Here is a 72089-nt window from a genome sequence, read left to right as displayed (position 1 = left end):
AATAGGCTCGGCTATTCTAAAGATGGCATGTGAAATGCTACAACTAACAAGTATTCAACTCGAGATTGAAATACAATGCAGTTAGTATGATGCACCAAGCCCGGTGCATGCAAAACAAATGAATGAATGCAATCATGCGAGCATAAATATGCTAATTGAAATATGTCCTAATCTAACCATCATAAGCTCGTAAATAAAAAGGAGAAAGACGTGGGGTTGGAAGACATACATCACACGCACGCACACTTATTACAATTGTGTCCTCGCTCGGAGGGTCCGAATAAATAATACAATCCGAATAAATAATACAGTCCAAATAAATAATTAACTACTCTAGCTAATTAAATATTACAAAATCCTAATTAATTAACAAATTAACTTGGAAAGCAAAATAAACTAGTATGCAAATCCATGGATCGCCTCAGCTCTTTTCTGAATGATGAAAGATGCATGCATGCTCGCGTCGCCTCGTCAGAAAATTCCTGGCGATGCCCCGATTTGCCTCTGTTTGCAATTAATCCCGGAATGCTGTGCAAAGCTCTAGAAGGCTGCTGATTTCTGGTTTGCTGCAATAGAGAGCAAGAAAGGGGCATGGCAAAGTATTTTCACATATGTATGCACACCTCGATCCTCGTGCCACTAATCACGCATCTCGATGCATGATGACCGAGGAGTCGAATTGCACGACTCGATGTGAAATGAATGCACATGAAAACATAACAAGACCTAAACTCCATCATGGGTAATCCAGAGTGTCGGCGACCGAGAATTGAGACACGTTTCGTCACTTTGAGTATGAAACGTCTCTCGTTTCTCATGTTTAGGCTAACTCCTATCCCAAACACAATGCAATGAGATGGCATACACAATGCGACTAACATGCAACCTAGCATACGCAATGCAATGGACAAAAATGGCATACACAATGCACGATGGACTTACACCAATATGAGTGGACCTCAGCCACACTCAAATCAGTGGCCATACGATGAAAATGAGACAACCGAAATACATGCAGACGTGTACGAATGCAAAGGACTGATCCTAAGGCATCAAATGCCACTCTACCAAAGCATGGCAAGGGATGAAGTATGGCATACAAACACACGTGACACAGCTCTGAAATGGCATAAAAGATGATCCCGAAACATGCGAATATGTCACACAATGCATGCTAGATGGACCGAGTACCGAAACTAGTGAAGCGGGTTACACTAGAGGTACACAAAGCAATGCACCAATGGAAAAACCAACCCCAAACAGACCCTAGGCAGGTCTGAAACAGTGGGGAAATGGCCTAAAATAATGGCTCAGAATGCAAAGAAATGGAGCTCATTCAATGGTCAGTAAATGAGGCATACAAGCCCGACTCTCAAACGCATTTAAAGAGTACAAAACGTAGGAATATGGCATTCGCATAAGCTCTGAAATATGATGTATAATGGCCCCAAAACAAGAAAACATCTCAGTATATACATGTAGTGGACCTCAAAACTCAAAGCTAAGCATGGACATTGAACTACAAGCATGCAAAACAAGGATCATTCGACCATGAGACCCAAAAACAGAGCTAAGGCAGTCCAAAATATGCACAAAATCAGTTTAAGGCATGGCCAAAAAGTGCTAAAATCAAGGGCCTACAAAACATGCAAAGAAAGCTAGTGAACCATGAGTTGTAGTACAACTATATGAAGCATATGAGAGCTCACCAAACCAGCCAAAGACAGAAGTATGCCATGCCAAAATATGCCCAAAAACCCACTGAAACTCAGTCAATGCATACAAGAATGATAGGCTCCTTTGGAAGGCCATGCAAGGGGTTATTCTACACATGTATGATGGACACACAAAATGGAAAATCCACCTCTGGAAAGAGGTTATGAGGGTCCTAAAACCCACCAAAAAGGTCTTGAAATTAGTTTAGGAAGCATGCAAGTGAAAGCCCCTTTGAAAGGCCTTGAATAGGATTGTTCTACACATGCATAATAGGCACTTTATATGGAAAAATAGGCTCTGGAAAGAGCCTATGTAGACCTTAAAACTCACCAAATAGGGCCTAAAATATGGCTTTGAAACATGCAAGTAAGAGCCCCTTTGGAAAGCCAACAAAGCTAGTAAACAAATCAAGGGGTGAGAGGGTCACCCCTCTCTGATTTTAGGGCTCAAAAACACATGTTAGCCACTAAAAATCCGCTGGATTTCAGTGGCTAAAAGGCCAAACCAAGGCCAACACAAATGCTCTAATGCATAGCCCTAAACATGAGGAAATGAAGCATGCAAAGGGGAAGATGACTCCAAACAGAAAAAATGTCTTAAACAAACATGTTTATAAGTTCAAAAAAAAAACTTTTTTCAATTTATGAAAAAACCCAGAAATTCTTGCAAATAAGGCTAAAGAATGAAGCAAAATAAAGCTACAAAGAGGGAAATGGTGACTTACCCTTGTAGCACAGCAATGCAACAAGCTCTGGACCAAGAAAGTGAGCCCTCAACCTCTGAAAAATAGCTCCAAGGTACTTAGGATGGTAGTGGAGGTGTTGTGCTTGGAGGTGTAGTGCAAATGGCCAAGAACCATGGAGCTATGGAGCTTGGATGTAGAGATATAGAGGGAGAGTATATGTATGCCTCAGCCAAAAATGTTCAACCCTTGCAAATAGAGAGGAGAGCCTCTCTTATAGAAGAAGAGGTCCAAAGCTGCTTAGAGAAGCCTCAAGCAAAGGGACCAAGCTTCTAAAAGAAGCTAAACCAAAAGGGTCAAGTTTCTTGAGGAAGCTAGACCAAAGGGGTCAAGTTTCTCTTAGAAGCTAAGCAAAAAGGGCCAAAGCTTCCTTAAGAAGACAAACAAAAAGGATAAATCTCGGAGGATAGGGCAAATGCCTCCCAATTGGCACAACTGTATGTAACTCAGGAATGCCAAAAATGAGATGGCTGGCCGACCATTTCAAGTGGTCGGCCGACCACTTCCCCTGGTCGGCCGACTAGGGGTCAAAAGGGTCAACAAGAAAATGTGGTCGGCCATGCCAAAAAGGTGGCCTCCTAGGTGAATACAACACAGTGGTGGTATGGGAGACCAGAAAATGTGGCTCAAAAGTGAGGGAGACCAAGGGGTCAAAAATGTCAAACACCAAAGGTGGTTGGCCATACCAAATAGGTGGCCTCCCAGATGAATACAACACAATGGTGGTATGAGAGACCAGAAATTATGGCCCAAAAGTGAGGGAGACCACCTCTTTAACAAGAAAATCGGGCGACGAAAAGAAAAGTGGTCTCCAAGAAGAAAAGGTGGTCTCTCACCATACTACTACCTTTCTAACAATGAAACTAGGGCCCATGCCAAAAATGAACCCTAACCAATGCAAAACGAGGGTTCGGGGGCCAAAACGTGCAGCCGGGGGCCCCGAAAACTGACTGTTAAGCGCTGGAGGTGGCATGCGACCACAAAGGTGGTCTCCCGGGCCGTAGTGTCCCTCTAGGGAGAGGGAACAAGGTGTGTGGAAAAAAAAACCCGGAGCAAACGGAGAAAGGCGCATGGCCGACGGCTCCGAAAATCGAAAATTGGTCTGCAAACGGGAATAGTGGCCTACGGCCACGAAACGTAGCTTACGGCCACTGAGAGATGGTCTTCAAGACCTCTCCCTCCCTTCGGGAAGAGAAAACAGAGAAAACAGGATCTGATTCGCAAACCGAGACAAAGCACAAAAGAGTCCCGAAGTCCTGAGGCAAGGCTCTCAGCCGAGACTCCGCAACCTCAGAACGAGCACAATATGCATCATCACCGAGCGCTCAATCGGTGACGTCTGAGTCTTAAGGTCGGTCAAAATTAGGGTGTCTACAGCAATCTTTAAGGATAGTTGGCTAATAGTAGGAATGCCTTCGAAGCAACCATTTCATCTTCATACCAGGCTGATGAGCACCACAGATGCCTTCATGAACTTCAGCCATAGCTGTCAATGCTTCCTTTGGACCTAAACATTCCAAAAATAACCCATCTCCCCCTTTTTTGTAGAGAGCATTCCCATACACTATGTATTGCATAGACTGCAATTTAGTTTTTCTACTGGCTTTCGAAGTTGGGCCAGTCAGATACTGCATTATTGGATGCCTCCAATCTTGCTCTTGTAAGTCATTATGATTGACTTCTAGGACCATATTCCTTTTAATCAAGGGTAGTATTACTTTTTGATATGTTGTCTGGCTTATATCTCTTCTAGTATTATCCCTTCTCTTGAAATTCGAAACTTTCTGAGCTACATCATTAGCTTTATTATTCAAGAATCTTGGAACATGAGTTACATTTGCTATCTGAAATTAGGAAAGCAGATGTAATGCAACAACATAGTATGGCAACATGCTTATACTTTGACATTTGAAAATCCCTTTCACCTGGTTAACTACCAATTGAGAATCTCCAAATATGTCAACTGCATGAGCTTGTAATCCAATAAGTATTTCCAATCCCATTATTAAGGCTTCATATTCAGCTTGATTATTGGAACAAGTAATTTCATCCACTCTGAAACCATGCGTGGTTTCTACTCCTTGTGGTGACTTGATTACTATACCAATTCCAGTTAAACCATTGGCTTTTGATCCATCGAACCACATTTGCCATGGTTCAACACTAGCCATACCAAGTTCCATTATCTCTTGGCTTTCTGTTTGACATGGATGGTCTGCCAAAAAATTAGCTAAAACTTGTCCTTTTACTGCCTTTTGGGAAACATATTCTAGATGAAATTCTGACAAAGCTAGTATCCATTTGTCAATTCTTCCCCTCAACATGGGTCTAGATAACATATACTTAACCAAATCTGTGGTTGCAATTACCAAGACAGTTGTAGGCAAAAGATAATATCTTAATTTCATTGCAGCAAAATACAATGCAAGGCATAACTTTTCTACAGTTGAATATTTACATTCACAAGAATTTAGAAACCTACTAAGGTAATAAATAGCTTGTTCCTTGCCTTCTTCATTGTCTTGGGCTAAGAAAGCTCCCAATGAATCTTCTGCTGCAAATATGTACAACTTCAAGGGCTTATCACCCTTTGGTGGCATCAGCACTGAAGGGTTGACCAAGTAGGCTTTGATTCCTTCAAAAGTAGATTGATGCCCTGCTGTCCACACAAACTCCTCTTCATCTTTTAGCCTTAACAAGGAAGAAAATACTTTAGTTTTCCCTGCAGTATTAGAAATGAATCTTCGAAGAAAATTAACCTGTTTAAGGAACTTTTGTAATTCTTTCTTACTTGATGGAGGTCTGGCTTCAATGATGGCTTTGGCTTTATTCTGATCAATCTGTATTCCTTTCTTGTGTACTACATAACCCAAGAAGTTTTCAGATGATACGCCAAAAGCACACTTAAGAGGATTGAGTTTCAATTTAAACTTTTTCATTCTTTCAAAAGCTGCTTCTAAGTGAAACAGATGCTCCTCCATGGATTGGGATTTTACTACAATGTCATCAATATAACACTATAAATACCCTCCAATGAGGTCATGAAAGATAATGTTCATAGCCCTCTGATATGTAGCCCCAACATTCTTCAGGCCAAATGCATTTTAACCCATTCGATGGTGCCAATATTCCCAGGACATCTGAATGCTGTCTTGTGGGCAACCTCCTCTGCAATGCAGATTTGGTTATAACCAGAGTGCCCATCCATCATTGATAAAATTTGATGCCCTGCTGAACTATCTACCAACAAATCTACTATAGGCATACGATACTCATCTTTTGGAGTTGCTAGATTCAAGTTTCTGAAATCGATGCATACCCTCATTCTACTATTTTTCTTAACTACAGGTACAATATTAGATAGCCATTCAACATATCTGGCTGTCCTAATAGAGTCTGCCTTCAGGAGTCTAAGAATTTCTTCCTTAACTTTCTAAATCACTTCTGGACTCATTCTCCTTGGTTTTTTCTTGTATGGCTTGAAATTAGGTCTCACAAGGAGCCTATGTTCCACTAATGACCTATCCAATCCTGGTAGTTCATTATAAGACCATGCAAAACAATCTTTATACTTCTTCAAAACAACCAACAACTGGTCCCTGTCAAGAGTATTTAACCAAGCACTTGTATAGGTGGGCTGTTGTATAGAACCTTCCCTTAAATTTACCTCTTCCAAGGGGTCTTGTATCTGAGAACTTACTGATGCTCTTTCTTTGATTCCTTCTGACTTCGAACAATCTCCTTACTTTGTTATGTTCCCAGCTTCTTTGATTCAACATCTCCACCCTCCTCCTCATAGACAAAGTCTGTCCATAAGGCTTCTTCCTCTTGTATCTTTTGGATTTTTGTTTCAATGTCCAAAGCACAATATTTATCTAAAGCCAAAAATCTGACCTGTTGTAGTTCCTTCTTACAGCCAACCATCATGGCTTCTTTCTCTTGCTTTTGCACTTTATGGACTATTGATTGTATATCCAATGCTGAAAACTTAATTAAAGCCAGAGATTTGGCTACCTGAGTTCCATCTCTTTGCCTACAATCAAGCATCATTGTTATCTTTAACGACAAACTCTTCATCAGCACTTTCCCGGACTAAGTGCTTCAAGTGTGCTAATTCCTCTTCAACCGTCACTTCGGCTGATCCATTAGGTTTTCTCAGTATACTGAGCGGTGTTACTCCTTCAGTACACAATTTGGCCTCAGCAAAATCTGCATAGGCTATGAAGGGTTGAGGATCTGAATTGATTTCCTCTATCTCTCCATTGCACAAAGCCATCATGATTTTCTAATGTAAAGAGGAAGACACACATTTGTTAGTGTGAATCCAATCTCTTCCAAGTAAAGCATTATACTTAGCATTGCTATCGATAACGAAGAATGCTGTCATGCAGTCCCTGGTTCCCACACTCAGGTTGATGGGCAAAATACCTTGGGCCATCTGTTTATCTCTAGCGAAGCCAGCAATGGTTGTGCTAGTTGGGATTAGTCTGGAGTTCTTCTTTCCTAGTTTCTTCAACGAAGATTTTGGAAGCAAGTTTACTGTTGCCCCATTATCCACCAATACCCGATTCATCTATACTCCATCAAAGAAAGCCTTGATATACAAAGGCTTGACATGCTGAGTCATGGACATTGTAGGGTATTCAAAAGGGTATGAGAGGTTAATACTGACCTCTTATTCACTTTCTCCTTCAGTTTCCATTGGTGTAGCCGATTCAGATTCGTCTTGTACCATACTCACTAGCGAGACTTCACTGGAAATCGGGATTGGGTCAATCTCCTGATCTTGGTTGTCATTTTCAGCTTGAAACTCCTGTGGTAATATGAGCACCATATTCACCGACACCGGAGGGAATGAGCCAAATTGGATGACTGGCTGTACCTGCTCCATTTCCTGGCTGACTTGTTCCGCTACTTCAGAAACATCTTCCATGTTGTATTTTGGCACTTCAGTAGCAATAGCTGTTTTCGAATGGACTGTCTTTACTGGTTTTTCAACCAAAAAAGTTTGTTCAGCCATGAAGGCTTCGAACATTTCTTCCTCCACCATTTCTTTTCTTTGGCCTAGGCCCACTTTTTCCTCTATTTCACTGTCACTCTCCATCAGGGCCTTTTCCAATCTTGCCAAACTGGTCATTTCTTTGGCTCTTAGTTCAGAGTGAACTTTGGCCAATTGTTCTCTGCTGCAACCCTTTTGTCTTGAAGAGTTGATTTTGGATCATGATTTAGCTTTGAATTTTCTTCTCTTTCTGCTTGGCTCTTTAGTTGGACCAATGAAGAGCACTCTCCACTTTCTTTTAGGTCCTTCTGGTACTGTATGTACCTTCGTTGGATCTTCCTTCTTTGGGACCTAGAAATCACTGGGACCATGTTTGGTTCTTTTGTTTTCGCATCTTCGAAGTTGGCTGTGAAGGCCACTGCTTGGCCCTAACTCTCTGCTTTGGGCCTAATTCAGGCCTTCGATGAAGGTGGCCACTTTCTGTCCTGCGTGAGGCTAGTCTAGGAGGCCAATCTCTGGCTTTGACCCCATAAACTAAACCCTTTTTTTGGTCTCCTTTCATGATAACCGCTCTCCATTCTATAATGATTAGGTGGTCTGGACTCATACAAAGGCCTCTTGCCTTTAGAATGCATTCTAGCGGCCGTTGGCTCAACCATTAATGGTTGCTGCCTACTACTAGTTGGATATGGCCTTTTGTTGTAAGTACCGGTTAGTTTAGAACGCCTCTGCACATCCTTGTAATATTGTTTCCCATCAATCGGAAGCCCTTTCAACCACTTATAGCTCAGCCTGCATCTGGGACATATTCTTTGCATAACAACTACCTCCAAAGAATCATCACCCAGTGCTTTTTCATCAATGTGTTCCCTCTGGTCTGAGAAACTTTGACTAATAACTGGTAGATTTTCAGTGTCTTTCTTGACAGTTGTCTGGCTGGCAACATGCATCTGCACATTGACTTCTTCCAATTCTTTCAAGGACAAGTTCTGGAGGTTTGGCACAATAACATTGGCTGCCACTTCTCCGATTTCTAGGAACAAATTAGTGTCAATCCCCATGGCCTTTTCTGTTTTAGCTGGGAATTTTAGACTCTCCTTTCGAATTTGCTCTTGGATCCTGTCTCGAAAAACAATGCAGTTTTTAGTTGAGTGAGACAAAAAATTATGCCATTTACAGTACATTTTTCCTTTAAGTTCCTGTGGAGACGGAATTTTGACTTCTTTTGGTAACTTTAGGAAATTTGAAGCAAGCAAACAATCAAAAATGTCATCTGTCTTTATTAAATCGAAAGAGTATTTCCTATGAAGGTCTTTCTTTTTAAACTGCTGGCCAATTGTTGTGTCTTTATGAATTAATGCCTCACAGATCACAGGTTCTTTTCCCACAATCTCTGCTGCATCAATCTCATAATTAGGATCTCTATAATATGTCTTGTATGATGCATTATTTCGATCTTGTTCTTCCTCTAGTAATGCTTCATACCTAGACACCTTATAAGTTAGTTCAACCAAGTCCCTAAACTCAGTTGAGTCAAACTTCTTTCGAAGCCTAAACTCTAAGCCATTTTGAGCCAATCTCACGAATTCTGGCTCTGGTAGGATGACCCTACATTTGTTTCATGCTCTTTTAAATCTGGCAATAAATTGAGCAGCCTTTTCATCAAGCCTTTGGCTCAACCTTGCCAAATCTGCCATGGACACTTCTGGCTCCGTTTAGAAGAATTGGGCATGAAATGCCTCTTCCATTTGTTGCCAAGTCCGAATGGAGCCAGGCGTAAGGTTAATATACCATACGAAGGCTGCCCCTGTAAGAGAATTTGGAAACAATCTTAACTTCATGTAATCATTATTGGTAAATTCACCACATTGAGCAGCAAACCTAGCAACATGCTCTACTATTGACTGGTTTCCATTCCCATAAAAAAGGGCAAAGTCTGGTATCCTGAATCCTCTTGGATATTCATGTACCCTATCCACCCATTCTGGATATGGTTTCCTGTACATAGGAGTTTGAACCCCCCGAGTCATTAGTCTACACATCTCTCTAACAATATCAGCAATTTGGTCCCTAGGGACCATATTTTGTGCCTGTTGAACCACTACTAGAGGAACAAACATAGGATTTTGTGGACAACCTTGTGCTTGTGGTCCTCTTGGCCCATAAGGTGGTATATTTGGGGCTGATTGTCCCTGTGGTGCCGGTTGCTGTTGGGGGTATGGGTAACTCCTTTGAGCCTGTCCTGCGAATGAACCTGTGAAAGGTGCTGGAACAGGTGTTGTGTCTCTTCCATTTGTAGGAAAACCTTTCAACCCCTCGGGTATAAATTTGAATAAGGGATTAGTGAACCCCCTTGTGCCAGGTATGGCTTCGAACATGGGATTTGGAACCATTCTTATGCCATTTTCTTGTCTTGGGTCAGATCCATCAATTTGCATGGATTCACTGTTAAATACTGAGGCATTTTGACCTGCTCTAGGCCTCGAAATAGGTTCATACCAAGACTGAGGTGATGGTCTTTCATGGTTTTGACTACTAGTTTGACCATTAGAATGTCCATTAATTTGCATAGGCTGTTTATCTCTAGCCAATCTTTGTGAGGGACATTTGAAACTTCATCCATATGTCTTGTATTTGTTGGTTGATGGGTATTCATTCGATCTAAAAAGGATGTTGCCCATCTCTCGATTGTGTTCATTAACTGTTGTCCCATGGCATCTACTAGGCCTCCCCACAGATTCATTGGCTGAGTAGATGGAACAGTGGATGGTCCAATTCCTTGGCCTCGTCCAATATTATGAACATGTGGTACTTGTTCCGAAGTACTGGTCTGTTCGACCATAGGTTCTGATAAAATAGGTGTTTCCATAGGATGTGTTATCACATTATCCTCTGGATTAGGTATTTCTACCTCTCCTTCCACGCCTTCTTCGAAGCGTTCATTTTCTCATTGTCTCCAACGTCTAGCCATTTCAATTAGTCCTTCCGGACGTGCCAAAAATATATGTTGGCTTTTTGGCTTTCGAAGGTGATTATTGTAATTATGAGCGTGCCAGCAAGGATTAATCAGTCCTTACAGAAAATTAATTGCCAACCAATTATCAGACGATTGTGTTTTAGTTCTTTCAGCCTCAATGAAGAGGACTTTTACTGGTGACTTGATTTAGGAGAATTAAGCAGATGACAATCAAATGAAGAGCAATTGAAGCATTTCATTAAAATGAAAACTTACAATGATCCAATTCAGCCTCGTAGAAGTTTACAGCAACAATCTACTTGAAACTACTCCTATGAACGAAGTGCAGTGCAGGAATTAAAGTACAGAAATGTAAAGAACAGGAAATGTAAAAACTGGAAAGAAAATGAAGTAGAATAAAACTGATTTTTTTTTTTATCTAAGTCTGGGGTTTTCTCTGGGGCCTTCTCTGCTATTTATACTTCTCAAGGATGACCATCGAACTGCACTTTCAACCGTCGAATTGCTCATCCGTGATTACTGATCATGTTGCCTTATAATTAACTCCACTATGCCATCACTTGCAGTTAGGCTTCTCTCCTAATTTTGAATTCAAATGTGAGTAACCGTTGAAAGCACATCACTTTGCATCTCTTTGTTGATTCAGAACTACGCAGATCTTATGCAAACCAATATTAACTGCCACGTGTAAGATCACGATCGAAGGTTTGAGTTTTCTTCCCGTTTTACCCTCAATCTGCCACGCATTAAATTGTAATTGGCTTATACAAAATATGTAGCCAACATATGTCAATGTGAATATTCACACGTCAATGTGAATATTCACATTGTAAAATACGAATGTTCACATTGCTAATCGTTCAAAAAATATTTGTAATGATAGAAATGGTCATAAAATATCTTAAATATAAGAATTAGGATTTGGTAGATCAAATAATCCAAATAATAGGACCTACTAGAATATAAGAATATCTTATGGACTAATTAGAATACAAACACTTGAAAAAGGATTTTTTAATAAATATCTTTAAAATTAAATCTCAATTTTTCAAAAAAATTAGTTTAAAATCACTCTATGAAAAATCACTTTGAAAGATCCTTACTTAAGTAAAAGAGGTAGTTTGGTAATTGTAGTGATGGATTTTAAATTGTTTTTTATAGGATTGAGTTTCTATCAAGTTTAACACTATGAATTTGGGAGAACCAGGGCATTAAAGGAGAAGTTTCTTTTTTTGTATTTGTGGAAATTATTCTACTTACATATTTTATTTCAATGATCTGAATTGTTTATTTTAAAAAATTATTATATTATTTATGAAAAAAATTAGGTTGATTCAATCTTCATAATTTTTTATTTTATCATATTTATTTTTAAAAAAATAGTTGACAAATATATATTTTTAAATGAATCATATATTTTAGATATAAATATGATGAAATAAAAAAAATTATAATTATCGAATTGACTTAAATTTTTAAATAAATAATATACATAGAGTGTTTTATAAAATAAAAGATTTAAATCACTAAAATGTGATCCATGATGGGCTCATGAGCCCCTCAAGCTCTCTAATATTCAAATTTAATTTTTTTTTTTTTAAAACGCAACTCGCAACCCTTAACACTTATGAATATTTTATTTTCCAACTTTTCGAAATTATTTGTCCCAAAAAAATCGAAACCATAAAATTAAAAGGATACCAAACATGTCCGAAGTCTCTGAATGATTTCCATAGGCTAGAGCATACACAATCACACCCCGCTCTTTTATAACGAAACAATACACAGTCCAATTGTAGGGCTAAATACAGATCTGAAGGTGAAGGGTTTCGGAGTCTCTCTCTCTCTCATCTTCTTCTTCTTGTTCTTCTTGTACAAAACACCCACACAGAACCCCACGAAGCTCAATCGCAGAACAGAGATTTCCTAATGGCGCACCTCCTGGTCCTTATTCCGGAACCAGTACTCTTGCTTTGGTATCTCTCTTTATCTCTCTCTCTCTCTCTCTCTCTCTATATATATATATATATATATATATATATTCTGATTTTGATGTATGTGGATGTAGTTGGCTTGTGTTTCTGCCTTCTCTGTAGGACTCGTTTATGGAAGCATGAAACTCAAGTATCTCCAGGTACTCTTCCTATTCCTTACCCTTGTTATTTGGATTTTTAAATTTTTAATAATTTTCTCTCTTGTCTAAGCTTTCATTTTTTTGTGTGTGTGTGTGTGTTTTTTTTTTTTTTGTTATTATTATTTTTGGATTGAAAGATTAATAAGAAGAAAAAAAAATCTATCTCTATAATTGAAAAAACAACAATGACATGTGCATATCAAATCAATCGAATTGATGTTATGATGAAGGAATATCGAGGGTCAATAAAAGAGGTTTGAAAAACTTTGGTGGCCATTCTATGCACATTGTAGATATACTCAGAAAATAGGAGAGGTAATAGAGAAAAGAGTAGTGCTACTCTAGCCCAAAGTTAGACCCACTTTTCAAACCCAGTCATGTGACAGTCTATTAGAATATCTAAAGCAACTCTCTATCTCTTATGTCTTCTCTAATCATCAACTGATCATCTCTTTTAAACATTATTGGGTCTAAAAAGTGGGTTTCTATATCATTTTCCTAGAAATTTTTTTGGAAAACTTAGGGGGAACATGGCCTCCCTTGGCCCCACCGCTTGCTTCATTGATGTCACACTTAATTTAAATTTAGACATCTGTTTTTCTGTGTTGATTCTGATCTGCCTTGTATTATGGGTGTTAATGGAATGCAATAATGGATAAGTTGGTTCAATTTTTGTTCCGAACTAAAATTTGCTTAGTTATTTTATTTATCAAATGTAATTTATGTTTTTGTGTTGGTTGCTACGTAGTATAGCATTGTAGGAGGTCCAAGTTATCATGCCATTTATGGTTAATGGTGGAATTTTATTTTTTTGGTTTTGAAATGTGCACGTTTCAGTAGTGGTGACCACTAGTGATTGTCACAATTCAAACCAGTATTACCTTATATTAATGTTTTCTAGATATTGAACTCTTTTCCATTATTCTGTTGAATTCAATGTTTACCCAATGACATAATATTATGGATAATTTCTATAATCATGGCCAAGAAGTCCTAAGAAAATTAAGGATTCTGAACTCTTAAGCACCAAACCTAAATGTTTGAGTTGCGAAGTGGAAAATGGGGGAAACTTTGATGACCCTAAGCAACTGAAGGTGGTCAATTCATTGGGTGGTGGTAATTCATTTTTCCTAATCTGTTCTGACATGATGGACTTCTGTGGGACGACCAACGCTCTTTAGTCTCCTGCTGAGCATGTAATTTTATTTGATCTTGTTTGCAATTTTGCACTTACCATGTAAGCATGTCTTAGGAAAGGATGGGATCACTTTTCAGTTTTCCCTAGTTGTTTTAGTTATTTCTACAATGCTTTCAAGTTTAGACAATACATATATGTCATGTGTAAAACAGGGGGACAAGGTGGGGAGGGTATTGGCGGATAGGCTTCCTTTGGTGTAGCTTCCTAGAATTGGGAGTTGTTTTATGGGAAGTGACGTATGAAGGATGGATACGGATACAACATGATATGGATACATGACAACACATTTTATAATAAGTGGGATACAAATATGGGCATAAGTTAAAAACAATTTTGTCATAACATATTAATAACAAACTGTATCTTTATTTACCTACCGAATATTCTCAATTTCAAGTTTGTTACTTATTCATATAAAATAAAATAAATAAAGGTTTTATAATACATACATGTTCTTGGACCAAATTTTGTGTGCTTTAATCTCATCATTTTCTATGCAAAGTATTGGGTGTATAGCGAGTATACAAAGTTTCAGGAACTACCCTCCTCCAACAATTATACTTTAATGGTATACCTAAAATGCTACATCTCAATTTGTAGATAGGTTGTTAGATACATGAGCTAGAGTATTCAAAAAGTATTCGATACTTTTTCAAAATTGAAGAATATTAGTTTCAAATAATAGATACATTTAGGAAATATCAGATACTGTTTTGTGAGTATATGAATCTTAGTATCTGACACGATAAGACGTGGGTAATATTCCCTTCTAGAAGTATTCATGCTTCATAGGAAGGCAATGACCAATTGGAACTGCTTAATGCTGCATCTAATAATATTTTAAGTGGAACTTACTATTTCTGTCATGCCAATTCTAGCACGTCGCACAAGAGATCTTAAGCTTTAGAAATGCTTTGTAGAAGGTTATGTTGAACTTCCTCCAAGATCATTGTTGGGTGCTGGAGTAACAAACATAATTTTTTGTGGCAATTTCGTATCTTTTTAATACAAGTGTTTTTAGTGGGCTTTTTAAAAGGGAAAATCTATTTACTTAGAAAATAGGTCTAGAATTTTGCCCATAATGTGGCCTTGTTTGGTTTGTTTTTCAAAAAATGTTTTGAGAATTTTTTTTTGAAAAAATAAAAACTAATTTGATAAAAATAAATATCAAAAAAATATTTTTAACTTTTTTAAAAATCATTTCTTGCCTCCCAAAAGATAAGATAATATAAAAATAAATATCAAATTTTTATTTTTATTTTTAATTTCTTTCACCAAATTAATTTTTAGTTTTTTAGAAAAATTTTCTAAAACAAGTTTATGAAAACCAAACTAAACATGAAAATGTTTGCATGAGATTGAATTGGTGTATCGTGAGGTCATGTATAGAATGAATCTGGACGACAGGTTGATATTTTTGGGTAAAATTTTGGGTATAGTATTATTATCTTTTAAACCACATTAGTTGGTTTGGCACACTTGATAGAGGAAAGAATTCCAACGTGAAGTGTTTGGGTTTTTTATTATAATCCTTCAGCGAACCACCTTTTATTACATTGCACATTAGTAGAGGTGGCAAACGGGTTGGTTTGGGCGTGTTAAAACAGGTTATGCATTAAAATAACTTAACCATTACCCGCATATATATTAAACAGGCTTAAATGTGTTGGGTTAAATTGGGTGCGGGTTATGCGAAGCAACCCAACCAACCGTTTGAAAAATAATCACCACATCATTTCAATATAAGATTAAGAATTTTTCTTCAAATTTTAGTATATAATATAAGAATAACCTAATAAAAACAACTGACAATAATTATTCAACCAAAATTTTTATTTGCTGATGCAGCTAATGTCTGCAAAAACATATACATATATATATATATATATATATCATGACGCACGGACACAAGACAATACACGGATACACAAATTTTCAAAAAACGGGACATACGACACATTGGGGACACGCTCAATATATGTATTAAAAAAAAAAAAATCATTGGAAGGTAATTAAAAATACAAAATAACACTAACATAAATTTTAAAAAGGTACACTTCACTACTTCAACATCAAATATCATTCACAAATGCATAACAATTGCATTCCATCAATACATCACATATACCATTCCAATGTGCCAACCATCATCGGTTACAAGATCCATGAAAACCACAAAATGTAAACCTATCCAATGTATCAACCATCATCTATTACAAAATCCATGAAAATTACAAAATGTAAACCTATCCAATCTTTAACTAGAGGCAACTTTTACGAGATCTTCGATATTGCATACATCTTCTCCATCTTCTGTAAATAGTACTGCCTCCATAGCTGGCCTGGTTCAATAAGTGAGAGGTTAGCTATCCCAAGCATTCCAATATCATCATCAAATGAGTCAAAGTTATCTCCCTTAATATCCCACTCTTCCACATTTTTGTCTCTTCCCCGCAATCATGAAGGGAGCTCTTCCTTTGATAGAAGAAGAAGATTGCTATGAATAAATACCAAATCCTCCTCTCGTTGAGGGAGCATTTTGTGTTTTATTTTCACTAAGTGAATAAAAGAGTAAGTACTCCAATTTCTCTCACAACGTGATGATGAGGTTTGTTGCACAAGTTGTCTCGAAGTTAATTTTTCAAGTATTGTTACACTTTGGTTCACCGATTTTCATCATATAATAAATTTCTATTTTCCCTCTCCATTTTCTTCCTCCAATATATATCTCCACTAATCCTTTAACTTTGTTCTAATTTGATTAAAAAATTTCACCTATATGAAAAAAAAAAAAAAAAAAATCACGTTTGACAAATTGATAACTCAAAATTAGCTTTCTATACATTTTTAGGGTTTGATTATAATTAATTCAGTCTTTACCTAAACAATTACAAATAATTTTAGTTTGCTGAAAACAAGGTGTGTTTGGTATCGTTTTTATTTTTGATTTTTATTTTTAAAAAATAAAAATAAAAAAAAGAAATTGATGCGAAAACTTATTTTACAAATTGACTTCAATTTTTTCTCTCCCTAAGAACACTCATTTTTTAGGAATAACTTTAAATTGCGGGGTTATAAATTTCTATTATGGAACTTTTTGTTGTGTTGTTTATTTTTTTGAGTAATACTAAACATACTATATTTGCCTACTTTACCATCTTATGTCGCATTATTAAATTATTTTAATAAATTTCACTAATTAATATATTAATAAAAATTAAATATGATAAAAAAATATGTACATAACCATTATTCCTCCATGTCAGGGGGCTCTTGTTAGATAGATTGTTGAATTTTTATATTTATTGAATTATTATTGTCTAAATATAATATTTGTAAATAAAAAAAATTTATTTATCATTGAATTTATTTCACTATGTTAAAAAAAAAAAAAAAAATTGAAGTATTAAAATAAATAGAAAAGTTGGGACATGAAATAACAAAAGGCAGTGTGGCAATAGCGTATTTGTAACATATAGAGCACGCACGATTCAGCTCCCTCTCTCTCTCATCAGCACTCTCTCTCTCTTCTTCACCAGTTCTGATCCAAGAGAAGAAAGGTATCGATATCTTAACCCTAGATCTCTTGTTCACACTCAATTTCATGTATATTTGACCACTCACCTCTCATATTTATGATTTCAATGTTGATATCTCTGTATTAACTATGCTTTTTACTGTTTCTGATTTGATAGCATGCTTAATGGTTGCTTCGATGCAATTTGGATCTGTTGTAGCTTTTCACCGCTAAAATTGTAGTTATAGAGAGCTCACGATTTTGTGAGCAATTGAGCTGAAAATAGTCTCTGTTACTTGAGTCTATCTATGTGTATATATGTGTGTGTATAAATGTATTATGTAATTTGTGTGTCTACAATTCTTAAGGTCTATGTGGAAATTCCCTGAACCTTGTAGACAATTTCTCTTTATACCTGAATTTTCATATGCTTTCTTGTCAAAATGGGATGGGGTCTAATTGAGTATATGTGAAAAATCCCTTTTTCTTAAATAGTTGATTTATACATTATTCAATTAGGCAATTCATCAAACAATTGATGATCATTTTAACCAATCTTCACACTAATCAATCGATTGACCAATTCATGATTAGATTTCTATTAATTATCAAGCAGTTAATAGGCTCTAAGCAATCGAATGATATAAAAGGTTTATTGAAATGAAAAACCATAGTCCAAAGGGCTACAATACAAATCAATCCACTATGTAGATGAACGATTACAAGAAAAGTCTTACAATCAAATGGTGAATCTTCACCTAGTGGACTTAAGTCTCTTTAGCCATCTATGCGTTCATCGCTCTCCTTGAGAGTGATCTAAACACTGGCAAATCCATGACGATCAAGCCTCCTCTTGAATCCACCAAATGTCTTGTACCTTGGATGTGATATCTTCTTCAAGGATTGGTTAATTCTCTCACTAGATTAGTTCTAAGGAGTTTCGATCTGAGCCTGATCGATCTGATAATTATAAACATCTAATAATTATCAACATTCATTTTCTCAGATTCTATCTGCATTAGAAACATCTAATAATATGTCCATACGAACTTATAATTTTCTCTGTGATTTTCGTTGGATTATAATAACAAACTTACAATTTTCTCTGGACTATACCAACAAAAGTGTAGAGAATGAAATTTTTTTGATTTAAAGAAATTTCTCTAGTTTGAAAAAATAGAGAACAAAACTAATCATTGATTAGAGTGTTGATAAAAAACAGAGCATGAAAAATGAACTCTAAACATCAAAATCAACTACACTGTCAATGAAAAATCAACTCCAAAAATCATAAACAACTTCACTGTGCTAGCTTCTCTTTTAAATTGATCAAAACTGAAAACAAAAACCTAATGCAAAATTACACTCGAAAAACTAATATGAAATCGGAATCCTTATATAAAATTCAAAACAAAAATGAAAATCTATGTGGAATCTCCATTGAAAACATACCTGATTCAACTTCACCGAAAAACTTACACAATCAATACACTGTAACACCTACTCGATCGTAGCAATCTCTATCGTCAAGTCCACTGCAACACTTGCAAAATCCCTACGAAATCTTCACTGCGAAGTCAGTTTCCAAATCTCCACCGTGAAGTCAGCAATAGAATATTCAGTTTGCCAAAAAAATCTAACAAACTTATGTTATAAAGAAGGGTAAATTAAGTATTTTATAACTTAAAATAAGGATGAAGGACTTTAACTATCAAAACATATTATTGTGGACCTCCCCTCCTATCAAAAGCTAGGGAGGGATCTAAGACCAATTTTTCCTTTTTTTATTTTTTATTTTTTATTTTTTATTGTTGTAATTTCTTCAAACAAAAGTGTTTCCACAATATTCAGATCAAGGACCCAAGGCAGACCAAAGAGAGGAACGCAGCAAAATCCCTGTCTGAGGCCCGCGAAGCACACAGAGATCCTCACCGGTTATTTGTTTGTAAAGATCTTCTTCTTCTTCTTCTTCTTCTTCTTCTTCTTCACTATAATTTTTTGTCTACCCTACCCGGTCAAATTGTATGATCGTTAAATTATTTTTTTTTTATGATTTATGGATTTGTGCATTTTTTGGGTTTGTTCAAGAATGGATTTTGGGGTTGAGGGATTTGTGAATTCTAATTTTGGATCTGTTCAAGAATGGATTTTGTAGTTTTGAGAGATTTGTGAATTCTAATTGTTTGTTAAAAGTCCTCAAAGACCAAGTGAGTTGGTTTTTTTGGCTAAATGATTGTGCATTTTATTGTTCCGTGAATGTACTTAAAATTGTTGTTTGTGTACTACAAAAGGCGATATTCCCTTGTGATTCATTCCCTCTTCTGGAGGGAAAAGAAAAGATGAAGGAAATGTGAATGAAATATAGGCTATTTATTTATTTTATTTTATTCACATTTCTCTTTCCTTTTCTTTCCCTCTACAAATCCTTACCCAAATTCATGATCCAAACACAGACTAAGGGCCTGTTTGCTTCTCAGAAATTTTCGTCATGATCTGGGTGTCTGCTAATTGGTGTTCTGTTTGTGTCCCAGCTTTTTTTTTCTGATTGAATATAGGTTGTTTTCTTTTCTTGTAGTAGCTCTTTTGCACCAAACTATTTGTGAAAATGCAAAAAGTGACGTTATTCTGTGTCCGGTTAATGGCATCATGATCAATTGTTTACATGGTTTCATCCACAGTCCTTTGTTTCTAGGAATATTTTTCTATGCATTATACGATGCACTTTCAGGCTGTCAAATTTGTTTTTGTTTTCTTAAAGATTGTTTTAACATTGTTAAAAGTTTGAATTGTATGTTTGCTTGATTGGATTTTATTTTTTTCCATAATTCAGCTGTAGATGCAATGATAGAAGGGGCACGCATTCGCCTTAATGGGTGGCAGCGGGCTGCAGTTGCTCTTGGTTCAGCAGTGGGAGCGTTAGTGGACCCACGAAGAGCAGATTTGATAGCTGCTTTGGGGGAGACAACTGGGAAGCCTGCTTTTGAAAGGGTTCTAGAAAGGATGAAGAGAAGTCCTGAAGGCAGAGTAAGGATTTGTTAATTACAAGTTGAGATTCTAATTATATTGGCATTTGTAAGTGTCATATATTATCATTGTGTTTGTGAACGACTTAGTTATAACTGCTATTTTTCAAAGGACCATTGCCCTCCCTCTTGGCCATGGTTCATCTACTCTTGTAACCACCAGTATTGTTTTAACAGAGGTGTTTCCCTATCTGTTTGCACTAACATATTATGTTGCCTAGGTTACATTCCCCCTCATTTTATAGTGAGGATGAAAGCTAACAGATTTGAAAAATATGTCCCCTTCTTTTCCTTCCCCTTGTGCCTATGCAATAAAGCTTTCTTTAATTGATTTTTCAATGACGGGGCCAAAAATTTACTGCAAAATTCTGGTCTCTGTCTGTCTTTTCTCAGGCTTTGATCATGTAAGAACAGGTGGTGTGTATGGAGTTGATCTTAGGATGAGTAAATTGTTGATTTTTTGTTATTGGATTCTTGTATTTGCATATAATTTTGTCACGAATTGCTTTATAAGTTTGATTTCACCTCACTATGGAAAATGATCTCTCTCTCTCTCAGGCCGTACTGTCTGACCGTCCTCGTGTCATCTCTTCAAAAGTGGGGCACGCATGGGACCTACCTGCCAACACATTTGGTGCCGCCTATGCAAGGTTCATGGGTTCTAGAAACTTCTCCCCAGACGATAGGCCACCGGTCCGGTTCATGGAAACAGAGGAGCTAGCATACGTTGCAATGCGAGCTCGCGAGGTCCATGACTTCTGGCACACCCTTTTTGGCCTTCCCACCAACTTGATTGGCGAGTCAGCACTCAAGGTGATAGAGTTTGAGCAAATGATGCTTCCCATGTGCCTGTTGTCAGTCGTAGGAGGAACGGCAAAATTTAATGAGAAGCAAAGGGCACTGTTCTACCAGCATTACTTCCCCTGGGCCTGCCGTGCTGGATTGCGATGCACAGACCTAGTGTGTGTATACTATGAGCAGCACTTTCATGAGGATTTGGAGGATGTTCGGCTGCAATGGGGTATAATTCCTGCTCCTGCTCCTGCTCCCAAATGAAATGTGGTCATGGTTAGTTAATAGCTCCCAAATGAAATATGGTCATGGGATGAGAGATATCGCGAAGTGGACATCAGGATTTGAATTTCATCAACTCGTTGGGAGGCTTGGGAAGGGCGGTAGCTGTTGTGTACTGGTTCCTAGATGGGTTTTGTGCTTCACACTCTAATTATCAAACCAGTGCAGACATATGTTCTGGTTGTCTTTGATTTTGTGTGTTTTAGATAGTATGCATCTTGTTATCTTGTGTTTATGGGAGGGTTCCATCTTCAAATACCAAAATTAGTTGATGATGGCAGTTGTTTTGCAGTTCTTAGTTTAGTTTTTTGGCTATAATGGTTGATTTTAGGGGAGTTCGATGTGGTTATGATCTTTATCTTTTCGGATGTTTTGCTCAGGTATGCCCCTCGTATAAATGTGTTTTTATTTTGTCTTCTTTAATTTAACTTAACAAACGTTTAGCCAAAAAAATCACAACTTTCGTGCTGCTATATTAGTTCTTTTTTCCAACACTTGTTGAATGAGAAGATCCTCATCAATATCAATATATTGAGTTAAACCCATTCAATCACCAGTACATAAACTAAGCAAACCCAATCAATCCAAATCTTCACTATTAAGAATCAAAAGGGGGAAGAGTATACAAATATTAATAATCAGCAACAACATCCCGAGTCAATTAATAAACAATTAATAAACACATGAGTGTGTCAGTGACTGTAACCTTGTTCTTAGTTGTCACTGAGTTTATGACACAGATTTTTGTAGCAACCACCATCCCACCTCTATATTACATTACATGATCAAGCAAAGTTCTCACTGTTCATAAAAGCTAAAAAAAACCCTCCCAAATAAACTCCAGTTATGAAGCTCAGTGACAACTAAAAATCAATTAAAGAAAGCTTTATTGCATAGGCACGAGGGGAAGGAAAAGAAGGGGAAAGATTTTCCAAATCTGTTAGCTTTCATCCTCACTATAAAATGAGGGGGAATTTAACCTAGGCAACATAATATATTAGTGCAAACAGATAGGGAAACACCTCTGTTAAAACAATACTGGTGGTTACAAGAGTAGATGAACCATGGCCAAGAGAGAGGGCAATAGTCCTTTGAAAAACAGCAGTTATAACTAAGTCGTTCACAAACATAACGATAATATATGACACTTAAAAATGCCAATATAATTAGAATCTCAACTTGTAATTAACAAATCCTTACTCTGCCTTCAGGGCTTTTCTTCATCCTTTCTAGAACCCTTTCAAAAGCAGGCTTCCCAGTTGTCTCCCCCAAAGCAGCTATCATATCTGCTCTTCGTGGGTCCACATCCAGTAACGCTCCCACTGCTGAACCAAGAGCAACTGCAGCCCGCTGCCACCCATTAAGCCGAATGCGTGCCCCTTCTATCATTGCATCTACAGCTGAATTATGGGAAAAAATAAAATCCAATCAAGCAAACGTACAATTCAAACTTTTAATAATGTTAAAACAATCTTTAAGAAAACAAAAACAAATTTGACAGTCTGAAAGTGCATCGTATAATGCATAGAAAAATATTCCTAGAAACAAAGGATTGTGGATGAAACCATGTAAACAATAGATCATGATGCCATTAACCGGACACAGAATAACAATGTCACTTTTTGCATTTTCACAAACAGTTGGTGCAAAAGAGCTACTACAAGAAAACAACCTATATTCAATCAGATAAAAAAGGTTGGGACACAAACAGAACACCAATTAGCAGACACCCAGATCATGACGGAAACTTCTGAGAAGCAAACAGGCCCTTAGTCTGTGTTTGGATCATGAATTTGGGTAAGGATTTGTAGAGGGAAAGAAAAGGAGAGAGAAATGTGAATAAAATAAAATAAATAAATAGCCTATATTTCATTCACATTTCCTTCCTCTCTTTTTTTTCCCTCCAGAAGAGGGAATGAATCACAAGGGAATATCGCCTTTTGTAGTACACAAACAACAATTTTAAGTACATTCACTGAACAATAAAATGCACAATCGTTTAGCCAAAAAAACCAACTCACTTGGTCTTTGAGGACTTTTAACAAACAATTAGAATTCACAAATCTCTCAAAACCACAAAATCCATTCTTGAACAGATCCAAAATTAGAATTCACAAATCCCTCAACCCCAAAATCCATTCTTGAACAAACCCAAAAAATGCACAAATCCATAAATCATTAAAAAAAATAATTTAACGATCATACAATTTGAGCGGTAGGGTAGACAAAAAATTATAGAGAGGAAGAAGAAGAAGATCTTTACAAACAAATAACCGGTGAGGATCTTTGTGTGCTTCGCGGGCCTCAGACAAAGATTTTGCTGCGTTCCTCTATTTGGTCTGCCTTGGGTCCTTGCTCTGAATATTGTGGAAACACTTTTGTTTGAAGAAATTACAATAATAAAAAATAAAAAATAAAAAAAGGAAAACTTGGTCTTACATCCCTCCCTAACTTTTGATAGGAGGTGAGGTCCACAATAATATGTTTTGATGGTTAAAGCCCTTCATCCTTATTTTAGGTTATAAAATACCTAATTTATCCTTCTTTATAACATGAGTTTGTTTGATTTTTTTGGCAAACTGAATATTCTATTGCTAACTTCACGGTGGAGATTTGGAAACTGACTTCGCGGAGAAGATTTCGTAGGGATTTTGCAAGTGTTGCAGTGGACTTGATGATAGAGATTGCTACGATCGTGTAGGTGTTACAGTGTGTTGATTGCGTAGGTTTTTCAGTGGAGTTGAATCAGGTATGTTTTCGATGGAGATTCCACATGGATTTTGATTTTTGTTTTGAATTTTATATAAGGATTCCGATTTCATATTAGTTTTTCGAGTGTAATTTCATATTAGGTTTTTGTTTTCAGTTTTGATCAATTTAAAAGAGAGGCTAACTCAGTGAAGTTGTTTATGATTTTTTGAGTTGATTTTTCATTCTCTGTTATTCATCAATTTTAGAAAGAGGCCAGCTTGATAGAGTTGATTTTTATTTTTGGAATTAATTCTTCATTCTCTATTTTTTGATTAATTTCAAAGAGTGTTGACGGTGTAGTTGATTTTGATATTTAGAGTTCATTTTTCATGCTCTGTTTTTTATCAACACTCTGATCAATGATTAGTTTTGTTCTCTACTTTTTCAAACCAGAGAAATTTCTTTAAACCAGAGAAATTTCATTCTCTACACTTTTGTTGGTATAGTCCAGAGAAAATTGTAAGTTTGTTGTTATAATCCAACGAAAATCACAGAGAAAATTATAAATTCATATGGACATATTATTAGATGTTTCTAATGCAGATAGAACCTGAGAAAGTGAATGTTGATAATTATTAGATGTTTATAATTATCGGATCGATCAGGCTCAGATCGAAACTCCTTAGAACTAATCTAGTGAGAGAATTAACCAATCCTTGAAGAAGATATCACATCTAAGGTACAAGACATTTGGTGGATTCAAGAGGTGGCTTGATCATCATGGATTTACCAGTGTTTAGATCACTCTCAAGGAGAGCGATGAACGCATAGATGGCTAGAGAGACTTAAGTCCACTAGGTGAGGATTCGCCATTTGATTGTAAGACTTTTCTTGTAATCGTTCATCTACATAGTGGATTGATTTGTATTGTAGCCCTTTGGACTATGGTTTTTCATTTCAATAAACCTTTTGCATCATTCGATTGCTTAGAGCTTATTAACTGCTTGATAATTAATAGAAATCTAATCATGAATTGGTCAATCGATTGATTAGTGTGAAGATTGGTTGAAATGATCATCAATTGTTTGATGAATTGCCTAATTGAATAATGTATAAATCAACTATTTAAGAAAAAGGGATTTTTCACATATACTCAATTAGACCCCATCCCATTTTGACAAGAAAGCATATGAAAATTCAGGTATAAAGAGAAATTGTCTACAAGGTTTAGGGAATTTCCACATAGACCTTAAGAATTGTAGACACACAAATTACATAATACATTTATACACACACATATATACACATAGATGGACTCAAGTAACAGAGACACTATTTTCAGCTCAATTGCTCACAAAATCGTGAGCTCTCTGTAACTACAATTTTAGTTTTTGTATCAATTTCTTTTCTTTTTTTATTTTTTAAAAATAAAAATCAAAAATAAAAACGATACCAAACACACCTTGTTTTCAGCAAATTAAAATTATTTGTAATTGTTTAGGTAAAGATTGAATTAATTATAATCAAATCCTAAAAATGTATAGAAAGCTAATTTTGAGTTATCAATTTGTCAAACGTGATTTTTTTTTTTTTTTTTTTTTCATATAGGTGAAATTTTTTAATCAAATTAGAACAAAGTTAAGGGATTAGTGGAGATATATATTGGAGGAAGAAAATGGAGAGGGAAAATAGAAATTTATTATATGATGAAAATCGGTGAACCAAAGTGTAATAGAGATGTTGGTTCAAAAAAAAGTGGGACCTATATGGATGACTTCACATGTTACATGCCTTGTCAACAATTGTCATTATTTCTTATGATATAAATATGATTGCATATTTTACTTTGTTTAACTTGTTTACCTAATTAAATCATGAATATATTTTAAAATTTTGTTAACTTTTAAAGTTAAATATAAACAAATTATTCAAATTCAACTTGAATAAAGTGATTTACGATTAATTTCAAAGGTTAATAAATTAAATTCAAATACATTTTTTAAGTTTTTTAAAATAAATAGATCGACCTTAAACAATTTATTACTCGAGTTGTTTATGGCCATAGTTTTTTTTTTTTTAAATAATATGACCAGAGAGAAAGCAGTGTGTGAAAATTAAAAGTTCCACATGTCCAAAAAGATTGAGAAGTTTCTCAAAAAATTGACATACTGCCCACTAGATGGATCGAGATTGCATTTCAACAAGCCTAGACATTCAATAATCAATTTATGCATCGAAATATCTAATCCTCAAAAAGTTTTTTTCTTGCTGCTATGGTATGCATAAATGCATTCAACCTTTCGATAGAAAAATTTCAAGCAAAAGAGGGGGAAGATGGGAAAAATTTCGTCGCTCCCATATAGTTAATAATGCCTGTGGAAACTAATAACAAGCATATGATTGTCTTCATCACAGCACACAAGTCTGAAAATTGAAATTGTGTCAAAGCAATAACCAAAGCACGATGAAATGAAACATGAAAAGTAGTTCTTAGCCTTTAAATATGACCACCGTGAATTCTATGCCGGAAAGGCATAGTATTGAGGAGCTAGCTCAGGTAACCACAAGTAATCAATTCTAGTTACATTGTGCATGTAATTCTGATTAGTTCGGACTAGTTCATCAAAAATTATGCACTGTGGCTTTGTCCGGAATAACACAGAGGAAGGGTGGATCTGCACCACCTGGTTGCTTGATAAACCACTGCCATTTTGTAAAGTAACCATGAGAGGTATTAAAAAGGGGGAAATGGAAAGAATTTCTAGATAAATAACCAAGAGAAGATATAATAATAAGAAAATTTCAAGTAAAAGTAAATATAGGGGTGGACTGTGAAACCAAGAAGAACCCTCCGTATGAAAATTAAAACTCATAATACAGTGTACTTGATACCTGTAAGTACCATCAGGCTACTTCAAAGCTGCATTGAGGAAACAAGCAGCAGCAAGGCAACGGCGATATTGTAGCATCTCTTCTCGACAAGAAGTCATGCGCAGACCCATTTGTTCAACATTTCTCTGAATTTGCCTGCACCAAAGTACGACAGATTAAATTAAGAATTCAAACAACAGGTGAAAAACATTTAGGTGGTTGGACAGGTCTACACACTCGCAAGCAAACAATAAATTAATAAGAACTATACATATTAGACAAATAAGAGATCAAGTTTCATAGTATTTTGCTTTTAAAAGCAAGAAGGAGAGTGTAGCTTGCCTGTGAATTTCACGAGCATGTCTTAGGGAGAGACTATTGATGAAATTTTCCTTGCACCATTTTCTAAGACTTTTTTCAGCTTTTTCTTTATTGATCCCTATCTTGCTCTTCTCCAAGAACTCATCAAAAGCCCAATATATGTTAATCAAAATCAGATGGTCTCCCTCTAGACTTGAGAAGCACTTTGTTGCAGTTTGTGCCTAACCAGAAAGGGAAAAATATGTAGCGAATACTCGATTTCCAAATTGAATGCAGTCTTTCTATCTCTATCTCTATCTTTACCCCCCCCCCCCTCTCTCTCTCTCTCTCTCTCACACACACACACACACAAAAAAAAACATCAATAAAAAAGAATGGGATCACATCAATTAAATTAACTAGGTAACAGACCCGCAAACCTCATCATGATGAATAATAGATGAGGAGAAACAAACAGCAAAAAGACTTAACAGTGACAACTTTCACCTAATTGGTCTACAATGACAAATTCATCTTGCGTTCAACTGTTCAAAGTATCCATCATAATTTGATTTAGTTTTTATTTCCCATACTGAATCATCTCACTGACTGAAAATCGAAAAGCCTCTGGTTCTATATATAATATAGTTAATCAATTCCAGTTGCTAAGGCAAATAAAAGAACTTACGATCACTTTATTGAATGACCCTAGCAGCTTCATGAACACTAGCTACATAAATGCATTACAAATAAGTCATGAATGCATACCTCCTCTAACTTCTCACGAAGAGCATAAAAGATAGATTCCAGAGAACATTGCAATAGTTATTAACATTTCTTCCAGGAAATTGAGCTGACTAGCCAGGATGAGTGCTTTGGAATGAATAGGCTTTAAGGGAAGCCGGGCCATTTGATGCCCAACTGGGTCCGACAATTTATATTCTTCTGTTATAGCATCTAGCAAGACCAGTATCTCCAATGATTTGATGACAGCATCCCTGTTCAAATTGTAAAACTGACGGTGATAAATTCCTTCCACTAACTATACAGCACTTCCATAAGAATAGAAATGAGCATTCAGTAAATGTCAAAAAACAAAAGTTTATGGTAGATGGTGCAGGCTCCTCGAGAAAGCAAAAATAGATTGTGAAAGAAATCATGATTATACAAATCTTCTGTTCTTTTCTTTCTGGTTTAACACCACCTCCTTTGGCTTTGCTTGCTTAGTTACCAACCACTCATGGAAATCACTCACAACCTAGTTGCTAATGGTCAAAGTATTGACTCAGAACTATGAAATATACCCTTTCATTTTGTCTTTCCCTGCTTCACTACAAACCCAGAAACCTTTCTATGTTTTCAATTTAAATTTGTTTATACAATATAGTGGGCTGAGTAAAGTTGGCATAAAATAACTCATCAAAAATGCATGCACAAATAAACATGCGCGAAACATGTTGTTATTTTTCAAGAACAGTGACAAAATAAGAACATATAAGAACTAAAATGAGCTGCCAAAATGACCTAAATATTTTATTGACTAGAAAGTGCTTTATATACATGAAAAATATAACAGAAATGCATAACAACTTGCAAAGAAATAGCATCACAAGCCCATGAATAGATGAGCTTATCTTATAGTTTCCTATTTTCTAGTAACAACTACTTTGAAGCTTTCAAACGTTTTGACTTATTCAAAAATACTCCAGCAACTTTATTTCAGCAATCTTTGAATATCTTAGAAGCCTACTCAACATGACACATCAGCAGCTGAGTCATCTTCTCAACACTCCTCCTTGGATCAGCTGCTGCTCATTCCCAATTTTTCTCTTAGGAATTCAACCCTTGCTTTAGAAAGTGCTTTTGTTAGGATATCAGCAACCTGATTTTCTGTTTTGCAATGGAGCAACAGTACTTCTCCTTCTTTCTGTACTTCCCTGAGAAAGTAAAGTTTAATCTTAAAATGCTTTGTTTTCCCATGAAAAACTGGATTATTAGATATAGATATAGCAGCTTGGTTATCAACAAAAATTTGTGTGGACTCCTCCTGTTCCATATGCAGATCTGTTAACAATTTCCTAAACCACAGAGCTTGGTTTACGGCGGCTGTAGCAGCCACATATTCAGCTTCAGCAGTACTTTGTGCAATAATCTCTTGTTTCCTTGAACACCAGGAGAACATGCCTGATCCAAAACTAAAGCAAAAACCAGTTGTACTTCTCATATCATCAATAGAACCTCCCCAATCACTGTCAGAGAAGCCATGGAACTTAAAATCTGAACAATGAGTGAACTTTATGCCATAATTGATAGTGCCTTTGATATACCTCAAAATCCTCTTTGCAGCTTGAAAGTGCACCTCACTTGCACAGTGCATAAACCTCGAAAGCAAACTCACAGCATGCATTATGTCAGGTCGGGTTGCTGTAAGATACATTAAGCAACCAATCAAACTCCTGTACAAACCTTCATCAACCTTGTCAACTCCATCATCCTTGCTGAATTTCTCTTTCTGATTCATAGGAGTTGATGTAGCTTTGCAATCTTCCATGTGAAATTTTTTTAGGATCTCCTTTGCATACTTTTGTTGGCAGATAAAGACTTCATGTTGCCTTTGCTTTACTTCCATTCCCAGAAAATAGGACATCATGCCCAAATCTGTCATCTCAAACACCTTAAGCATCTCTGCTTTAAATTCCTTTATAAGATCCTCATTGCTCCCTGTTATAAGCAAGTCATCAACATAAACAGACACAACAATTAAGTCAGTAGCCTCCTTCACGTAAAGAGTAAATTCACTTAGACTTTTTACAAAGCCTAGGCTTAATAAGTGGCTATCTATGCTGCTGTACCAGGCCCTTGGTGCCTGTTTAAGACCATACAATGCCTTTTTCAGCAAATACACTTTATCCTCATGCCCCTGCATAACAAATCCCTCTGGCTGCTCTACATATATTTCCTCCTGCAAAAAACCATTCAAAAAAGCTGATTTAACATCTAGTTAATAGATCTTCCAGTCTTTTTGTGCTGCAATTGCTAGCAGCAACCTGATTGTATCTAACCTTGCCACAGGTGCAAAGGTCTCAGAGAAATCAACACCATAGATTTGAGCATAACCCTTCACCACTAGCCTTGCTTTATACTTGTTAACTGATCCATCTGCATTTAACTTGGTTCTAAACACCCATTTAACTCCTATAATCTTCCTATTTTGAGGTTTTTCCATAAGCTCCCAAGTGTGATTTTTCTCTATCATTCTCATCTCCTCTTTCATAGCTTCCATCCATTTCTGATCATTTTTAGCTTCTTCAAATCCTGCAGGCTCCGTTACAGCAACATTGCATCTTTGATAAATGTCAGAAAGCAGTCTTGTTCCCCTAACTGGTGGGTCATCAACATTGTCTTCAAAAGGTTGCAAATTTTCTAAAAATTGATCTTTTTCTCCATCATCCCAATTCCATTGTTCATTCTCCATGAAAGTAACGTCTCTACTTATTAGAATTTTCCCTGTTTGAGGATGGAAAACTCTATAAGCTTTAGAGATGTTGCTATAACCAATAAAGACTCCTGGTTCTGCTTTCTTATCAAGCTTGTCTCTCTTCACCTGAGGCACATATGAAAAACACAGACAACCAAATACTTTGAAGTTATGTAGTGAAGGTTTGTATCCATACCAAGCCTCAAAGGGTGTTTTTCTTTTCAAAGCCCTTGTTGGAAGTCTGTTCAGTAGAAAAATAGCAGTATTTGCAGCCTCTGCCCAGAATTTTTTTTGCAGCCCTTTTTCATGTAGCAGACATCTGGTCATCTCCATGAGTGTTCTATTCTTCCTCTCACTTACTCCATTTTGTTGTGGAGTGTATGGAGCTGTCAGTTGGTGCTCGATTCCAGCTTCTTCACAAAACAAATCGAACTGTTCTGAGGTGTATTCCTTGCCATTATCCGATCTTAATACTTGCATCTTGTAGCCACTCTGGTTTTCCACCCAAGCTTTGAATTTCCAGAACACAGCTGCAACCTCAGATTTAAACCTTAAGAAGTAAATCCAACACATTCTTGTTAAATCATCTATAAAAACAATGTAATATTTACTTCCCTTTAATGATGGGGTTCTCTGAGGCCCTCCAAGATCAGTATGTATTAGTTGCAGCTTCTGTGAAGCCCTCCAGGCCTTTTTAGGAAATGGCAATCTACTTTGTTTTCCATATTGACAAGCCTTGCAGCCAAGTAGATGCTCTTCTAGTGGAGGTAACCCTTGTACCAGCTGATTTTTCTGCATATATATGAGTGCTCCATGGTGAAAATGGCCCAATCTCTTGTGCCAAATTTCTGTTATGTTCATAGAGACTTGATATGCTGTCTGCTCCTCCTTCATTGGATCCAGAGAGAAGCACTTGCCTCTCATTTTGATTGTACACACCTCACGGCCATCTGCATCTCTAATCATACACTTTTTATCTTCAAACAACAGTTTATAGCCTTTTTCCAGTAGTTGACCAACACTTAGCAAATTTTGATCAATTCTAGCACATATAAAACATCAGTGATTAGTTTTGTACCTAAAACACTTTCAATTGCTACTGTCCCTTTGCCTCTTACTTCAATGAATTCACCATTTCCAACCTTGACTTTGGAAATTTTAGTTCTATCCAGCTCTTTAAAGAGCTCTTTGTCATAAGTCATATGGTTTGTGCAGCCACTATCAACTAACCAGTGTTCATTAGAGCTTTTGCTTGCATAACATGAGGCAACAAACAGGTGCTCCTCCTCCTGCTGATCCACCATTTTAGCTTCACCTTCTTGCTGTTGTTTGCTTCTACAAACCTTCTCTATGTGGCCTAACTGGTTGCACTTCCTGCACTTGATGTCAGGCCTCCACCAACACTTAGATTGAGGATGATTTGTCTTCTTGCAATGCTGGCATTGAGGGTAAGTTCCTCCTTTGTTGTTGCTGTCTCCAGCTTCAGCATTACCTTTGCTTGAGTTGTCTTTATTGCCCTTCTTTTTCTTGCCTTTACTTTTATCTTGGATTTGTAGTTTGGCCTTCAAAGCTCCCTCCACAAACCCTTCTTGCCTAATTAGTCTTCTTTGCTCCTGTGCTTGTAAAGCATTCAAAAATTCTGCCAAGGAAATACTTGTTAAGTCTTTAGATTCCTCAAGAGAGGAGATTTTGGACTCAAACCTTTCAGGTATGGTTACTAGGATTTTTTCAACAACCCTTTGATCAGACAAGTCTTCTCCAAGCAACCTTACCTTGTTTACTATGCTCAGCAGCCTATCAGAGTACTCCTTTATGGTCTCTGATTCCTTCATCCTTTGCATCTCAAATTCCCTCCTTAAGTTCATCACTTGCATGCTCCTTGATCTGTCATTGCCTTGAGACTCAGTTCTGAGATAGTCCCAGATGTTTTTGGCTGACTCCAAAGTCATGATCTTGGTGAAAATAGCTTCAGAAACTGCTGAATGCAAGCAAGACTTGGCTTTGTATTTTTTAGTTGTTCTCTCCTTGTGAATCTTGATTTCTTGTATAGTGGGATTGTCAGGCAATGGAATGATTTCATAATCAGCTTCAACTGCCTCCCAAAGATCAACTGCTTGCAAATAAGCAGTCATCCTTACTGCCCATGTTTGATAATTCTCACCAGTGAAAACTAGTGGTATTATTGGAGAGAAAGCATTTGAGGCCATGCTTGGAAAGGTTAAGTGTTTGTGTTTTGGGGAAAGATCTCTCAGGATTTCTCACACAGGCCCCTCAAGAAAACAGCTCTGATACCAATATGTTGTTATTTTTCAAGAACAATGACAAAATAAGAACATATAAGAACTAAAATGAGCTGCCAAAATGACCTAAATATTTTATTGACTAGAAAGTGCTTTATATACATGAAAAATATAACAGAAATGCATAACAACTTGCAAAGAAATAGCATCACAAGCCCATGAATAGATGAGCTTATCTTATAGTTTCCTATTTTCTAGTAACAACTACTTTGAAGCTTTCAAACGTTTTGACTTATTCAAAAATACTCCAGCAACTTTATTTCAGCAATCTTTGAATATCTTAGAAGCCTACTCAACATGACACATCAGCAGCTGAGTCATCTTCTCAACAACAATGAGTAAAATGCTAAACCAATACAAGACTTAATTCTTTTTTTTCCACCTTGATGGTTTTTCCATGAAATCAAACCCAATAATATCATCAACACCAAGAGCCTTTAGTTGCAAAATGACATTTGAAAGGTTGCACTGTGTAATCTCTGGAATTGTAGAATCCCTGAGTTTCTCAAATTCAATCTTAGGGTAGAGGCGGAAGCACTTGCCTGGCCCTTCATGGCCTGCACGTCCACTGAAGTAAAGTAGCAGGCATGAGATTAAAATTCGTTTATATTTAGTCAATGAAAAATGCAAACAAATATACAGAAGGAATATTGGGTAAATACAACAAAATCCACGTCATTTGGCCTGTTTATATGATGAAGTTTGTAAACCTATGGGTACTCTCCCCCACCCACCCACTCCATGAAAAAGATAGCTTAGAACATGGTTAGTAGATTCTTTTTTTAAGGAGGACGTGAAAATAATAAATTTACTCAAAATAGTAAATGAAATCACTAAAATATAACATGGATTTTTCTGTGCTTTAGTAATCCAGTATGCCTACCTCCTTTGCAAAGCCTGTGCTTTTGAGGTTCGAACAAAAATCAATGATTCCATCCATGTATGAGCACAATAGGTGCGTGCTTTCACCAATCCAGGATCTATCACATACTTGATTCCAGGTATTGTTACGGATGTTTCAGCAATATTAGTTACTAGTATTACCTAAACAGAACAGGCAACCATATTAACTAGTGCTAGACATAGATACCAGAAATTGTTAGAACAATGCATCACACAGGGAAATGATCATCCAACATGCAAGTATAGCTCACACTTCATACCATTTCCAATAGTCATGTAAGACAAACAACAAAAAACAAAAGTGATCAAAGAAATAAACACCACAAAATTTAACTGGCCTATCAGAATATATTTCAACTTAAAAATCGATCATACAAATGAACCAGAAGCCTAGATGATTCAAAAGCATCTTAAAATACAAGACACAATCACCAGGGACATCCTCAACCAAAAGGCAGAGGTTGATTCAGTTCATACACCACGGCACCTTTTTAGAAAAAAAGATAACTCTAGCAGACTGTCCAACCAATATACACGACACACTTAGGAAGTCACAAAAATTCAAGAGAACCATGTTTTAGATTCTCATCCAATGCATTGCCTGTTCTTTTTTACACCCTTGTATGATTCCATGAGCATCAAGTAACAAGAAGAGTGAACTTGGTGTAGGCACTCACCAAAATCATAAGCCGGTACCAAATTTTTGAGTACTTCACATGCAATCGCTGATTAAGGGTTTCGATTCTTTTGATCTTCACATAATTTAATTTTGTGCAATCATTAAAATAGAAAATTCCTACATCTCATTGTTATTTCATTAATTATGCTTATATACATAGGCTTCAGTTCAGACCAGCATAGTCACCATGATATACAAAAATTCAATTATATGACTGTTAATAATATGTCAGTTCGAACTACCTTCTGCAGAATTTCTTTTGACAAGTGGACCTCAGCCCAATATAACCTCATTATTTGTAGACTCAGTTTCAACTACGAAGATCAAACCCAGGAACAAACATTATAGCCCAAGTAAAATGCCATATTAGACAGCCTTTAAGAAAGAGTCGTTACTTGTTTTTCCTTATAAAATTACAGTACTAGCATCAAATTAAAAAATTTCAAGTCAACAATCATAAATATTTGAATGCACCCAGCTAATACCCTACCTAAAAGAAATCTAACATGCATTGTGCGGGGGTGATTTCCGCACTATGAAGAAAGGTTGAACTCCGTGGATGAACAGCAGGCTTTGGGGATTGAAGATCTGCACAGAATAACAAGCGGTGAGGCTGCCCGACCGGGGTTTGGTCGGAAACCCCTCCGATGGTAAAGTCAGCAACTCGGGGAGAGAAAGAAGAGAGAATGCAAAGAGTGTATATGTTAAGTGTGTGGATTTCGGATCCCCTGAGAGTGAATAGTGTTCCCCTTTTATAGGAGAAGGTTGTTTGTCGTTCAAGTCCTTTTCTCTCCGCCATCTGTCCAATGTGTCTTACTCGTGGTCGCCTCCTATTGGAGAAGGACGACCACTCCGCCTAACACTCGGGTGCAGGTCTGTTTTGTTTGTCTCATTAGCGGACATCTCTCATTGGAGAAGGACAGCCACTCCGCCTGCCATTCGGACGCAAGTTTGTCATATATGCACCTTGTCCCTCTGCGCCTCCATGTCTCCACGTTCTGTTCATACAGAGGGGGAGGAGCAGGGTTGTTTGTCTCTTGTGGGCCCAAAAAAGATCTTTAGTGAATTGGACTTCTCTAAGTTGGTCTGTTGTCCAACCAGGAGGTCCAATATGTTGCTCAACCCACTTCGGAGTGGTTCTGTCCATCCGGAAGGTCCACCATGTTGCCCGGCCCACTTTTGAGTGATGCTCGTACATTGGGCCGAACTCCTATGATTGTCTTGCTTCGGAGCAAGTGTTGGCCATAGGGCTGAGGTCCGACCTAGCTCCACCTTGGAGTGAGTATTGCATTGGGCCTAGCACCAAGACTTGATTAATTTTCACCCACTTCATTTGCCCCCTGGCTTGCGCTTACGTTTGGCGAAGCGGAAGCCAATTCTGTCACCAACTTCGAAGTTTGGGTGATCACAACTTAATTTGAGCTCCATGAGCTGGATTAAAAATTATTGTTCGGTCTAACGTATGCGTCTGCCCAATGTTTTGTAGCTCGGTTATGCCCCCAAACTAAATGTGCCTTCACTAGCCTTGTAATTGTCTAGCTTGGTGCTCTTTCAGTCGGCTGAGCGTCGCTGCTTGACTTAAAAAATATATATATATATATATATCCACAAAATTTTTTATTTTTATTTTTATTTTTTATTAAATATATATATATACACGAAATTTTTTATTATTATTTAAAAAAAAAAATACATGTATAAATATATATATATATATATATATATATTTTTAGGGATATATATATACATATATTCCTAAAGTTGGACAACGGAACCGCACACTAAAATCTTGATGCCATGCATGGGTATAGGATGCCAATGTGATTTGCTGGGGAGTTGACATTGTGTTATTCTTGGTGAAATTGGCGTGGGGCCTACAAACTTGGTGCTCCACTAAATCAAACTTTTAAGCTTGCCATGGAAAAGTTTGGTGGACCATGTGCTGCCCTTCATGCTTTAATTACAGTATGCATGTTTTTGCTTGGTTGGTTTGCACGTTGGTTAACCGAGCAGGACATTGGAGGCCGAACAATTCAACATTATTTAATAAGCTTATTCTGTCCTTACTTGAGAAACATTAGCTCTGTTTGTTCAGTCCCACTTGTAAGAAATTGTTGGCTCTGTTTGTTCGGTTGGACTGTTGCTAAGTCAAGCCAATTCTGACACCTGATGGGGCGGAGCAACTCCCGTCTAATTTACGTACACACTTGCCAACTCGATTTCTTCAATTGTATACCCACAGACAGGGCAGTTCTTCACATGTTCTTTTCCCTTGCACCGCTCATTCGGATCTCCTGTGTATTCCATGTATTTCTCGCGCGACAGGAACAGATGATACTCCAAGTGACACCGTGTACCTGTCTCCACATAACATGCCCCACAGACGAATTGCTTTCCAGACGCACAGGGCTCTGCCACTTGATAAACTGAAGGGCAATCGGGTGATGGGCAAAGCCTGAAATTACCTCCACTTGATGCTACAAATGAGCCTCGAGAGGCCCTGAAAGGTTCATCTAACTTCTCACTCGACAATAGAGATCGCAAGTCAGTAAGCAAAATTATAGCTCCACAACCCCCGTGCATACAGTGCATAGGAAAGCTATCTCGGCTTTTGACGGCGAACTCGCACTGTTCTATTAAGCATAACCGGCAGAACTGATGTAAACAGCCTTCGATCCGGTAACCATCCTCCACTTCACACAAGCAAATCGGACACCCAGCTTCATTGTCAACCCTCTGAGCTGAAGGACCGTTCATCTGTGCAATCTTGTAGATTATGTCTTCAACTTTTTACTTTAATTCTATGCTACCAGAAATAGAAATGACGTGGCGGCGTGAATCGAGAGTGAATTCTGCACCGGGAAACTTCTCTTGGAAACCTGAACTGGCACTATCCTACCGTGATCGCGTTTACGAGCCTTCACTTTATCAACCCTCTGCAAAATCTTATAGCAACATCTACCTCACTCTTCTGCAAATATATTTGAATCCTCAAAAGACAACAAAAAACTTCGAAAAGCGAATCACTAATCTGGTTTCAACTCCAAATTCTGGTCTTCCAAGGATTGGTGCAGTGGTTTTAGCCAAAACCAAAGCAAGTCGTTTATCTCGGAAAATTGCAGAAATAGAGGGTGCAGAAGATGTCCGAATCAGTCCCAGCAGTACTGACAGTGGGAGGAGTGATGGTGATGTTCTACGATTATGTTGGATGAGGTACTTGATCTGTTGAGCCGACGATGGGACAGAATCAATGGAGCTCAGGCACTCAAACTGTTACCAAAGGATACTAAGTTACAAAACTTGCTTCCATTCCTTGGACCCCCAGTGAAGCATTTAGCGACAGTATGTGCTCCCTTTGCAACAAGAAGATAGGGACTAGTGTTTTTGCAGTCTACCCCAATGGTACGACTCTTGTGCACTTCGTTTGCTTTAAAGATTCACAGAGCATGAAGGCTGTTGCTAAAGGCGCACCGCGGCGTAGGCGATGATGATAATTGCCGTCCACCATACGGATGAACCAAATCTACTCTCTCCTATTTGGCATTGCAACCCTTTCATGCATGACTTGGAGTTGCCAAAAGGGGTTTCAAGAGGAGGTGGTCGTAGTCTTCTGATGGGCCCAGTTAGCGGTCTCAATCATTCTTATACCCTATATTTGGATGAAAATGTTTAGGAACACAAACCAATCACAGAATAGAAAACCACTCTCTCACATGTGGTGAGTCCCACAACCATGAAAAAGGTTGTTTCCAATTTGGGATTAATTTCTCTGGTAAGTAGAAGATCTGTATTTGGATTCAATTTCACACTTTTTGTTGGGAGTCAGCAAGTGAATTGATGGACTTGGGACGAGCAGGTGACTGGTTGTCCTCCATCTCTGTTTGGTTTATTTTTGTTCGGTCGTCTTCATTGTCGTTCGGTTGGTCGGCACATCTATGACTTGGTTTGCTTAACTTCTTCATACTAGAAAACTAAACTTCCTGAACTTATTTGCTCACTGATTTGGCAGAGTTGCTTAGTGAGGCTTCGGACACTCACTTTTCCCTTCCTTGCACAGCTTGCCTGAAAAGTTTGGAGCTGGGCTGACTTCGTATTTGGTTGTCACTGTTTTAAGTTTCCTTTAGCTTGGTCTAAAGTGCTTCAGTTAACCCGTAGCATTGCAGCTCGGTCGTCCGTGATCTTGGCCTTGCCACCAGACCTCGAGCTCGGCCCTGACTAGTGTCCTTACTCCGACTGTCGAGCCATAACGCATCCACATTTGACTGGTTTGGGAGCTGTCAACATGACGTAAAGGCAAGTCCATTTCAGAGTTTTTTAATGAAAACAAGCAAACCCACTTTGTTTAATACTTTCTCACTCTAGAAATTTAGATTTCTAGACCCATTCTTCCCATTTCCTTGCTGCCTCACTTTTTGCCTCCAGGAATAACAGATCCCATTTTCGGAAAAAGAGTCTGACCTTGGTTTTGCTCTTACATCTTTCTTTTTCTCGGAACTCTAAAGCAATTTTGAAATCTGATAATCTGATAACTTGACCTCCAACTCTTTTTCTATAAATTCCAAACTCCTCTTCAGAAAATTGAGAGCTTGCATCAATGGCGTGGTCTCCTCACTCTCTCACTCTGGAGAATTAGATTTTCAGAGTCTGGGGACAAACCCAGTGTTCTCTTCTTCGATCTTCATCTTCCGGCAACCCGTCGGCGTTCGTTGTTTGCAGTAAAGAATTATCCTCGCCGTTCTGTTATCTTGCAACCTGTTCATCTTGCCTCTTGGTCACTGGGTTCTGATTTTGTAAGTTTTTGAACTCTCTCATTTTAATGAGCTTTTCTTACTGATTTTTGGTGGACACTGTTTTGTAAGTCCTCTACTGTGATTTATTTATCTATTTATTTATTCCCCCCCTTTTTTTTATTACAATTATATATATATATATATATATATATATATTCTCTCTTTTTTTTTTATTTTTTATTTAATCTTTTTATTTTTTATTTAATCTTTTTATTTTTTCTGCAACTCATAATTTTTCTCTTGGTTGCCACAGTGGGACTGCTTCATCAGAGAGGCTCGCCATCAAGTTCCCCTTGATTTTGGCACTGTAAGTCATAGAACCCATGTATTTCCTTTCCACCTTCACCATTACTTTTTTGGTTAAGTGTAACGTTGAGAGTCGTTTAGCACACGGTTGCTCGGTCGGCCATTGTACCTCCAACCTTGCAAGTCATCCTTAGTGTAGTTGTTTGGTGGAACGTCGCACCTCCAATGGGTAAGTTTCGGAACCTAGTGGACACTCCGGCAGGAATGGATGAGTTCCGCCGAAGATATAACATTCCCAATGATGTCACATTGACATTGGCGGCGGTTGACGCGGATCGGTCGTGTACAAGCACCACGATGCCCTTCTCAATTGCCTCCATCATAGAGGGGGGTGTTAGGTTTCCGTTGAACCCTTTGTTGTGTCGATTCTTTTCTTATTTCGAACTTACACCAATGCAAATATCAATGAACACGTTTAGAGTGGTAAACGGTGTCTCGGTCTTGAACGACCTCTTAGACTTGGACTTGGGTATTTGGGATATCCTTCATTGCTACTCCTTGTGTCGTAATAAAGGCGGTAAAACCTATTATGTCAAAGTTCGGTCGTTGGACCTCCAACTCGTTACTGAACTTCCTGATAATGACAAGCACTGCTCTGATTTCCTTCAAGTCGGAGGTAATTGGGAGTTTGCGGCTGAGGAGGTGGGCCGATCGAAGCGGGTTCCACGAGAGAACGGCCACCCAGGTCATTCTTTATTGTAGCTTCTTTTTATCCATTCGCTTATCGCCTGTGATTTTTTTTTTTTTTTAAAAGTGTTATTGTTCGTACTTGCAGGTTCAAAGAAGCTAAAAAGGAGGCCAGAGAAAGAGCATCCGAGGGATATCAAAGTTGCACTAAGGTACGAAGATCGGTCGGCTTCACATTTGCTTAACTATGTGCGAACTTACAGACATGTCATCCAACGGAAACCCAAAGTAAACAACTTCGCGAGGGACTCACTTGAGATTGAAACCGAAGAACAAGTTGGCCATACTACCGGAGCTTCCTCTTCTGCTGTTGTTTGTTCATCAAGTGGATCACTCAGTAGGGGCTACTCTCCGTCGCCAGACTTAGCAAGCGAAATGGCTCGTCGCCAAAAGCTCAATTTTGATGCCTTAGTCTTTGGATCTGATGATAAGGACCTTCTAGCTGTTTCGACGGTCGACACACGAGTTTCTTCTCCACCGATTGAGAGGTCTAAGGGTGGACAAAAGCATGTTGTTATTCCTTTTCCTCCCGTTGCTACTCTTGCTCTTCCTGCTGATAGGGCCTCAAAGAGGAAGAGATCCAAAGGTAAAGAAGTTGCTGGGGGTTCTAATGAGCAGGGCTCAGTTGAAGAATGGGTGCCTCCCTTGGAGCATAACGGCCGAGCAATCACTACATCGGACAGCACAATCTACTCGAGCGACTTGGCCTTTGACTTATCAAAGACATTGCTGTTACCTTTGGATATGGCAGAGCAAAACATTGCAAGCGACGTGTTGATCAAGGGTTCGGTGCAGATGTTAACCGCAGTAAGTCTTCTTTTATGTCTTTGTCATTTACTTAAATTTGGTTGTTGAGAATATGACATTTTGGATTGGTGCAGTGCATTTAGAGGATGCACATCATGGATGAAAGGCGGCATCATGAGGAGCAAGAGAAGGTTAAGACGATCAACATGTTGGCTGATGCTAATATGTCCTTGAAGGCGGCCGGAGAGGATATAAAGGAGATGGAAGATGCAAAGAAGAAGGCCGAAGCACTGATGTTCATGGCCGAGCGGAGGGCCGTAGATGCCGATGCTGCTTTGAAGTCTTTAAAGGTTAATTATCAAAGGATGGTGGACGAGGCCGAGCAGAGGGGCTATGACGAGGCCGAAAAGACCTATTCAGAGGAGATTTTGAAGCTGAGGGACAAGATCTTTACTAAGGGTTGGACTGGGGCTCTGCGTGCTGCTAAAGTGGAAGAGGCTTCTCCTCTTTATGATATTGACGATATCCCAGTCCCTTCGAAGACCGCTGCAAGAGTTAGGATGAGAAGGCCTCGCCAAGGTGGAGCTACGGATGTTGATCCTTCTAGCCTTTCTCCTTTCCTGCCGAGCTCTTCCTTGGTTAGACAGACTGTCAATCCTACAGAAGAGGAGCACCTCGAGGATGGACACTACGAGGAGGAGCAACGCGAGGAGTAAGTTGTTAGGTTGCCTCGAGTTTTGCTTTCACTTCTGCTTTAGTAGTTCTTTTGTAATGAAACTTGGAAGTTAATGAAGTATCTTCAAGTTTTGCTTTAGCGCTCGGTTGGATAAGCTATGATACAAACCGAGCTCCCTTTTGTAATGAAGTACCTTCTAAATTTGCCAAGTGTTAAATTTGCAACTTGTACTTTTTTATTTATCCTGGAGTTCGGTCGGGTGGACCTCTTCTTTCGTAAGGCTGAACTCTTTTTTGTAATTGAAGTTTCACTTCAATGCACTCGTTCTTTTATTTTCGCAAGTGTTGAACTGTTTATCTTCAATTTTTGCTTATATGTCATGTTTGCCCCCGGTCGAGCAGAGGCTCTGTGGCCTAGCAGGCTGTCTGTTCGGTCTGATCAGGCTTCGTGCCTTAGAAAAAATTGAGTGAGTTTGTTGATGCCCCCAGCCGAGCATGAGCTCTGTGGCTCGAAAGGTTGTCTGTTTGGTCGGACCATGCTTTATGCCTTCGTAGAGAAAAAATTGTGAAAGTTTTTTATCATGTTGGTCGGCCGCCACCTGACTTGGTCAAGTTTTGGCGTGATTTAACCCTTCGTAGAGTGTAATTCTGCCCGTCTTCGAGCGCGAATTGTGAATTTGGACCGTGCTTTAAGTAACGATACTTGGCACAAATTCCACCAAGTTATACCACTTGGCACCCCGCTCCAACCAAAGGGTTGAGCATCCGAGATTGGCTTGAGCTAAGACCCGTGGCCAATTTGCTCCACCGAGCATAAATGTACAACACAAGTAAGTAAGGACAAACTATAAAACAAATTTTCATTCATTGATACTTGTAACTTTTGATTACATCAAGGCATGTTCTGAGAAATACATTACTGTAAGTACTTCATCCTAAGAATCATATCACTGGAAGTACTTCTTTAGGTTGGCGACGTTCCATGGTCTAGGGATTGCCTTCCCTGATAAGTCAGCCAGATAGTATGCGCCATTGCCAAGTGCTGAAGTAACCTTGTAGGGCCCCTCCCAGTTAGCACCGAGTTTCCCTTCCCCAGGAACTTTCTTGTGATCCATTACCTTCCTGAGTACCAAGTCACCTGGTAGGAATTGCCTTGGACGCACATTCTTGTTGAAGCTCTTAGTGAGTTGCTGCTGGTAGGCCGCCAACCGAATAAGGGCAGCTTCCCTACGTTCTTCGGCCATGTCCAGAGCTTGGGCGATGGCTTCATCATTGTCTGCTGGCTCAAAGATCTCAGAACGGATGGTAGGAAGGCCAACCTCTAAAGGGATGACTACTTCTATCCCATAGGTAAGAGAGTAAGGTGTCTCACCGGTTGACCGACGAGGAGTAGTTCGGTAAGCCCAGAGGACATTCGGTATCTCCTCTACCCATTTGCCCTTGGCTTTTTTCAAGACGCTTTTTTATCCCATCAATGATCGTCTTATTGGACGCTTCAGCTTGGCCATTGCCCTGTGGGTAAGCCGGAGTGGAGTTTCGGAACTCTATCTTCAAGTTAGCGCAAAATCTTCTGAAGATCTTGCCATCAAATTGTGTACCATTGTCAGAGAGAAAGACTCTGGGAATGCCAAATCGAGTCACAACATTGCGCCAAACAAACCTCTTAGTGTCTGCTTCTTTGATCTTGCATAAGGCCTCCACCTCCACCCACTTGGTGAAGTAGTCAGTTGCAGCGATGAAAAATCTTTTATTCCCAGTTCCCCTAGCTAATGGTCCAACAATGTCTAAGCCCCACTGAGCGAATGGCCAAGGATTGGTGAGGGGGGTTCGAACTTTGGCTGGCTGGTGAATGAGAGGAGCAAACTTTTGGCACTTGTCGCACTTGCGGACATACTGTTGGGCCTCCTTTTGCATGCGTGGCCACCAATACCCGTGTGTTAGGGCTCGGTGTGCCAAGGACCGACCACCAGTGTGGCTCCCACAGATTCCATCATGGATCTCGTAGAGCACATCTTCCACCAGACTTGGATGAACACAGAGTAGATAAGGGCCCATGTAGGACTTCTTGTAAAGCTTACCAGATGAGGAGACCCAAAATCGAGCAGCTCTATGCCTTGTCTTGTGCGCTTTTTTTTTGTCCTCAGGAAGGGTGCCATTCTTCAAGAAGGCCAGGAGTGGGTCCAAATCTGTGCAGAGGACCATTTTGACTAGTCGAACACTTGGTTGGGGTACATATGTAACGCCCCACTACTTGCTGGCCCAAATAACTTGTGGGTTGACCAACAATACCCAAAAGCTTAAGTCCAAGTTATTTAGTAGCAAGGTAGTGGTGCTATATATGCCCAAGATCACCCATGCAAACTTCCGATGTGGGACAGGGTGTTACAAACTCCCCCACTTATAAATCCTCGCGTCCTCGCGAGGGTCTATAATCAATCAGAATACCACGACAAGCTCGTGGCCAGCCCAGAATAAGTGGCCCACATGGTTGTGTGCATGGGTCGGCTCTGATACCATTTGTAACGCCCCACTACTTGCTGGCCCAAATAACTTGTGGGTTGACCAACAATACCCAAAAGCTTAAGTCCAAGTTATTTAGTAGCAAGGTAGTGGTGCTATATATGCCCAAGATCACCCATGCAAACTTCCGATGTGGGACAGGGTGTTACAACATATTCCACCCATATTTTGCGGGCGTCTCTGGAGTCGACCGAGGAACCTAGGCAAGCTAAAGCATCAGCATGACTATTTCCCTCTCGGCCAATCTTCTCAACTCTGATGGCTTGGAACTTTCTGATCAAATTTTTGGCCTGTTCTGCATAAGTGGCCATCCGTTCATCGCGAGCCTCGTAAACTCCAGAGAGTTGGTTGACCACTAATTGGGAGTCACTAAAGACGAGTAGCTCCTCCGCGTTGAAGTGTTCGGCACTTCGCAAGCCGGCTAGTAGAGCTTCATACTCTGCTTCATTATTGGAAGCTTTCCAGCCCAACCGAATGGCTTGCTCCCACATGAATCCTTCAGGAGAAATAAGGACAACTCCTGCCCCAGAGCCTTTTTGGTTAGAAGAGCCATCCACAAACAGCTTCCATACGTCTCCAACAAAAAGTTTCCATGCTTCGGCTGGGGATTGCCCTTTATACTAGGCAGTCATAGTGACCAAAGCAGAGCCCCCTTCGGAGGGGACAACCGGTCCCGGGGTGAATTCTGCAACAAAGTCTGCCAGAACTTGAGCTTTGATTGCTGTTCGAGGTTGGAACTTGATATCAAACTCTCCAAGCTCCACCGCCCACTTTGCTGTTCGGCCTGAGAAATCTGCTCGACTGAACACCGACTTGAGGGGGAATTCAGTGAGGACGTTGATGGTATGTCCTTGAAAGTAGTGAACAAGCTTCCTAGAGGCAATTAATAGTGCATATGCCAATTTCTCCAATGGCAAGTATCTAGTTTCGGCATCTAGGAGTGTCTTGCTAACATAATACACTGGTTTTTGCTCCTTCCCATCCTCTCTGACTAGCACTGCGCTAACGGCATGATCAAAAACAGCCAAGTAAAGGAAAAGCTCTTCGTTGGCGACAGGTGTTGATAGAAGGGGAGGAGAGGACAAATACTTCTTCAAATCTTCTAGCGCTTCGGAGCACTGACTTCCCCACTCAAAACTGGTTTTCTTCCTTAGAAGCTGGAAGAAGGGCTTCATCCGATCAGAGGATCGGCTGATGAAACGGTTAAGTGCTGCAGCCATACCAGCAAGTTTCTGGAGTTCTTTAGCCTTTGTAGGTGCTTCAAGGTCTTGGAGGGCTTTGATTTGGTCGGGGTTGGCTTCAATACCCCGCCTAGTTACCATATACCCCAAGAACTTCCCTGATCCTACTCCAAAGGCACATTTTGAGGCATTCAATCGAAGCTTGTGAGTCTTCAGAATTCCAAACACTTGCTCAAGGTCCCTTAGATGGTGCGCGGCCAACTTGCTTTTGACGACCATGTCATCAATGTATGCTTCCATGGTTTTACCAAGCTGGTCCTTGAACATTTTGGTGACCATTTGCTGGTAGGTCGCACCAGCGTTTTTCAAGCCGAAGGGCATCACTTTGTAGCAGTAAATGCCTCTAGGGCTGATGAAAGTCGTTTTCTCCTGGTCAGGACCGAACATAGGGATCTGGTGGTAGCCACTATAGGCATCTAGAAAGCTCATGCGCTCATGTCCAGCCGTTGCGTCAACAAGTTGATCTATTCGTGGGAGGGGGAAGCTATCCTTGGGGCAAGCTTTGTTAAGGCTAGTGAAATCAACGCAAACTCTCCATTTGCCATTCTTCTTTTTCACCACGACAGTGTTGGACAGCCACTTTGGGTACTGCACTTCTCGAATGACTCCGGCAGCCAAAAGTTTGTCCACCTCTTCGATCACTGCATCGGTGTGTTGTGCGGATGATCGTCTACTCTTCTGAATAACCGGTCGCACTCCTAATTGGACGTTGAGTCGATGGCAGGAATAGTTGGGGTCCAACCCAGGAGTGTCATAGGCCGACCAGGCGAACACTTCGATGTTTTTACGGAGCAGAGCCAGTAATTGCTCTTTCTCTTCAACAGTGAGGGAAGTGCCGAGCAGGAAGAACTTATCTGGGTTTCCTTCTTCTACCAAGACCGTCTCTAGGTCCTCTACCATCTTCTCGGTCGGCACTCCGCCGACGTCTTCCAAAACTGGCTGGTCAGGCACTTCCACCATCTGTACTTGGTCGCAGACTTGTTTGGTTTTCATGGCGGCAATGAAGCAGTGTTTGGCTGCCACTTGGTCTCCACGAATCTCCTCTACTCCATACTTGCTTGGAAAGCGAACGAGTTGGTGATAGGTGGAAGGGACTGCCTCCATCTGGTGAATCCAAGGTCGGCCGAGGATGGCATTGTAGGGAGATGGGGTGTTTACCACCAAGAAGTCAACAGAGACCACCTTGGACTTAGCTATGACAGGCAGAGTTATTCGGCCGAGCGGCCATTCTGTTTGCGAGTTAAAGCCAACTAAAGGGGAGGTGGCATGTGTCAGGTGTTGCTCACTGAGGCCGAGCTTCTTGAAAAGCTCATAATACATGATGTCTGCGGCACTTCCTTGGTCAATCAAGACTCGCTTCACATCGAACTTGTTGGCCACACCAACTGTAACGATGAGGGCATCGGTGTGGGGGTACTGGATTCCCTCTAGGTCCTTCTCAGTGACGTTAAACCGAGAAGGTCTGGCTTCTGTCTTGGACTTTTTAGGAGGAGGTCCTACCGACATTACCTGTTGAATGTGGGTGGCTCGTTGGATTTCTCCTCGAATTGTGTTTTCTCTTTCGGGGTCAGTCATTCCATGGATAACGTTGATAACCAACCTCGGGGCATGGTTCGCTTTAGGAGGGGCTTGGTCTAGTCCCTGCTTTTCCCTCGTCTTATCAACGTCTATCCATTGTTGGAGGTGTCCTGCCGTAACTAAGTCCTCCAAGTGTTGTTTAAGAGCTCTGCAATTTTGCGTCTTGTGTCCCTTCTCTCGATGATAGGTGCAACGCAGTGTCTGATTGCGCCGAGCAGGGTCTCCGGGTATCTTAGCTGGCCAAACAAAGAAGGCTTCCCCTTTAAGTTTCTCGACGAGCCTGTATATTGGCTCTTTGAAGACGGTGGTGATGCCTTCATAAGACTTGGCCCTTTCCTCCTCATTTTCTGCTGTGGAGCGGTTCCTTTGGCCATAGTTCTTGCGCTGCTCATCCCTTCTTGGCTGCTCAGTCTTAGGCGGTCGAGGTGGTCTGACTTCTTCTTCAGCCACCGCAACATGTACCGAAGCAGCGTCATCTTCCACACGAGCTTGTTGCTCTATTCGAGCCCTCAAATCCTTCATGGTGGGGGCAGGTCGTTTCGTCAACGACTGACTTAGCTTGTGCGAAGGGGGTAGGCCTTGCTTGAAGTATAGCACGGCCAATTGTTCACTACAAACATTTTCCTCCAGGTCACCATACTCCTCCCAATACCGTCGCGCGTACTGGCGTAGGGTTTCTTTCCTGTCCTTTCGGATATTGAACAAGGTATCTAACTGCTTTGGGACTCTGCTGTTGGAGATGAATCGGGCTAAGAACGCCTCCGAGAGCTGCGTCCAGTCATAAATTGAGCCAGTGGGGAGTTTGTCAAACCATTGGAGACCAAGTTGTCCAAGGCTAGAGGGGAAGACTTTGCACATGAGTGCGTCGTTACGGTTCCAGAGGGACATCATCTGGCAGTAATGGCTGATGTGGGTCAGAGGGTCCGTCTTTCCATTATAGAGGATGAATTTCGGCGGGTTATACTTCCGTGGAGGTTCTACAGCTTCTACCTCTGGGGAGAAGGGGATGGACACCAACCGGTCTAGAGCACGACGCTCTTGTTGGTGTATGGACTGGTCTAACTGGTCCCTTTCCCTACTGAGCCGGCGGTCCTCCTCCCTATCTCCTCGACGTTCTCCTTCCCTGCATAGCCGTCGTGCCTCCCCTCTATTATCGTTCAGCCAACTTCTCAAATCTTGCGGGCGCTCGTCGCGGCGACAATGAAAGGTTCCAAATAGGCGGCTGACAGTCCTCTGCCTTTTATGAGAATTCCCTCTTGGGTTATTTTTAAGGTTATTCGTCCTACTGCTGGCCCCTTCACTATGCACCGAAATCGGCCAGCTACGCCCTCTATGAGCAGGGCCACGGCTGGAGTGCTCCTTGTGAAGCGGCGGAGGAGTATGTCTCCTTTGCGATGGTCCACCAACGGATTTTCTTGGCTCCACTGGGGTCGCCATGAACTTCAACAATTGGGTACGAAGCTCAGTGATCTCCAAACCCATTGAGTCGATGATGCGGTCACGGTGGTCTTTCTCAACAAAAAGGCGTTGAGACGTCTCAGCGGCAATGACACGGCGTCGCTCCGCTGCATTGGGTGTCTGATCATCGTGGTCCATAAGGTCATCGTGCGCTCAAGGGAATGCCAGACCCTTATCTTTGGTTCTCTCCGTCATTGGAGTCCTCTCTGCTAGCCCAGAGTGGGGTGTATCTTCGATTCCCATCGCCGGAGGTCATCACGAAGCAAACAGTGGTTTTCCCACAGACGGCGCCAATTGTGCGGGGGTGATTTCTGCACTATGAAGAAAGGTTGAACTCCGTGGATGAACAGCAGGCTTTGGGGATTGAAGATCTGCACAGAATAACAAGCGGTGAGGTTGCCCGACCGGGGTTTGGTCGGAAACCCCTCCGATGGTAAAGTCAGCAACTCGGGGAGAGAAAGAAGAGAGAATACAAAGAGTGTATATGTTATGTGTGTGGATTTCGGATCCCCTGAGAGTGAATAGTGTTCCCCTTTTATAGGAGAAGGTTGTTTGTCGTTCAAGTCCTTCTCTCTCCGCCATCTGTCCAATGTGTCTTACTCGTGGTCGCCTCCTATTGGAGGAGGACGACCACTCCGCCTGACACTTGGGTGCAGGTCTGTTTTGTTTGTCTCATTAGCGGACATCTCTCATTGGAGGAGGACAGCCACTCTGCCTGCCATTCGGACGCAAGTTTGTCATATATGCACCTCGTCCCTCTGCGCCTCCATGTCTCCACGTTCTGTTCATACAGAGGGGGAGGAGCAGGGTTGTTTGTCTCTTGTGGGCCCAAAAAAGATCTTTAGTGAATTGGACTTCTCTAAGTTGGTCTGTTGTCCAACCAGGAGGTCCAATATGTTGCTCAACCCACTTCGGAGTGGTTCTGTCCATCCGGAAGGTCCACCATGTTGCCCGGCCCACTTTTGAGTGATGCTCGTACATTGGGCCGAACTCCTATGATTGTCTTGCTTCGGAGCAAGTGTTGGCCATAGGGCTGAGGTCCGACCTAGCTCCACCTTGGAGTGAGTATTGCATTGGGCCTAGCACCAAGACTTGATTAATTTTCACCCACTTCATGCATCAACAATCTACCTTGCGAAATCCAGTTGGAGCTGGCATGAACACCTGCATCTGCCTTTCTGATGAAAAAGATGAGAATATGGGTAAAACTTTTAGCTTCTTGTTGTCTTCAGTTAACAGTCAAAGACTTTCTTGGACAAGCTTCTCAACATATTCAATCTCTTCTTGGCCAGTCAGGAATACAAGTATATCACCTGGACCCTCCTCCAAATGTATCTACAAGGTGAGTAAATGAGCTAATGAAGCTGTAAAAATGAATGTAAGTAAGGACAACCAGACAAATGTCTAATAAGTCAATAACAACTGGTGAACAATTGCAAACCCAAATTGATCTAGGTATTAAAGATAAATATGTTCCATTTAGGCCTTTGAGAAGTACTTGAGAAAGGAACAATAAAACTTGATTCCACCATAGCAAAAAGAAACAACAGACATTGGAAACCAAACAGCAAGTTACCAGGTGGGAACATCCTAAACAACCTTTAAATAAATCGTATACACACACCCCGGGAAAAAATAGAAACTAAAACAAAATCCCCTGTAGCCCAAACTTCAACTTGACAAAAGAATAGACTCAAGCAATCTAAAAGTGAGTTCCAATTTAAACATGTTGTCAAAAAAATACTGGGATAAGGGAGTCTATAGGTTGGAATCACGAACACCCAAGAGAGGCTCAATTAACAACCTGAAATATAGTTATTAAAGCTATATCAATGCAATCTGTCTCAGGATGATAAGTGTAGAGTATATCCACAGGAAACTGTCGCCCTTGTGCATGAACGGCTTTTGCACTACCAAAATACTCAGAAAAAATTTGTGCATCCAAACTGGCAGACATGATGATTAGCTTCAATGGACTGAACTTTGTCCCCTGATATTGCTTGAGGATACCAGTGCTCTTAGCATCATTTTCTTTTTCCATCATCGGGCCATTGTTTGCTTTCGTATGATCAATATTAGGGCATTGATTGACTGATCCTGACCTCACGTTCTGCACACTTTTCAGTAAGCCTAGCAAGACATCAGTGTGGACAGTTCTCTCATGAGCCTCATCGACAATAATAACCGTATACCTAGAGAGGTATGGGTCCAACAATGCTTCCCTGTGAACATACTCAGCATTCATCAGAATGCATGCAAACAAGGCAACATGATGAAGTTTTAGTAAGTAAACATTCCTATACAACTACTCATCAGTGTAAATAATCCAGACTTTGTGTACCATTTTTAACACCAAAAATACTGAAGGTCCCAGAGAGACCTAAAGATTGATGTATAAAAGTCGTTATGGGTATCACCCAGCGATTGAGACAGAGGGAAGAAACGGTAGGCATAAACTGATGCACATAATTTTTTTTTTCGCAAAAAACAGAGTATGAATAGGTGCAAAAACACATTCGTTCAAATAGGTGCAACCCAATGAAGGATTGTACCTCCATGAAAGATTGTGACTCCTCCATGTATATAACCATCTCTCTCTGTCTCTCTGTGTCTAATCTAATCCTACTGGCTGGGATATAATATTAAAGAACAAATTTTAAAAAACAAAATAGAGACTAAGTCTTAAAGATCATGGATGCATGATTTTTGTTACTCATTTAACACAAACTTCAAAATGAAGACACCAACCAGCAAGCTTAAAAATATGCAATTCTTTTCCAGCAAATGCTACCATCAAATTGAAACGTGACCTAAGTCCTTAATATAATGCACTGAAATGAAACATACTTTCTACCTCAAAAGAAATTCATCTATCATGCATTTGATCCTCGTTGAACTGGAAGTCATATCATCAAATCTAACAAAATAACCAACTTTTTGGCCCAACTCAACACCGCATTCCTCAGCTACCCGTTTCGCAACACTAACAGCTGCAACGCGTCTAGGTTGTGTGATCCCAATGTTCTTCCCATTACGACAGAATCCCGCATTAAACAGAAATTGTGGCAACTCTAGAAAAATTGGTCCATATAAGAGTAAAAGGTTAGAGAATAAACAAGGGGAAGATCAACTGTAAGGAAGAGTAAACCCTTTTTATATTTGTTCCCCAAGTCGAAGGTCCCCTGGCATAAAAACCCAACTAAGAAATTGTGACTCTAAAGATTCAACAGTAAATCTCTTTTTATAAGTAATATGAAGTGCTGAAGCTTACTTTGCCCCTAATAGCCTTTTAGAAAATGGTTGATTTTGTGTCGAATGTGGTGGTTGTGGTGAACATGATACTAGTTCTTGTTGCACTGAAATGGTTCTTGTACTTACAGCTCACTATGGCGTTTATGTAGATGCTGATACTAGAACTGGGCAGGGCATGCATGTTGCTTGATTATGCTCATGAAGCAATGAAAATGGGCGAGTGAGTTTGTTACAATGAGTTATTCAGCATTGACATTGTAGTGCGAATTGAGGCTTTGTGGATAAGCGGTTTTTAAATATAAAATATCACAAGGATGCTATTCATCGAGAATGAAAACAAACAATTGTATTCAGATGAAGTTATTGCTGAAATTTATGCTTATTTGTTCAGAAAGATGCCATTGGTAGAAAATGAAAGCAAAGAACTGTTATTCAGATGAATTTATTGCTGAGATTTATGCTTTGGGAACCGATACATACAATTACTGTCTCGATCTTGTATAGTTACTTGCTTGCATATAAGAATGGCAACACGGCAGAATGGGACCAAGTTTGTGGTGTTTCGTCCTTGTGGGAAAAAAATTGGGGTGACATTTCTTCCACCCTGGTTTTCTTGTCTTGAGGATCAATTGATACTTTCAAGATCAAAGACAAACATAATTTGTCCTAAATCTCAATTTACTTTACAGATCAAAGGAAACAATTTTTGAAATGTAAAAAGATTAGCCTGGACAATGATCTAAGAAATTTAAAATTTTCAGAAATTTGATCAAGTGGAACAAAGATCAGAGCATGACAATCCAAACCTCAAGGCATGTAAACTATTTTTGGAACCATAGATTATTTTGTTCCAGTCTTCGAAGTACACATTCCTACAGGGTTGAACTTGAAACTAAAACCAATTCCAAAATGTTGAACTTTAATCAAATAACTCTTTGACTTACCAACATTGATGATACAGCGTGTTCCAGATAGAACGGGTCGGACTGATCCACGCTTCCCAAACTAGAGCCTGAGGTACCAAGCCCACGGAGAGACCTGCATAAGAGTTCAACGGGAAACTGAGAGTCCCCCAGCAAACACTCCGACGAGCAAGTTAGAAAGAGAGATGGAGTGTAGAGATAGATTAGTGATAGAAAGCTTAACCTTCTTCTTGTCTTCGACGTCTTCTTATATCCTCTGGTAATCATTTCGTTGTTCCTTCCGACCTATTATCTTGGCTGAAAGTCTATGTTCTAGCTTGCCTTGTTCATGGTAAGGCCGTTCTGTCTTGACGGGGAGGGGTTATTGCAATAAATGCTGTAAGGGACTTCATTAATGGTAGATGTGCAGTGCAATAACTTTGCAGGATCTTTGTCTGCTTATGTGGCTTGTCCTTCTCTTGCTACGTGTTTAGATGTCATTGGTCCTTAATGCCATGTTGAGCTCCAACACGTTGGGCTTTAGTATTTGAATTATGTATTGGGCCCTCAGTGGGGGGCTATATCCTTTGTGGGCTTACCCGTGTCAGTAGTCCCCCATTTCCAAGTGCAGCTTTAGCCCAATGAAGGGAATAAAGAAGGAAACAGTAGTTGTGAGAGACCGGCGAGGCGAAGACCGACCGAGGGGTGGGGCCAACGGCGATGGGTGGCCAAGCAGAGGCTGACCGCGAAGGGTGACCGAGTGGAGGGACCAACCATAAGGAGGGCCGACCGCGATAGGTGGCCGAGAGGAGGGACCAACCATGAAGAGGGCCGACCGCGAAGGGTGACCGAGTGGAAGGACCGACCATGAGGAGGGCTGACCACGAAGGGTGGCCGAGTGGAGGGACCGACCATGAGAAGGGCCGACCGCGAAGGGTGGCCGAGAGGAGGAACCAACCATGAGGAGGGCCGACCGCGAAGGGTGATCGAGTGGAGGGACCGACTATGAGGAGGGCCGACCGCGAAGGGTGGCCGAGAGGAGGGACCAACCATGAGGAGAGCCGACCGCGAAGGGTGACCGAGTGGAGGGACCGACCATGAGGAGAGCCGACCGCGAAGGGTGGCCGAGTAGAAGGACCGACCATGAGAAGGGCCGACCGCGAAAGGTGGCCGTGAGGAGGGACCGACCATGAGGGGGGCCGACCGCGAAGGGTGGCCGAGTAGAGGGACAAGCGGCGATGCGCGGGGCTCGAGGAATGGCAGGGCACGTGGTGATTTGAAGTGGAAAAGACAGGGTAGTGGAAGGGGGTAGTGGATCGTAGTCGTATATGTGGCGGAATCCCGTGATGGGGGAGTTTAGGCGTTGGGCAAAGAACGAAAGGGTAGGTTAATATAGGGTGTTTAAAAGGCAGTTTTAGCCGATTTTTTGAAAATTTTCAAGTTGGCAAAATTTAATCGTGACCCTTGGAATACAGGAAAGCCTTGGGCTTTTACTATTATCCGCTTTACCTACCTTTTTGGCAAAAAACCAAAACATTCCAAGAGTAAACTCCTTTATGTTGAGTGATACACCTTTGCAACATTTTGTGAACTACCTTGTACCAACATCTGAAGCGATACGCAGGCATACCAGAGAGATGGCTCGAGAGGAAGTGTCCAACGTGGGACTAGATGCCTTGGGGGACGACGACGCGGTAGACCTGGCGGAGCAATACAGAATGGAGAAGCGAGCATGGAGTGAGGGGGAGACGGCAGGGCGACCCCGCTCGTCGACATTGATAGCGGTTGCGAAGCCAATTAGTCAGGTTGAGCCAGATCACTGGCACACGAAGGCCGACAAGTCTACCGTTACCGCGGAGGAGTTGGAGGGTATGCGCGAGAAATATCAGATTCCCACGTAAATAGAGTTAAAGCTGCTGACATCGAAGGAGAGGCCATCCGACGCCCGATCGGGGGAGTTTGCCCTCTACGAGGAGGCATTGAAGGGGGGGTTGAGGTTGCCGCTTCCGTAGGTGGTAGTGGATGTGCTAAACTTGTTGGAAGTGGCGTGGGGTCAACTAATGCCCAACGCATGGAAGATCTCACTGGCCTATGCAAGCGTGTGGCCGCGGGCGAACGAGAGGGCTGCAATGATGGTGGACGAGTTTTTTGCATACTACAAAGCTTCGAGCCAGCAAGAGACTTGGGTCACGTTACAAGCGACGGCAGGGAAAGGGCTGGTGACAGGGTTGCCGTCGTTAATTAAGGGGTGAAGGCCGCGGTGGTTCTATTTGTCCGCCAACAGGGGAGTAGGAGTGCGCACTGTGTGGAGGGTACCAACCAAATCAGTGGAGCTAAGGTTGGGGGCAGCGACAGAGGAGAGGGTGAAGAAGGTGAAGGCATGGAGGGAGAAGGAGGGCGTCACGTGGGACGACCTCGTTCAGCCCTCAGCCTTGTTTGCCTCAAGACTGGGCCCTCAGCCAACCGGCGGAGATATGGGACCAGCGGAACTAGAGGCGAGGAGGAAGGCGTAAGAGGCGGAGGATAGGACAATTTTTGCCAAGGCCAATAAATTCAAAGAAACACAGTTGGGCCGTCCGCTAAAACCAATCGTGAGAGATAGAATCCGACCGCGCCCCAAGCTGCTGGGGGAAAAAGACTTGGGCGGTTTTGAGCCACGACCTCCCCTAATCTATCCATTGAAGGAAATGGGCAACAAGAAGGTAGAGGTTGTGTTGAAGAAAAAGAAGAAGAAGAAGAGAGTAAGGGAGAGTGAGGAGGGGCCAGCCTTGAAGAGGATGAAGGAGGTGATAGTAGAGGAGACCCCCAAAGTGGGGTTGGTGGAAGCAAAAAAGGGGGTGGAGAGTGGGGCGACTGGTCCTAAAAAACAAGTGGAAGGTGGGGCAACTGGCCCTGAGGAGAGGGTAGAGCAACAACCCAATGGAGGTCCAGCGTCCCAAGGAGAATGAGAGAGGGCCAGGTTGAAAACTGCCACTTACCACGCTCCAGCAATATCCAGGCAACTGGAGGGAGAAGGAGGCAAAGACAAGACTGCTACCAATCGGCTTTTTGGAGTAGTGGAGGATGCGGCTGTGCGTTCGCTGGTGAGCTTCACAGAGGCCGAACTGCTAAGGGGGTTGTGCTTGGCCCAGATGGAGGCAACGACCTTAGCAGGTGCCTTACTGAAGAAGGCGACGTTCGCTAAAGGTCAAGTTGAGCCATTGAAGGCAAAGCTGGAGGACATGAAGGCCCAGCTTGAAAATTTAAGGAAGAGGACCGGGGGGTGGAGGAGGGCCGCGCGGAGCGCGTGCGTGAGGGGGCTGGAGTATGCCCAAAACGCCAAGAAGATGGAGGTGTTGGCGATAGTACAGGGCTATTTAGCCGACCGTGCCAATGATGAGCTGCTCGCGACCAAGTTATAGCTGGAGACGGAACGCCGTAAGGTGGTGTCGCTCAAGTTCCAATTGGCTGGCGAGCAGAAGAAGCTGGAAGAGGCCCAGAAAGCCTGCACCGTCGCCAACGAAAGGTGGGACGAGGCCATGGTCTGCAATGAAGACCTGCGCGCTCAGTCGATCAAAGAAAAAGAAGAAGCAGATTTGAAGATCGCTAAGTTGGAATGGGCGCTAGCGGATGAGAGGGCCAAGTCGGTGGCTGAGAAGGCAGGGCTAGAGAAAGCCTTGGAGGAGGAGAAGACCAAGTTGGCATCTGAGAGGGCGGCGTACCCCGACCTGTGTGTTGCAACAGTAGAGTAGTTCAAGGGGTCCGCTGACTTCCAGATGGCCATTGATGCCGCAATCGCTAGCAGCTTGGCGAGAGAGGGGGATAGGGGGGCTAGTCCGTCGGGAGCAACCGTCGGAAGTAAGAGCGAAGAGGAAGTGATCCAGAGCTTCCAGTGGTCGGACTTCTACAAATATGAGATGGCTGAGTTCTGGGACAGCAGCTGGAAGATGTTTAAACAAAAAGCAGAAGAGCTGTTCCCAGACTTGGACTTCAGCAATGTTATAATAGACGAAGACAGCGTGGCCCAAACCCCCCTAGATGAAGGGATTGACGAAGAAGACCTTGTTTCGAGCGAGGATGAATGACTAATGTAAAATTTGTGCATGTTGTTTGTAAATAAAATTTTTTTTGTTGTTTTTGTTGTTTTTTGATCGTGTAATTTCTGTAGAAAGTTGTATGTAAGGCACAAGTTTGGGAATAAAACAAATCTTTTGTATCATTATTGCCCTTATTTCTTCTGAGCTGTAAATTTGGAAGTAATTCAACGAAAAATGGGTATGAAATTTAGACTTTTGTGCAGATTAGCCTAACTTGTGAGAGAGCCATGATGCCAAAATCATTAAAAAAATGGGGGTACATGAAAATGTGAAAAAATGAAAGATGTAAGACTGATTTAGACAACAACGAACCTGAATTTAAACCATGTGGAAAATATGAGATTAAAAATATAAACACTGCACAAATGGGTTGGATTTTGACTAAGTATGACCACCATGCTATAATATTAAATCATTAAAATTAAGTAACTCAATTTGGCTGAGCTCTTCGTGCTCAATCTGGCTGAGGCTTTAAGTAACTCGGTCTGGCTGAGCTCTTCGTGCTCAGTCTAGCTGAGGCTTTAAGTAACTCAGTCTGGCCGAGTCCTTCATGCTCAGTCTGGCTGAGGCTTTAAGTAACTCAGTCTGGCCGAGCTCTTCCTGCTCAATCTGGCTGAGGCCTTAAGTAACTTAGTCTGGCCGAGCTTTTTGTGCTTAGTCTGGCTGAGGCTTTAAGTATGGTGTTATTTGAAATACTACGCAGATAACTGAGGTATAAGATTGTTGTCGTTTAAAGTGGAGTCCATTGATCACAAATTTACACCATGTGAAAAAAGAAGAAAAACATCCAAGTGCGTAGATTGTCAAAAAGAACATATAGCAATTGATCAATACAAAAAATAGGGCTTTATTGAAAATAACGCTTCAAGTGCTCGGCGTTCCATGGATGGGGGAGATCTCGACCTTCCATGTCCTGAATTCGGTAAGTGCCCGAACGAGGTCTGGCCTTAACAATGTAAGGTCCCTCCCACTTGGCTGCCAGCTTACCCTCAGCCAGATTTTTGGTGGCAAGAGTTGCATCGCGCAACACAAGGTCCCTTACGACGAATTCCCTCGGTCGGACTTTGCAGTTGTAGTGCGTTCTCATTTTCTGTTGATATGAGACCCTCCTGATAGCAGTGGTCTCTCGGAGTTCTTCAATTAGGTCCAAGTCTGCCCAACGCAGTTCTTCAGTTAGTTTTGGATTTAGGTGCTAAACCCTCAGGGTAGGCAGATCGACTTCCACTGGAATGAAAAGCGAAAAGGGGTCTCCCCAGTGGGGGTTCGGGCAGTAGTACGGTAGGCCTAGAGTACGTTTGGTAATTCCTTAGCCCAGAGTCCCTTAGCAGCTTCCAGCTTAGTTTTGATGATCTTCAGAAGGGAACGATTGGTAACCTCAACTTGGCCATTGGCTTGAGGATGACCTGGGGAATAGAAACATGGCTGGATTTGAAGTTCTGCACAGAATTTCCTGAACTTGACATTGTCAAATTGTTTGCCATTGTCGGAGACGATGGCTTGAGGGATGCCGAATCGCCACACGATCGACTGCCAGATGAATTTGGTTGTGTTCCGCTTGGTAATTGTGGCAAGGGGTTCCGCCTCCACCCATTTAGTGAAGTAATCAATGGCGACGATTGCGAATTTGGTTTGGCCGCGGCCGGTCGGCAATGGGCCAACTAAGTCGATCCCCCATTTAGCGAATGGGTAAAGACTGCAGAGTGTGATCAGTTCTGTAGGAGGAGTATAAGGGATGTTGGCAAAGCGTTGGCACTTATCACATTTAAGCACAAATTCAGTGGGATCTTGATTGAGAGTAGGCCAGAAGTAACCGGTACGAAGCATCTTGTGGGCTAGTGACCTGGCACCTGAATGATTGCCACATATACCCTCGTGGACTTCCCGCATCGCGTAGGCCGCTTGAGCAGGATTGAGGCATCCAGGTATGGGCATGAAAAACTACGTTTGTACAAGAGGCCGCTGATAAGAATGTAATTGGACGACCGGGCCCTGACCTTGGCGGCCCGGTGCTTGTCGGCAGGCAATTCCCCATTTGTCAAAAATAGCAGGATATCTGCCACCCATGGAATAGGTTCATTTTGGAGGAAGTGGACTTGTTGCTGTGGTGGGGAAATGGCCGAGTGGGCCAGGTATTCAAGGCGAACGCCATGGCTGAGGTCTGACTGGTTGGCAGAAGCTAATTGAGCCATTTCATCTGCCTTGGAGTTTTCTGTCTAAGAGATGTGCTTGATGTGGAAATTATTGAAGAGACGAGCAAGGGGGAGTGCAATATTCCTGTAAGCCCGCATTGTGTCTTCCTTGGCATCGAATTCCCCCGTGATTTGTCCGACAATGAGCTGAGAGTCGCTAAACACTTGGATATGGGTGACACCAATGTCTCTGGCGAGGCAGAGACCTGCGATCAATGCCTCATATTCAGCATCATTATTGCTTACGTCGAACAAAAAATGAAGAGCACACTTGAAATAGCCACCCTCGGGGGTGGTGAGGATGAGACCAGCCCCACTGCCTTCTTTGCGGGATGATCTGTCGACGTTGAGGGTCCAAGAGTGGGGGTCTTCTGCCTTAATGTGGGATTGCGGGGGCGGGGGAGCCGTGATTGGGGTAGGATTGGTGAATTCCAGGATAAAATCGGCAACAGCCTGCCCTTTGATCGCCGTTCGAAGTCGGTAGGAGATGTCAAATTGGCTGAGCTCGACCGACCATTGCATAAGTCTGTCAGACAGTTCTGGTTGTTGCATTATCTTCTTCAAAGGTTGGTTAGTGAGGACCACGATGGAGTGGGCTTGGAAGTAAGGACGAAGTCGTCTTGAGGCAATGACTAGGGCCAAGGACATTTTTTCTAGCAATGGGTAGTTTTGCTCTACGCCTCTGAGAGCCCGGCTAATGTAATAAACCGGCCGCTGAACTGAACCGTCCTCCCTGATGAAGGCCGCACTGACTGCGGTGCTCGATACGACTAAATAGAGAAAAAGGGGCTCACCCGTGAGTGCCTGGGAGAGTAAGGGAGGGTTGGCAATGCACTGCTTCAATTGTTGGAAAGCCTCTTTAGACTTAGTCGTCCACTCAAAAGTTTGTCGAAGAACTTTGAAGAAGGAAAGGCACTTGTCCGTTACGCGGGAAATGAAGCGGTTGAGGGCAGCGACTCTGCCAGTAAGCCTCTGAACCTCCTTAACCGTTCTGGGTGACTGCATTTCTATCAAGGCATTAATCTTTTCGGGGTTAGCTTCGATGCACCGCTGACTGACCATGAAACCCAAGAACTTCCTAGATCCTACACCGAAGGCGCATTTCTCCGGATTGAGCATCATTTGGTACTTTCGTAGGGTGCCGAAGGTCTCTCGTAGGTCGGCCAGATGATTAGGGCTGGGCATAGGGTTATCCGAACCGCCCAAACCGCCCTACCCGATCCGAACCGCGCACGTATGGGCGGTTTTGCAAACACATTAGGGTAGAATGCGGTTTGGATCTTATGTAATTTTCGGGTTGTGGACGGGTTGCGAGTTTAACTCGCACCCGCCCAACCCGCCCGCCTAAAACACTTTTTTTTTTTTTTGGTTCAAATCTAAGCTAACCGTTTAAAAAAAAACCCCCTTTTCTTTTCCTTCAAATCCGACCGTTCAAAAAAGAAAACCCTAATCAATATTATCTATCTTTCTCTCCATCTATCTCATTCTGTGTCTCTCATTCTCACGCTCACTCTCACGATTTTCATCTCCACAGCCTACATCCACTGATCCACTCTCTCTGTCTTCGCAAGATGGACTAATCGACCGATCAACCGATCGACCTCATCGCACACCTCACAGGTAAGCTCCTCTCTGAATCTCAGTCTCTGTCTATGTCTCTCTCTCCCCGATCTTTGTGTCTCTGATCTGTCTCCCTCCCTCACTCTCTCATCTCACGATCTCTCACTCTTTGGCTTTGCACCTACTGCACCGATCGACTCTCTCTCATCACAAAATCGACCGATCGATTGACTCTATCATCGCACCGATCGCAAGTAAGCCTCTCTCTCTTTGTCTTTCTCTCTCTTAATCTCCCCGATCTTTGATCTGTCTATGTTTGGAGAATCAGTTGATAGATCTATTTTGAATCTGTTCATTAATGTGGTATTGGTTTGAAGAATTAGTTGATAGATAGATCTATTTATGTTATTTGTTGATGGAGGACATTAAATCTGTTTTTGGAATTAATCTGCTTTAAATCTGTTTAATTTGTGGAATCTATTTAATTTGTATTGAATCTGTATTAAATCTGTATTGAATCTGTTTTAAATCTATTTGTGGAATCTATTTAATTTGTTTTAAATGTGTATTGAATCTGTATTAAATCTGTTATTTAATTTTTGGAATTAAATCTATCTGTGTCTGTATAATTTGTTTTTTGGAATTAAATTTGTGAAATTGAATCTATTAACTTGATTCAATCTGTTAACTTGAATCTGTGAAAAAAAAAGGTCCAAAATAAAGATTGACAAAATGGGGGAAAAAAAAAAGGTTTAAAAATAAATTTTTGGAAAAAAAGTTCAATCCGCAAATCGCCCACAATCGCCCGCATGCCCGCGAACCCTATCCGCAGAAACCGCAAACTGCATTGCGGGCGGTTGCGAGTTGACTTTTCCCCAAACCGCATAGATGCGGGCGTGTCCAAACCGAACCGCAAACCGTCCCAAACCGAACCGCGGACACCCCTACAGATGATCAGTGGAGAGTTTGCTCTTGACTAGCATGTCATCGACATATGCTTCCATGTTCCGGCCTATCTGATGATGAAAGACGGTGTTGACCAACCATTGGTAAGTGGCTCCAACATTTTTCAACCCAAATGGCATGACACGATAATGGTAGGTTCCCCGGTTGGTGATGAAGGAGGTGTGTTCCTGGTCAGATGGGTGCATCAGAATTTGGTTGTACCCAGATAAGGCATCCATGAAGCTGAGCATTTGATGACCGGCCGTGGCGTCAACAAGCAGATCTATGCGAGAAAGGGAATAACTGTCTTTAGGGCAAGCTCGGTTGAGGTCGGAATAGTTGACACAGAGTCGCCATTTGCCGTTGTTTTTACGGACCAGGACCACGTTTGACAACCATCTGGGGTAGTCCACATTTGTGATAAACTGCGCCTCAAGGAGCTTATCTACTTCAGAAGCAATAAGAGTATTGCGCTCCGGGTGAAAGATGCGCTGCTTCTGGCGGAAGGGTCGGAAATGGGGCTCAATGTTGAGACGATGGGTGATGAAGGAGGGGTCAATACCTGGCATATCGGAGTAGGTCCAGGAAAATACGTCGTTGTGCTCAATCATGAGGGCCGTAAGGTTGACCTTGGCCTGGAAGGATAGTTGGCTGCCGATCTTGGCAGTTTTTGTCGGGTTAGTGGGATCGATGAGGACCTCGACAAGCTCTTCCACTGGTTCCCCTCTGACCAGCTCATCCTCGTCTTTGACGTCAAGCCCTTCAATGATCATGGCCTCCTTTAGCTTGACCTCTTTAAGTGAAGCGACGTAATATTCTCTGGCCACGGTCTGCTCTTCCCTCACCGTGCCGACCCCAAGGTCAGTGGGGAATTTGACGGCAAGATGGAAAATAGATGTGATAGCTTGGAAAGCATTTAGGGTGGTGCAGCCGAGGATGATGTTGTAAGCAGAGGGACAGTCGACGACAAGAAAGGTGAGCAACTTTGGGGTCTACCGCGAGTATTCTCTGATTGTGATAGGAAAATCGATGGAGCCGATGGAGGTCACCCGATCGCCAGTAAAACTGACCAATGGGGTTTGGAAAGGGGACAGACTTTCTTCCTCAACCTTGAGCTGGCGAAAGGCATTTAGGAAGATGATGTCTGAATAACTACCGTTGTCAACAAGAACCCGTCTGACTTTGTAATTGGAGAGGAGGGTAGAGATGACGAGGGGGTCGTCATGGGGGTAACGGATGCCTGTGCAGTCGGCCTCCGTAAAGGTGATGGGCTCCATCCACTACTTGGGCTGTTTGGAAATGCGGTCCAATGTGGCAACTTCTTTATCCGAGCCCTGCCTTATTTTTCTGAGTTCTGCCCGCTGAGCCGAACGAGATAGTCCTCCACAAGCAAGCCCACCAGCAATAACTCTGATCTCTCTAATAGGGGGGGCGAGGTTAACTTGTGCCCGGGGTTGTTGTGGAGGGAGTTCATGACCTTGGTTAGGTTGTGCGGGTTGTCGAGGAGGGGTGCGGCGGTGGTTGTTTTTGATGGGTTCAGTTCTTTGCCTCTGCTGATGACAGGCTTCCGTGAACTGACTAAGACGTCCTTGACGTATCAAGCCCTTGACCTGGTCTTTGAGGTTAACACACTCCTCCGTATTATGGCCGTGGTCCTGATGAAAGCGGCAGTATTTGGACTGGTCTCGCTGGTTTGAAGGAGACCATGACGGTTAGGGCCATTTTAAGGGATAATCTTGTTGAATTTGGTTCAAGACTTGTTCCATGGAGGAGTTGAGGGGGGTGTATCATTCGAACCGGCCGGGCGGTCGGGTTGACGCCGGCCGGTCAGCTCAGGGTGGTCGGTCGGTATACTGAGGTGTTTGGTGAGTGTACTAGGTGTTTCTGATTTCTGAGTCCTTTCTCTTCTCTCTAGGGGTTGGGTTTTTGGCCGTAAGATCTTGTCGGGCAGCTAGGGAATCTTCGGCGTTCATGTATTTTTGGGTTTTGGAAAGTAGGGTTGCCATGGAGGTTAGGGAGTTCTTAGAGAGGGAGAAAAGGAAATCAGATGATCGTAGACTGGCCATAAAAGCCGTGAGAATGACCTTGTCATCATTTTCTACCACCTGCAAGGCCTCGGTATTGAAGCGGGTGACGAAGCTGCGCAGCGACTCTCCCTCTGCCTAACGGATGTTAAAGAGTTGAGTTGCCAGACGCCGTTAGCGCTAGACACCAATGAAGTGGCTGAGGAAGGAGTTACTCAGGTGCTAAAAGGTAGAGGTAGAGTCTGTCGGTAGCTGACTAAACCACCGTCGGGCTGACCTCCTAAGTGTTACAGGGAAAGCCCGACACATGATTTCATCAGGGAATGCATGGAGAATCATGAGGGTCCTGTAGGTCTCCAAGTGATCGACTGGGTCCGTTGTGCCGTCGAAAGAGTCAATTGAGGGCATTTTAAACTTAGGAGGTAGAGGTTTGTCCCTGATGGAGGCAAAGAATGGTGAGTTGGCTGTGGTAGATGGTTTATGCTGTATGTTCTACATGACTCCCTAGAACTGGAGCTTTATGGCTCAGAGTTTCGCGTCCCAGAGTGGAATGTGGTCACCACCGGAATGCAGCGGGGGCTGGACACTACTGGCCTCTCCCTCGAGTGTGGGTGTCTAGACTGATGAAGGTGGGACCCGGGGTGGCGGGTTTGTAACAACCCTCATACTGTTTACCGATTAATGACTGATTGAGTACTGATAAACAGTGATTACCGTTAAACTGAACTAATTATGACTGATAATTGGACTGGTTAAAGTACTGAACCGACTGACTGAAAACTGGAACTGAATTGACTGAGTATGTGTGTTAATTGGTATTCTATCTGTTTGATTGTTTCTTTGATCTGTTCACGTGTTCTGTTTAAACTGCTAATTGAAGGCCTTATCGGCGGCCGAAGCCGGAACTGATTGATGTTTTATGATCATCATAATTAATGTGATTTTATGGTATATTTATCTGAAAACTGATTAGGTGTGATTAAATTAGATTAAATCTTGATCAATTGCTTAAGTTGGCCTTATTTACCAAACTAGCCTTAAGTGCCCACTACCTCATACACCTTTGAACTCATTACACTTGAATCAAAAACCATCTCCTCAGCCATTTCCCTTCTCATTGCCGACTAGAGAGAGAGAGTAAGAGGAAAAGAGTGATCCAACTTGATTCATCTTTAAAATTGCTTGGAATTGGAGGAATTGAAAGCTTAAGTGCATAATTGAACCTCTAGACTTGCATTCAAGGAACCTAGGTAAGGATTTCATCTTCTCATTCTTGTGTTTGAACTAATTCTTGCATGGTCCATGTTAAATTGTAGAGCTAAGTCATGTTTTAGTTCATGCATGTTGATATAGAGCATAATTCATGCTTGTATGTTTGAATTGTTAAGTTGAGAGTTGGTTTCATGGTAAAAGGGTGCATGCATGTCCATAACTTTGTATTGGTCCATGTTTTCAACTTGTTTTTGGATAAATTGGCTCACTAGAGCATGTTTTGAAGCTTTGAAATGATTTGAATTCATGCATGTTTGCATGTTCATCGTATTCTCGATATTGGTTTGAAATTGGGTTTGAATTAAACACCCTTGGGCTTTGGTTTCTCAAATCGAGCTTTGAACCATGTTATTCTATGTGTTTACAAGTGTTTTTCCAGAAATTAGCCCAAGAGGATCGGTTTTGATGCTTTTGAACTTGAGTTTGAGCTTGGAGGTGCAATCTGGGATTTCCAGATTTCGCACTCCCGCTCGAGCGGAGATAGAGACGCTCGAGCGTGGAATCCGAGCATCCAGCATCTCTCTGCACTGTTTTACAGTCCGCTCGAGCGGAGGATTGGGCGCTCGAGCGGAATCACGTGTCTCAAGCTCGAGCGGGCGTCGAGCGTCCGTCGAGCGGAGATTTCACCCATCCAGCACTTTTGACTGTTTTGCAAAACGCTAGAGCGGGTAATTCTACGCTCGAGCGGGTGCCTTTGTCTGCATGTCCGCTCGAGCGGAGTTACCTACGCTCGAGTGGGACTCTGTTTTCTGAAAAATCTGAAACTGCTTTTAAAAGTGCATCTTTGCATCCTCATCTCATTCTAGGCATTCTTAGACCTAGTTTAAGACATCTTGTTGAGGATATAGATGTAGAACACACCGAGGCAATTAGGGATTAAATTATGATATTTCCCAACTGTGTAGCTTAGTGTGTGTTCAACCTGTGAACTGTGTAGGGTTGGCGACTGGGGAGACACGCTCTAGCATACCGTAGCCCGAACTCTGTGAGTAACAATTGTGTAAAGATATGTTCAACTGATTATCTTTGAATACTGAACTGAACTGTTTACTGAACTGGTATTATTGAATGAATGTATGTCCTTTATTTCTGAACTGTACTGTGGCATCCTTAGCACCTACTGTTTACTGTTACTGTTACAGAGATCTCTGTCGGTTCCCTCGTGGAGCCACTACTGTTTACTGACTGATGGCCATCATTACTGTTCGGTCTTTTAAGACCTACTGTTACTGATATGCTAATGGATGTACCACATATGACTGTTTACTGTACTGAGCAACTGAAATACTGATTGAAATGAACTGTTTTCATTACTGTAAGGACATTCATTCTAAACCCCTTTACGCTTTATGTTATTCACTGGGCTTTAGCTCACTGCTCATATATATATGTAGGTGTACAGGCACCGGATCAAAGCTAGAGGCGTCAGGGTTTTCCAGTTTTGTCAAGCCAACCACCGTGCCTCACTGCGAGGTTCCGAGTTCGCCATGCTATGGCTTGGGGTGTCTTTTCCCCCGCTAGTCCCTGTTACTGTTTGTATTACAGTACTGCACTGCTGTACTGTACTGTTATCAAGGGATTAGATCCCTGTACTGAATGTCTGTAAATGCTTGTATAGCCTGTACTGTTGTGATTATATGAATGCATGAAAAATCTTTTTGGCATACAGACTGTCACAGCTCATTGGGCATTGTTTATTTACTGTATTGGCTTCCGCCAGGCCCTGTATTCTGTTTTACTGGATTACTGTTCTGCAGGCCTTCGGTAATCTCGGATTACTGGCCGGTTACGGTGCTAAACCCATAGGGCCGGGTTTGGGTCGTGACAGGGTTTATATCTGGGGGAGGGGGTCGCAAGCCTTCCAAGTTGGGTGGATGGGGCTGCTAGATAGTATGGCTCGGGGCTCGTTCTTGATTGGTTGGGTGGGATATCTGGAGATGGTGGAGGGGGCACATGAAGGTTTCTTTGGAGTAAAGCATTAATTAGGGCTTGGTTTTTGTCACGACCCAAACCCACCCCTATAGGTTTAGCATCGTAACCGGCCAGTAATCCTTGAATTACCAAAGGCCTCTGAACAAATTAACAAAAATAAAGGAGCTAGCGGAAGCAAATACATAAATATAATTGTCTAATGAGCTGTGCTGACTTATATGAAACAGAATATTCAAAAGTTTATATACATAATCAAAAGTCAACCATACATTATACCCACACACATTACAGTATTTTAAGTACAACCAATGACATCAACTCAAGTCTTAAATAAACAGAAACCACAGAACTTAAACACAGGACACTTCGGGAACCTCCACGTGAGGCAAAATGGTTGGCTGACAACAGAACACAGATCCAGACAAAAGCCTCCTGGCTCGGGCTCCAGAATGCTCACCTATACATATATATACACACAATGAGCTAAAGCCCAATGAATAACATTAAGGTAAAGGGGTAAGTGAACGAATTCCGAACATATCATAAGTGCTAAACAGATCATAGCATAATCATTCTCATATCAGAACATAATAATGGTACATCCCATAGAACACATCACAGAACGTCTTCCGACTAGAGTAATCGGTTCCGAATACCGATTAAACACATATCACCACAATGAAGTGGCTAACGAGATCTCGTAAACACATGAATGTCATGGACTCGCATTTTCATGTCGTCCCCCATGACTTGGGACTATCTATGGATGCCATAATAGATTTCAAATACGGAATATTCGTTCACAAAAACAGATATCATTTCAGAAAGCATAGCTTATCACATTTTATTTGGAACATAATTCATATAAATGTATCTTTACAATAACGTTACTCACAGTGGTTCCAGTAAGCAGTCAATCAATCCTCGAGTCTTAACCTACAACTACAAAATACATAACACAAGCACATCTTATCATTACACATTCAAGTGGCCATTAAGGCTTAGCTTTCATTACGTTGGTTCTTATTCTTTCTTATTACATTACCTAACACACACACATTTGCAGTCTCGGAACTTAGTACATTATTTTCTTAGTGTGTTTTTAATCCATAGCCTCATTACTATGGCTTAATTAAGGCTTAGGAATGCCTAAGATGCCAAGAGGATGCCAAAATGTGTGTTGGAACACTTAGTAAAATTTCTGAAAATAAGGTCTCCGCTCGAGCGTAGACTTCCTCGCTCGAGCGGACATGCAAAATGAGAGGGGTCGCTCGAGGGTGACTTCCTCCGCTCGAGCGACCTGCAAACTTGGAAAAAGTACTAGTTGGTCGAAATCCATGCTCGAGCGTATCGACAACATGCAAAGGGTTCGCTCGAGCGTCCAAGTGGTCATTCGAGCGGAGAGCTCATGTCTGAAAAAAAAATACTGAGAGCTCGCATTCTCCGTTCGAGCGGACTGTAAAATTCTGGGTTTTTCAAAACAGGGTTTGAGCTTCAAAATGTGATTTTAATGGCTATACTCATGCAAAGCTTGATCAAAACACTTGGAAGGCCTTTCTAAAACACAATTACATGATCACTCTCAAACATTTAGCTCAAAACTCATGGATTTAACAAATTTGAACTCCAAAGCTCATGCATGGAAGATTTTCAAACTCCTTTCTTTTGTTCTACAAAACATGCAATGAAAACCATAAGCTCATGAAATTTTGAAACATGAAACATGATAATTTCTTGAAGATGATGAGTAAAACTTACATGCATGCAAAGATTTCAAGAGCAAAACCCAAGACATGAATGAACAAGGTATAATCCTCCATAAACATGCACACAAGCCATTTTCTTGCTCAAAAACCCAACTTCACTTCAAATTCCAGTAATTGATTCACCAATTTCTTAGTACAAGATGCATGGAAGATTGTCTACAAAAGAATAGGCTCTAGACTTTTACCTAGCTTCTTGATTTCGAACAATGAGAGATGGTCCTCCTAATTTCCTTCTTCTTCTTCAACCTCAAGAGCTCACTCTCTCACTCTGTAGTTACACTCTCTCTCACACACAAGAGACCAAAGAGGCAACCTACCACACCCCCTCACTCAGTTGAATATACACAACACACACCTCACTTTGAGCACCATACGCGTGCACACACACACACATGGGTTTGAATCCCCTACACTCAACACCACAAAATGCCTCAACACATTATACACTCAATCACATCTTGGATCATTAATAGGATTAGATTAGGTACCAATCATGCATTATTTAAATCAAACATAAGTAACCTTAATTTATTTAGGTTAGCGTGAAATTCAATTAATCCAAATTAGTTCCCATCAAGGTTCAATTCAATCACATGCAATTTTTACCGAACTGAATCAATTCTTAATAAAATTTGCCATGGTGTTCTAAAATTTCCAAATAACGTGTTGATGTAATCAATTTCGATTTCGGATGCCGATAAGGCTTTTAATTTACATCTTAAAGCGGAATCCAAACAGATATTTCTACATGCAACAGATAGGAGGCCAAAATCATGTAAAATTCCATAATAATCCCATAGTTTATTTTATCCGCGTAATTAACATCCTTGATTACTGACTAATGGCTAATTGAGGGTCGGGGTTATTATAGTTTTGCTCGGCCAGGCGGTTAATGCTGTTGGTGAGCTCGGTAAAATACTACGGTGGGTTGTTTGGATTGGGAGGGTCGGCTTGGTGGTCGGCAACATTGTGGTGAGAAGCCATGGATCTAGTCGTGATCATCCACCTTGGTAGGTAGCAGGAAAGGGTTATTAGGGAAGGGTTTCCGGTGACAATGAGCACAACTGGCGTGCGGAGCAAAAAATGTTTCCCACAGACGGCGCCAACTGATGATACAGCGTGTTCCAGATGGAATGGGTCGAACTGATCCACGCTTCCCAAACTGGAGCCTGAGGTACCAAGCCCACGGAGAGACCTACACAAGAGTTCAACGGGGAACTGGGAGTCCCCCAGCGAACCCTCCGACGAACAAGTTAGAAAGAGAGATGGAATGTAGAGATAGATTAGTGATAGAAAGCTTAACCTTCTTCTTGTCTTCGACATCTGCTTATATCCTCTAGTAATCATTTCGTTGTCCCTTCCGACCTGTCATCTTTGCCGAAAGTCTATGCTCTAGCTTGCCTTGTTCATGGTAAGGTCGTTCTGTCTTGACGGGGAGGGGTTATCGCAATAAATGTTGTAAGGGACTTCATTAATAGCTGATGTGCAGTGCAATAACTTTGCAGGATCTTTGTCTACTTATGTGGCTTGTCCTTCTCTTGCCACGTGTTTAGATGTCATTGGTCCTTAATGCCATGTTGAGCTCTAGCATGTTGGACTTTAGTATTTGAATTATGTATTGGGCCCTCAGTGGAGGGCTATATCCTTTGTGGGCTTACCCGTGCCAAACATATTCATCGGTCTTCGTTGAACAAAATCAAACTTTCTTTAGTGATTTTCCCTCGTTTTTTCCTCCATTCGATACCACCATCTTTAGCTTCTCACTGATCAAACACTCACGCTGTGTTTGGTTGGGAAATTTAAGAAGGGATTTTGAAAGGGAAATAAAAACAGTAGGTAAAATGTGAATAAAATATATTTAAATTTCACATAATTTCACCCACCTTTTCCCTTTCCCGTTCTAAATCCATCATCAAATCCCCTCACCAAACATAACATTAGGGTGTGTTTGGTTTGATTTTGGGAGATAATTTTTTTAAAAAAATCTTGGAGAAAAAATTTAGAATTTTTTTTAATTTGTTTGGTTGTATATTTTGAAAATAATTTTAGAGTGTGAGAGTTTGAGATGATTTGATATTTTATTATAATTAAGTAGATGTATATGAGAAAGAAAAAGTGATTGAAAATGAGAGATGAGAGAAAAAAAGTAATTGATTGATGTGTAAGAGATAGAAAGTGATTTTGATTTTTTTTTTCCAAAATCACTAAACCAAACAAAATTTTAAAAAAAATTCTCCAAAATTTGTTTCTCAAAAACAAACCAAACAAGACCTTAACCTTCGTTTGGCATAAACTAAAATGAAACTTTTTGATTCAAATAGTCACAAAAGGACAAAATAGAGTTTTTAACTTAACAAGATAATATCACATCCAAACTATAATCATTTCATTTTTTCTCTCACAAAGATCAAAAAACCTATTTTAAACGAGACTTTTTAACCTTAAACTAAAATAACCAAAAAGTCAATCCATATCCCAAACCAACCTTTAATTAGCAACATAACTATCAAAATGACTACAATTGAATTCCTAAAAAGCAATGATCGAAAACAGTAGTAACCCAAATCTTCTGTTTGGTTGTTAATTCAAATCAATTTTCAACACGTGAGCTCGTGCATGACGTTTGGATACGACGTTCAAAAATTGATTCCGCGTGTTAATTCAAATTACATTTTGAAAATCTGTTTGGCAGCTTGTATCTCTTTTTCAATGTTTCTGCCTTCTTCATCGTCTCTGCAACTTTCACGTGAAGCTCATCTACATCAGTCCTTCTGATTCATCACGGGTGGCTTCTCTATATCAAACATCCATACTTCAAATTCATCCTTCATCTGTTATCTGAAAATGATTTTATCTGTTAGTCGATAAATGATTTCATTCTTCATTCTTCATCCTGAACTGTTTCAACTTTTTTGTTCTTCAAGAATAGTCAATAAATCAATCTTCATCTGTTATATGTAAATGATTTCGGAGAAGTTGAAATCAGTTACTAAATGGTTTATGAGAATTTGTAGCGGCGTATTTTCCATTTCAGATCGGTTGTTCTTTTAAATTATGAACTGTTTGAACCTTTGAACCTGAAGTGGCAGTGCTTGGAACACCCGGCCCGTCGTCCCCCTGGTCATCCGGCCGGTCAACCACGCGGTCCTCCCACCATGTCTTCCGGTTTTCCATTTCTTCGTTAATGGTTTGAACTGTTTGAACCTTTTATTAATCAGTTAATGGTTTGAACTGTTTGAAGCGGCAGTGCCTGGGACACCCGGCCGGTCGTCCCCCGGGTCATCCGGCCGGTCAGCCACCCGGTCCTCCCATCTCTTCCAATTTCGTCTTCCGATTTTCCATTTCTTCGTCCGATTTTCCATTTCTTCGTTAAAACTTACCGATCTGTTTGAACCTACCAGGCTTTTTTACTGATTTTTTTTCCTTAATTTTTCTTTTACTGATTTGTTTCCTCCTATTTAAACACAATGTTAACTGATATTTTTTTTTTATTTGTGGTTATATATTACTGATTTGTTTCCTCCTATATAAACACAATGTTAATTGATTTTTTTTTTATTTTTGATT

The 72089-nt window shown here is 40.9% G+C and overlaps 1 protein-coding gene, 2 long non-coding RNA genes and 1 pseudogene across 5 annotated transcripts; 1 reads left to right on the top strand and 3 right to left on the bottom strand.

Moving 5' to 3' along the window:
• Nucleotides 1-12133: 12133 nt before the first annotated feature.
• LOC114278560 (ubiquinone biosynthesis protein COQ4 homolog, mitochondrial-like) lies at nt 12134-21925 on the top strand. 2 transcript variants are annotated; one of them, XM_028220637.2, is made up of 5 exons: nt 12134-12410; nt 12503-12568; nt 19135-19228; nt 20114-20307; nt 20865-21925. In XM_028220637.2, the coding sequence occupies exons 2-5, from the start codon at nt 12548-12550 to the stop codon at nt 21360-21362; spliced, it is 807 nt and encodes a 268-aa protein (XP_028076438.2). In that variant the 5' UTR covers nt 12134-12410; nt 12503-12547; the 3' UTR covers nt 21363-21925. The 2 variants fall into 2 exon arrangements, with proteins under 2 accessions (XP_028076438.2, XP_082724414.1); XM_082868288.1 differs by lacking the exon at nt 19135-19228 and having other exon boundaries at nt 12150-12410.
• Nucleotides 21926-22391: 466 nt separating this feature from the next.
• On the bottom strand, nt 22392-23858 carry LOC114278561 (uncharacterized). The gene is made up of 2 exons (XR_003634958.2): nt 23644-23858; nt 22392-22780 (listed from the first exon to the last, which is right to left on the bottom strand). It is a non-coding gene; the product is annotated as an uncharacterized LOC114278561 (long non-coding RNA).
• Nucleotides 23859-26406: 2548 nt separating this feature from the next.
• On the bottom strand, nt 26407-28563 carry LOC145789133 (uncharacterized). Its single transcript, XR_014329165.1, has 3 exons — nt 28011-28563; nt 26964-27484; nt 26407-26774 (listed from the first exon to the last, which is right to left on the bottom strand). It is a non-coding gene; the product is annotated as an uncharacterized LOC145789133 (long non-coding RNA).
• A 4820-nt stretch (nt 28564-33383) lies between these two features.
• Nucleotides 33384-51694, bottom strand: LOC114278535 (pre-mRNA-splicing factor ATP-dependent RNA helicase DEAH10-like; annotated as a pseudogene). Its single transcript, XR_014331106.1, has 5 exons — nt 51459-51694; nt 50409-50826; nt 49736-49939; nt 33904-34064; nt 33384-33588 (listed from the first exon to the last, which is right to left on the bottom strand). The product of XR_014331106.1 is annotated as a pre-mRNA-splicing factor ATP-dependent RNA helicase DEAH10-like (transcript).
• Nucleotides 51695-72089: the final 20395 nt, after the last annotated feature.

Source organism: Camellia sinensis, chromosome 5 (assembly GCF_055761805.1).
Source record: "Camellia sinensis isolate YWXY chromosome 5, ASM5576180v1, whole genome shotgun sequence".
NCBI lineage: Eukaryota > Viridiplantae > Streptophyta > Magnoliopsida > Ericales > Theaceae > Camellia > Camellia sinensis.
This window is presented reverse-complemented; position numbering and strand designations above follow the sequence as displayed.

Bases quoted from the DNA above. Each gene is read 5' to 3' on its own strand.
- LOC114278560 (XM_028220637.2), top strand. From the start codon at position 12,548: ATGAAACTCAAGTATCTCCAG. The intron at 12,569-19,134 runs GTACTCTTCCTA...CACAATATTCAG, and splicing joins TGAAACTCAAGTATCTCCAG to ATCAAGGACCCAAGGCAGAC. The intron at 20,308-20,864 runs GTAAGGATTTGT...TCTCTCTCTCAG, and splicing joins AGAGAAGTCCTGAAGGCAGA to GCCGTACTGTCTGACCGTCC.